Here is a 70,373-nt window from a genome sequence, read left to right on the forward strand (position 1 = left end):
TTCCATCATGAGCTTATGTGGGTATATTATGATCATAATGCTTTGTTTTGCATGCATTCATTTTCACCAGTGCAGAATCCCTTAAACAAAACAAAAAGCAAAAACATTTAGAACATAGTCAGACTGTTTATTGTGCATCACAATTTTAAACATTTTCAAAGTAGAAAAATTATTAATGCACAAAAGCAAATACACAAAACAGAAATGTTTTGGTCTACTGTAGATAAATCTCATACAATGGCTAGTGAATACACTAAAGTTATAACAAACAACATTTTCTTCTGAGGAAAGAGGAAAAGCATTCAGCTGTCATTTAACTACTTCTTTAACTGATTTCCAGCTGTTTTTGTGTCAAACTGTACAACAAACCCCATACCTGACAGTCTGGAATAACACCACAATCAGCTTTTCCGACTCTGCAGACTGCATGTGCTCGGTCACTTTGGAAGCTGTTCCTCTGAAAGCAGTCACAGAACTCCAATAACAGCTTGTCTGGAATAGATGGTTTTACTTTTGAAACTGAATAATGAGGCAAAAACTCCACAACTGCAGCATCTGTAAACAACATGAAAGTTTTTGTTCTAACAAACATTAAGAAACCCATAATCAAAATTAAGCTACTTACAGGTTGAACTATGTAAAGCACTCCTGACAATAAACCCTCATATGAGCCAGGAAATATCACCTCAGTTTAACAACCACAGCACCCGTTTTTAAACTGTTTTCTAGTTCTACTGACTTACACAGAAGGTTGATGTGTGTGCAGATGAGAGGACATGCTACTGCTGTCACAAGTCCAGAGCAAAGGCCCTAGGCCCGAGCTAACGCGCTAACCGCGAACTGTACCGTGTACGCTAAACGCGCTGTACCATTATGGCAAAACACTTGAAAATCACAGGCTATTCCTTTTAAAAGCTCAGGGTTGTTAGCTAACGTTAGCTCACGGTTAGCACTTCAGCTCGGAGCTAGCGCATTAGCTCGGTTTAGCTCTGAGCTTACGCGCTAACTGCGAGCTAACGTTGCTAACTAGCTAGCTACTCTAAACGCTAAAAAGGAATGTTAACATTAGTCAGGAAGAATTAGCAATGAAGGAAAACGTAACTAAACCCTGAACTGATAGCCATTTCATTAACTCAAGCTGTGCTAGCCTGTGCTTTTCAAGTGTTAATGCCAAAATGGTATTGCTAGCTAACTATAATTTTTATTTTCTGTACTGGAACCATAACATTTGAAATAGTTCATCTTTTGAACTAAACTTACACAAAACAAATTATGTTAATATATATAAATATGCTTTTTAAAGTATATTACTGACCTTAATGTCCTTTTCCATTTGTCTTCTCTTCAAACCTAGCTGCTGGCTTGTCCTTTTGAAAATGATGAACTTGGGCAGGAAAATTAGTTAAATTAGTGGTTTTAACCCTTAAATGGTAAGTGTCGGCTGTTTTCTGTAACTTAAGTAATGGGCCACTTACCACGTGCCAGACTGGGGCCAACAGTACTGAATAAATCAAAGGAGCATTGATCTGCCGCAGCATAAACGTGTGGCCCTCCTCCTTCATCCACACTGTTGGGCCACAACATTCATGCCAGAATTGGCACTTGAACGTAGATACGAGTAAAAAATACACAGCTGTCCAGCATCTGGCCCAATTCTGGGCCACATGTCTAACATTTTTCCTGAAGTCAACGAACACTCGCTGATGAGAGCCAGGATCAGCCCAGAACTGTCTTTTTCCACTCAAACAAGACTCCTATCTCTTGGAATGGGGAGAGACTTCTTAACTGAAACTACAAGCCAAATTAACGTATAAAAACATATTTGAAATCATTGACAAAATCTGACAAAAACTGCATAAACTGTATGTACCGTTTAGTACAAATAACACAAAACAGCGATTTTAGCTTGTTCTGGTTACTTCGCATGCGCAAGTCACACAATGCAGGAGGGGACGCTTTCACGTCAACAGACGCCATGTTGAGCGCTACGAACTTTATTATTCACTTTCCAACCTGTGACCGGTCTCTTTAATAACGTCCTTGCTTAGAAAACGTGACTCTCACAAGTGAAACCTTCGTTTCCAAAGTAACCTCAGTGAACTTGCTTGTTTATCAGAGTTGACTAAACGATAACATTCTCTTTTGAGCTGAACGGCCAACGGTAGAACTGGAAGGTTACAGTAGAACTTATTCGGGTTGTCCTGAAGTTAGGACTGTAAAGTATGTTTTCTAATCTGGAGATAGGATAAGATTATGAAAACTTGTCCTAATTTCGGTACTAACTGAAATTGACTAAACAGTTAAGATTGCAGAGTTATATTTCTAATACAGCTCCAGTTACTTGACCGCCCACCTCTGCCGCCAGTTCTCTCACTCAGTACTTCTTTGTAACGTAAAGCGCTCCCGGTAACGCTGCCATGGAGACGGCACTTCGAAACAATTAAACATGTTTCCGTTTAATCTGTCGAATTAAACCCAGTGTGACTCCACCAGGATGGAAGAAGCGATTAAAACGGTAAGAAAATACCGTTACGCTTCAATCATTTAGGAGCCGTCATGGCGGAAAGCTGTGCTTTTGTGCTCAAATAACGCAAGTTTAGTTTCGAATGTACCCTTATCCTGCGCCCCCCGCCCCTCTCTCCTTTCGTGGGGTAAAGCCAGGCTGCGCCCCCTGCAGTTCGTGGCTGGGGTAGCGGCCGTAACGCCGGTAAGTTTGTCTGCAGGCCTGAGATAGCCTACCTTTCTTTAATCGCAGGGTGAGGACATACTGTACGATCCTCATAAAATATTTTGGTATCATATGTTTTCAAATGAATTGTTTTTAAACCCATTCTTTTTTTTCTTGGCGCAAATGAAACCTTTTTATGAAAATTATTGAAATAATCTTATACTAATTCCAGGCACATGTTGCAGACTTGCTTTATAGAACATAGTAGACATACAATCAGCATTGTGAAGTGGGTATCACATATTTAAAAAAAATGCCCATATGTATAAGTTTATGACAAAATGTAAAACTACATTATTTCGCAGTCATTTGAATGTATTTTCAGAACTGAGTTGTGTTGATATTGTGAATGTCCTTAATTACTACCCTTCCAGGAAGTATTTGGTTAATATTAGTGTTCATCGGAATTCATAAACCATTCGAGCACGTGTAGCTTCATACTTGAGCAGGACTGAAATGGCCCACCATTTGCGGGAAGGGCTACGTGTTGTTTTTGGCGTTTGCTAGCAACAGCCTGCGCGGGTTTTGGTGATGGGGGTGGGGTGGGGAGTCAAAGGTCCGGATCACATTCACACACCCTGCCAAAGACCCTAAAATTCCTGCATACGTGCACTCACATCTTACTGACTTAGAAGTAAGAAGTGGCTCTTCAACAACGAAGGAAGTTCACACTTATTGTGGAATAGAAGTACTAAAGATTCAGAGCACAGTGCAGCGCATTCTTGCACAGCAAGCACTGTTTAGTATCTTGACCTTTTATAACTTTAGTAGTGTTTTTTCTGAGTATTTCACCACTGCTAGATCTACTATTTTATAGTTACATTAATGTTTTCTACACCACGAGCCAGTGACAAAGAGATGAGTGTAACCTAAACGCTTAAGTGTTGTTATTTCTGTGAAACAATGACTTAAGTAGAAGGACAAAAGTATCAGGACAAAACATACTTGAGTTCCGTGCTCCCTGTAGACGCAGCTGTTATCAGGAACTTAATCGTTTCGGGCTCTATTCTTCCCTTTTAGAGCACTCTTTATCTAAAGTAAAATTATAACGCTTCAAAGTCAGAGGTCAAGTATCAGTCTCAAAGCAGGCCAGATGCTGTCACCAACGCAACATAATGAAATTGAACAAAAAAGGAATTAGTAAATGTTAATGATTCAAATGAAGCTGAATAAAAAGTAGATTACTCTTATGATAAACGTACCCGAGAAGCAAAATCGATTTAAAAATACTTTAAAAGGTACGAATACATCACAATTGTACGATTTACCCAACTATATGTACTGAACTAGTACATATAATTGAGTAAATTTAACTTCAACGCAGCTCTTTGAATAAATTAGTGATTTGAAACGTAAATAAATACAACCAGTATGCCTGAGTGGTGTTATTTGTGAACCTCCAGCTCGTTCTTTACTAGTTTACTTCGTTCTTTTTTTCTGTAGGTTAAAAAGTTTACACGTTTCTGCCAAATGTGCTTCTGACTAAAACACACCGCCCCCAATCACCCCGTCACCCCACCAGTCAACCAGATGTTCTAGCACGTTTGGAGCTTTTGCTCAAATCATTTTTAAAGTCTAATGAACTTCGTAGGTCATGAGGTCGAAACCAAGCAGAATGGGTTTGTCCAGTGTAGTGAGACGGACGTAAGATTTGTGGTATAATAATCAGTGCAGCCTGTTTTACCCCCCACTGATGCGTATTTTCGGTCAGTTCAGGGTGAAAACAGTCAATGGCCCAACAGCGTCTCCAGGCAGGATGGAACGTTGGGAACGTGCGCTGAAAACTGATTGGCTGAAAAATGTGAGGGGCGGGGCTTCCATCCGCTCAGTATAAATAAGTTTTGATTCGCCATACTCTGAGCTACGCTTCTGGACTGCACCGTAAGCTTGAGGCCTGCTTTGGCACAGCACTACTTAACTTACCATGAACTGCTCAGCGTCCGAGTCTGGTGATTCAAAGCGTCTGTCATGGGGAAGAGTGGTACAAAAACTCCTCGACTTCAACCACGTCGCCGATGCAACATCAATCGACAGCTCTGAGAAACGAGATTCAGGTATTTTGCTATTTTAATTCGCATGTTGTGAAATTATTGGGGCTCTCAAGTTACAAACAGTGTTTTGTTAGATTACGTCTAAAAAAATTTGCAAATATTTAAAAGATCGACTAAAACACCAACTCCTCCTTTTTTCAGAATGTTCATCGGTGGTTTCAATAGAAGACCCTTTTGAGGAGGCGCTGTGTGCTGAGACTCTGGATAATCTCTCTGAAATTCTTGGCGAGGCCAGTGCCAGAGCCCTGGGATGGTCTAGGCTTCTTGTTCCTCATCAGTTACTGGAGCACATTAGACAGGAGCTCCTCCACCTGGCTGCTGGAGAACCCTGCGGTCTGAGAGGGGCTCTAATAGACCTGTGTATAGAGAATGGCGAGTCCTATCAAAACGTCGGACAGCTGTCTGTGGATCACTGTACTGTGCCAACTTTCCACGTCACTTTTTTGCTGCGGCCAGATCTTGGAGGACTGTGGCCAAAGTTTACCAGAAGGCTTAGCAATTCCATCAGACTGAGTACAGGCTTCACGGCGGTCAAAAGGAAGCTTTACAGCTCAGCTGAAGTTTACATAGAGGAATTGTGACCCGAAGATATTGATCACAGAGGGCACAAGGACTTTGCATTTTTTTTTCTTATTTAAGAAAATGTTTTCAAATTTGTATATATGGGTTTTACCATATGCTTCACTGGCAGAAATACCAACTCAGGTCAAGCAATGCTAGGAATGTATTTATAAAACGTCCATTGTTGGACGAATGGCAGCTTTTTAAACTTCCTTAAAAAGGACATTTTTATTATAAGACTTATTTTATGAATTTTTGAATACTAAAGTGCCTTGGTTATGCTGGAACATTGACACAAAATAAACTTATGTTTTCACTATTTGATGGAGTATGTTTATATTTTGTGTTTGAGATCAAACCATGCCATCAAATGTATTTTGAATCTGAGCATACTTAATTTGACTGATACATTTGTGTTTTCAATTCACTTTAATATTATGCTTACATGGTAAACATTACAGGATTAAAGTAAACTGTAAATTACTGTATTAATCTACATATACAGAAAGACAATTTTAATATTAAATCAGTCATATTGTTCAGACTAACACAAATAATTCTTATAAATTAAGTGAAGTACAATTTGTATGGAGTAATTGGCAACTAATGATGCACTTAAACATTTCAGAAAACTCAAATGTGAGGCTTTTCCTCTTAAACAAGATTAAGGCCCAAATACAGGCATACTCACACATCGTCTTCCATTTTGCAGAAATAATGTGTAATATATAAAGATAATTGTATATTGAGATAAGAAGCATTGCTCTTGATAATAAAATAAGATGCAGATCTGGGATGATTCAATTTTAATAAATACAGATCAAAATTCTTTCATTAATCTCAAATGCTTATTAAAAAAAAACAACAAGCAAATCTACAGTGAACAATGAATTAAATAAGGAATGGCAACAACTTAAATTTGAATTCACCAAGTTCTTGTTGTCAAATAATACAGGTCCAAAGAAATACTAAAAATCTTGAGTGGCTCAGATAACCCAAATACAGGGTACTAAGAATTGCTTACAATGGAATTGGGGTGCACAGACTGAAAAGAAAAGCATTAAGCTAGTAGCATAGCTTACCATTCAAAATACAGTTACATAATGTTTTGTGTACCTCCAAATCCATAATATATCACCAGTTATTTTCAAATGAATTGTTTTTAAACCCATTTTTCAGATTTCAGCAATATCTATCCAATGATGTGCAAATTCGCCAACATCATAAGGGAGAGGAAAGACAAATGCGAGCCCACCGCCGCACGGATACAGACTATTTTTGCTTTTCCTGGTGCAAATTCCCACTCTACTTTCAGTGAAAGTTTGGTGAGAGCAGAATATGTCTATACTTGGTCACCTTCAAAACAGACGTTCACTGGACCTACATGAATACACGAAAGCAAAAAAGAGTCAGATAAAACATGGTATTTACGGGAAAACACATTGAAATGCACAAACTATTAAAGTTAAAAAAATGCTTAATATTCAGTAAAACTGAATATTATCTCTAAATCCTCTAAATGTCTGTGTTCTAACAAAAGCTTAAAACAACAGATATTTAAGTTTCCTCCTAAACATTTAACTGACACCAAAATTCCCTTAGTTTTGGGAGTCCACTTCACTTAAATATACATTTTCATTAAAAAGGCATATTTTGAAAGCAATTCAGTTATGATCACTTGCTTACATAGATTTTTAAAAATAAATTCTTAATCTGGTTGTCTGACTCTACCGAAATGAAAAGTTTCATAACTTACTCTTGACTCTCAGTGTCCATGTAACAAGACTTGAATGTCTGAGAGCTTTGAGCAGCTGGGTGTTCCCATTTTCTGCGCCCTTTGGTAAAGGTCTGAATCTCCAAAATAACGTGCTCGATACAACAATCCTTCCTCTGCAAGTAGAAACACATAATTTCAGTCCCCAAGCTTCAAATCTTCAAGATAACATAAAATAAACTGCATGCATTCTTTACTTATCTTTATGACTGCAATTATTGCAAACTAAATACTAGCCACTCAGCACTGTCAAATATCTCAACACACCTGAAGAAGAAGCTAAATGGTCTATCAAAGCACATCTATGCAGATGTCCATTTGGGTGGTACACTGTATAGCATTGGAAGAAAGACATATGGTCTCTCACAGTCCTTCCTTACTAATGAAAAAAAGTCAGTTACATCACATGGCATAATAGAGACTTAAGCCATGGTCACACCGGATTGCAGTCTTGCTGTTTTTTGTCGAGCAAAACCACAAGGTGACATTAACTGTAACCAGAAGCAAATTCCTTTTTTATGTTCTCATATTGTTTCAAAATCAAGTGAATTGGCTTTTTCTTGCCAGGCAAATTTTACTCATGTTTGGTGTGACCGCTGCTACACAGCTGTCAGTACTTTTACTGGATGCTCCAAGAGTGAAAAACATATAAACAATTAAAAACTATGCAAGTTTGACAGGACTTACTCTGTTGTTTTTCTTTCCAGCAATTGTTTCTAAGGTTGGAAATGTAGTCCTCCTCCACACTCTGTTCAATGTTCTTTAGATTTATTCCGCTATATTCCTCTGAAAAGTGGTCACCCACATAGTAAGGCACCTTCAGAGTAGCGGTTTGTCGCCTGTTTGTGTGGCCTGAAGATCTGCAGAATATTAAATGTTAAATTGTTAGGAATTTTGAAGAACATTGGTCAAATGTTAATCCTTTCTTAAGCTAATCACTTTTTATTTTAACAATAGTAACTGAAGGTGTGTAACTGAGGTTGAAAACAAAGTGCTGTTTATAAAACATGTCAGGCAGTGCAAACTTACGGACTGTGGCTAAGACTGTAGGGAGGGCTGGACACCATCATTTGACTGAGGGCTGAAACTATGATGAGGATGAGGATGGGCATCAGCTGAACAAACAAAGCAAGGCTTCCCTAGTTCATAAATAATAAAACATAGGAAGTTGTTATATATAGTTCTGTTGTTACGCATGGTTAAGAGCATTGTAAGAATCTGTGAAATTGCACACAGAAACCCACTTTCTTGTACAAACATTTGTACAGTTTGGAAATATGCATACAATGTTATTTGATAATGTTCATTACAAGTTATAAAGCATTTCCAGTGTACAGCCACTTACATCTCTCTGCTGTTCTCTTCGTTCTTGCCTGTGGTTATGCCCAAATCTCATCCTGCCATTACTGTAGACATGGACATTACCTAGGAAGAATGCAAAAAAATGATGCAAATTAAATATGCCAATGATTATCATATGGCAGCTGAGTTCCTCAAAGCTACACACAGGCATTTGTAAAGCCATTTTAATTTACATTAAACTTATGATACCTAATATTACCGCATTTATGTCCTACTTACTAGATGGAAATCCACCTCCAAAGAACATGTTGAATAGATCCTCAGGGGAAATATCTGCCTCAAAGCCGCGATGAGAATGGCCATGGCGTGATTGGTGGATTTTCTCTTCCCCATAAAGGTCATACTGCTTCCGCTTCTCAGTGTTGCTAAGAACCGCATATGCATTTCCTATAGCTATGACCAAAATGGTGGTAAAAACAAAAGATGTTGCTTAAAACTGTCAAATCTAGACATTCCAAATGGCAAAAAAGGTTAAAAGATTCAAAAGCAAAATTTTTACCTTTAAATGCCTCTGTAGCACCAGGTGCATGATTTTTATCAGGATGGAATTTCAAAGCTAGTTTTCTGTATGCTTTTTTCAGGTCATCTTCCGAGGCATCTTTGCTGACTCCAAGAATTTCATAATAGTCTTTGCACTTTTTTATCCTAAATGAAAGACATATAACAAGACAAGGCAAAACATAAGTGACCACACAAGGAAGTACATCTGATTCAATACATTTGGAACAGTATTGGTAATCAAGATTAAATGCTCTTGCAAAAAATCAGAAAAAATAAAATACAGCCAAACAAACACACCTTTTGACTGCATCCAGCTGATCTGGTGTGTATGACTTGGCTCCATCTGTGGCACTTTCTCCCGAGGTCTGGTCTCCAGCATGGTTAGTTCTGTGCCTTACTCCAGCGCCGTCACTTTCTCCACAGTAATCATCACTGACATGTGCTTTTCCATTCTGAGCTATAGATTCTAATAAACCTAAAAGGACAATTTCAGTGAGGCAAGTATGTCCAAGCCACTACGAGAATCTTTTATACACTAACGCTCACTTGGAAAATGGACACACTAACGTACAGGAAGTCTCCAGGAGGACAGTGTTTACAACATAAACAAGGAAGCGAGCGCACATTCATCATTCACATTCAAACATTCATCTAAAAAGAAAGGCATTTTATCAGCACAGCAGCTTAGCTCGAACGTCTGGCTGCTGGTGCAGTACTAGCTGAGACCATGTCAACACACAAACACGAACTAGAAGAGAAAAGCGTAAAAAGACGGTCGAGGTCCATAACGCGCAAGAAGAAGCTGACGTTAGCTATGTGGTAACGTTAGCCAGCTGGGTAGCTAAGCTAACGTTAGCTAGATTTGCTTCTCAAGTGGCCTCTTATCTGGCTTGCTGTGACATTCGAGACAGATATTCACTTACGTTTCGCCTTCTCAGTAGGAAATAACTTCTGCGCCTTCTCCAGAAACCTCCTGGCTCTGTCGGGCTGGTTGTCTCTCAGCGCTGTGAGAGAAATCTCGATGCAGCGCTCCGCTTCGTCCTTGTTTGATTCCATTGCGACAGCGGAACTCCACTGGCTCTGAGGCGCCGCGTAATGACGTTGCTGAAAACTGGGAGCGAAAATAAGGCGTCATGGTCTGTGAGCTACTGCACTGCACTACGCGTGAAGAGGTAGAAGATTGCGGGGTCATTTTTATTTCTCCTGAAGTTTACTGTGTCCAAAAATACTGAAACATTTCTTAGACACAAAGGCTGTTTGACTGACCGGGTGTAGTGTATCTGTATTACCGTGAGGACTGGTTTCCAAGACTCAGACTAAGCCAAGAAAGACCTAAAGGGGATTTTCAATGGTGAATCAATATCGACTCTTCAGTTTACTCCAAGCTTACCAGCCTATATTGTTTTAACATTTAAACGTATCCTTAAAATGCGTATGAGTAAGATACTCTCAGCGCTGTTGCAGCGTGCTGGTGACTTAGTGAGAGCACCTGTTAGCTATGCAGCAGTTAGTTGCAGTTCAGTTTCTGCAACCAGCACTGAAAAGAAAAGAAGAGTAAAGCAGCACAGATCTCCAGGTTGGGAGACTCTGTCCTGGGAGGAAAGGTTAGCTGATACTGTGACTCCTCTTTGGAGACTGAGCTATGAGGAGCAGCTCCAGTGGAAACAGGAACAGCAGCACAAAATCTTACTTCAGATGTCAAATGTGGTGGGCACATGCAATAAGGGGGAGCTCACTTTTCCTCTACTGCCTATAGTTCCCTCACCAGTGAGGGATGGGTACCGCAATAAATCAACATTCTCTATCAACAGAGGAGTAGATGGAAATCCAAAGACTGTAGGACTTTACATAGGCACTGGGAAAGGTCGAAACATTGTCTGTGTTCATGGGGACCATCTGCTTAACATGCCATCAAAGCACAAATTGGTGGGAAGGTGTTATGAAGATTTTATACGTGCCTCACCACTGATGCCCTGCATTTTGTTTCATGATGGGGGGCACTGGAGAGAAATTACAGTGAGAACAAACTCTGCTGGTAGCACTATGGCTATAGTGTACTTCCATCCACAAAATCTGACTCCTGAGGAGATAAGTGTCCATAAAGCAGCTCTAGTAGAGTACTTCACAAAAGGTCCTGGGGTCGTTTGCCAGCTGGACTCTCTTTATTTCCAGGAAAGTGCCATGACCCGATGTAGTCACAAAGAGTCTCCATACCAGCTTCTGCATGGGGTACCACATATCTACGAGGAAATCCTTGGCTTCAAGTTCCGCATCTCTGCAGATTCCTTCTTTCAGGTGAACAGGGGTGCAGCTGAGGCCCTGTATAACACTGTAGCAGAGCTGAACAAGGCCTGTGGGAATGGCACTCTTTTGGATGTGTGCTGTGGGACAGGAGCTATTGGTATCTCATTATCCTCAAGAATGAAGAAGGTCATTGGGGTTGAACTCATTGAGCAGGCTGTGGAGGATGCAAAACATAATGCAGCACTAAACGGCATTCAGAACTGTGAGTTTCTCTCAGGAAAAGCAGAGGTTATTCTTCCGAAACTGATGCCCACCTTGTGCTCTGATGGGGGGCTTACAGCTATTGTGAATCCTTCTAGGGCAGGCCTGCATTATAGAGTGATCCGTGCCCTGCGCAACCACTCAGATATACAGAGACTTATCTACATATCCTGCAAACCAGAAGGAGAAGCAATGAGGAACTTCAGGGAGCTTTGTGGGAAACCAGATTGGCAGAAGAAGCTCACTGGAGAGGCCTTTACACCGACTATAGCTGTCCCAGTGGACATGTTTCCTCACACACCTCACTGTGAATTGGTGCTTGTCTTTGAACGATAAACAAAACCTCATCCCTGATCAGGAAAAAAATAAATCAACAGAATGTTTTAGAACAAAATTGCTAACGAATGTTGGTTGACATATGTACATGTTAAACAAAGACTGGAAGTGTTACTGGTAATTTTTACGAATTTTGCAGTTTAACATGTTTAGAAGGACTATGATTTATCTCTTCATGTTTTATTTACTATGTCATTTCCTGTATTTTTATGAAAATCCCACACAATTTATTGTGTAATACATTTAATTACATACATGTTTCAAAGAAAGCCAACGCTCTAAAGTTGTTTAGAGTGGTCAAGTTTCATTGTGGCTGCATAAAACCTGTTTCTTTAGTCTAGAATGCTGATCCCATGTGTTTTTCATTTGGTTTGAAAATGTATATGCATGTTCAGCATAACCACTACACATAGTAGCAAAAAAGTAAAAGTTTGATTTTCTACTGACATTTGACAAAACATGAGTAATGTGTATTATATAGAGTTTGCTTTGCACCCTTTGCAACTTTGCCAGAAAAAAGGCTTGACTTTCATCAAATCGTTTTACTTCAAATTTACTTAAACATAATTGATACTTTAGAATTCAGAACTTAGAATTGGGTTCTATGGGCATATAAAAAGTTGTTTGACACCTTACGTACATGACATCAATGAAAGGTCATTTTAAAACAGGGGTACACACCTCAGGTCCTAGATGGCCAGTGTTCAGGACAGTTTAGTCAGTGACTTACTTGCTCAAACACACCTGTTTTCACTCATCTGTTAATTGCCAGGTTTGATGGGTGTGTTTAAATAGAGAAACTAACAAACTGTACTGGACACTGGCCCTCCAGAACTGGAGTGGTGCAATCATGTTTTAGAGTAAAATCTCACTATTGGGAGATTTTGGTCATTGTTATCTAGCAGATCTATGATCCAGAGCATTGTAGATGCACATTAAGTGGCTCACAAATTAAAGAAACTATTGCAGTGGTCTTATCCAGTACTCAAAACCCCCCACAAACTTGTGAGTGAGCAGAAAAGGAGAGTTTACTGAATTAGGGATAGAGGCATAAGTTCTTTCTATACACATGGTCAAAAACAGGTACAATGACTTGGATTATCCTTGAGCAAAGGTGGTCAGTTTCTAACGTATGTAATTAAGAAAAACAAATGTTCAGTCATTTGTTGATAGTTCAGGGGAGTGGGCAGAGTAGAGATGCTGCAGTAGAAAAGTGTCTGTTCAAGGTTGTGGGTACTAGATTTAAAGTTCTTAAGATGTTCAATGTCTTGTCAAAGTTTTTGCAGATTAATATGGAAATGATTGCCAATGCAATCTACCTTCATTTCTGTATTTCCATATTTTATAGCCTATTTTTATCCTTTAGAATTAAACAGGCTGTTTTTGTTACTGTGCCTTTAAATTCAACCTGAAATCAAAGTGGACCTTTATTACACTGTTCATATCCCTGGCCGTATTACACACACACACACACACACACACACACACATATATATATATATATATATATATATATATATATATATATATATATTAGATCATTTGTTTTGTTTAGTGATTGGATCCAAAGCCCTCCTACCTGAAAGGAACTCATACAGCAAGACAGAATCCATCATTCTTTATAATGATCGCAACATGCCTTTTTTATAGTAAATTGCATTAGAAATGGAACAGTGGTAAAGTACATTGACCTACATTTTCGCAGGGTTACTCTTGGACATGGACTGAGTCACTGCAGACAACGACCTCGTCTGTCTCTCTCTCTCTCTCTCTCTCTCTCTCTCTCTCTCTCACTCTCTCTCTCTCTCTATGCTGCAACTTGTGTCATTCTAGATGGGCTGCAGTGAATAGTCACCGGGCGAGAGAGAGAGAAAAAAAAACAGATTGTTTAGATTGTGGCTTTCAGCGTGAACATCAGATGAGCAGGCAACCAATGAAACTGGAAAGGCTAGGTGGCATCCATTCCCTCCCAGCCAATTGCAACCATTTAAACGACGTACCAAAAAACGGCCAGCGACTTAGGTAAGCAGGCTCACTGAAAGCCCATTGTCTTCATCTGGTCCCTCCGGACGTGCCGAGCTTGATGAATTGTTGACTGGAAATAGTCCGACACTAAAGGTAAGCGGATAAGACCGAATTTACGAAACGGCGTTTATGATATTGTGCTTTCTGCAGGGCTCGATGGTCGTCGCTCCGCTGGCCCACATTAGGATGCCGAGACCCACCCATGGAGGACAAAATGTTATACCGATGTTTATTTCCTGCTGTGTTGGTGTCGCAGTTCTATGAGAATAACGATGCTTAATGTCTCACTGTAGGCGATCGAAGAAGACCCGTTGTGAAAATATGACTGCTACCGAGAGGAATTCTGTCCAAACAAGGCAACGAAACGCCGAGGAAATGGCCGAAGCACCGCTGGTGGATGATGCTCTTGATGAATCTTACAAGGAGAAAGAGAATCCGAGTTATCCAAAGCAGATAGTGTGGAGAAACGTTATTCTGATGACGTTACTTCACATCGGAGCTGTTTATGGGCTGATCACCATCACCTCCGCATCTGCTTTAACCTTGCTGTGGTGTGAGTGTTCTCTTAGAGTTTATTCCATAAGCCAGTATACTAACATTGACCGACATAAGCATATACTCTTGTTTAGGCCAAGAGCTCATTGAGCGATCATATAATGATGGGTCATGTACTGGAGCGAGGGGGCGTTCCAGTGCTGTTCTTTCAACCAGGATGGGATGAAGGCATAGTCTATTGTTAGAGCAGAGATCCTACATTTATCACAGTTTGCTGGTTCTTTTGTCCTTTTATTCGATTTAGAATATACCTAATTTTTTCGTTTTTTTCCCCTAGTTTGTTTATGTGAGAGAGAGACTTTTTTTCTTTTTATTGGCATCATTGCACTGCATAATATTTCACCCATTGAACAATGCACAATCAGCATTCCAATAGGCCATCCATTGTGCGCTTGTCAGGCTCATAACAGTACGTCTTTCTGCACTGAGATCTCTCAGTCTAAGCAGCCTTGTCTGCAAACACATAGAGAGACATTCAGCATTTCTGCAAAACATCTCTGAGGAGGCCAAGCACACCTCCAAACAATGTAGACGTAAATAACACAGGAACAGCCGTACACTGAAGGCTAATTTAACATCTTACTTTATTGCCCCCTTCTCTTTACAGCAAGTGTGTGTTTCATGATGAGTGCTCTGGGGATAACAGCAGGGGCTCATCGACTCTGGAGCCACAGGTCCTACAAAGCTAAACTGCCGCTAAGAATCTTCCTAGCCTTTGCAAACTCCATGGCTTTTCAGGTAACCAGATCGATTTCAAGCGATTAAATCACAGAGCAAATGTTCAAGTATCAAATGGATAGACTCTGTGAACAGAAATGTGCCCCAGTGATCTACTGCAATAATAATACCATATACTATAATGCCATATACTATGTAAATATAGAGGCAACAAAGTATTGTACAAGCTTTAACCTTACTATTTTTCACAATGCATATTACTCAGTTTGTAATACACTGTATTGGTTTGCAGTTGCACCTGATTGATCATCGCTATTTCTGATATATGTGTCCAGAATGATATCTATGAGTGGGCTAGAGACCACCGCGCCCACCATAAGTTTTCTGAGACCAATGCAGACCCACACAATGCTGCAAGAGGATTCTTCTTTGCTCACATTGGTTGGTTGCTGGTTCGTAAGCACCCAGATGTGATTGAGAAAGGAAGGAAGCTGGACCTCAGTGACCTCAAGGCAGACAGCGTTGTCATGTTCCAGAGAAGGTATGAACTTTTACTGTGAAACTTGTAAATTTTTGTATTGGACTGAAAGCTGTCTTCTAGCCTGTTGTTACTCCAAATCCTTGTAATTAGTTAGTGAAAAGGAACAAATACTAGGATTAGTTTAATAATTCCTATTTAATTTGTAGATTGCTGACCTACCAAGTACATCATTTTATGATGTTTGTCATTTTTTCTGCTAGCAGAAAAGCAGACATTCATTTCAACAACAATGTTTTTTCATTTCATTATCTAACCTATGACAACATTACATTTAAAGTTCTGACGTTTCCGATAAAGCCCTGTCCCATATAATTCACTGGTGTAATGTTCCATCACTGTACAAGAATTATGGAATGTTGACACCATCCAACTCTTTCTAATGACTCAGAAATGGCTACTTGTTTTCTGTATTTATGTACTTCTTAACTCTGAGCATTTGAACGTTAAAAGTTTTGCATTCAACCCTGTGTCAATAAAAAGATGTGGTTTACACAACAATGTTTTAGTTTAACGAGAAGGTTAATGACAAGCGGCCTTGGGCCGCAGCAATCTCACAATGTCATTTGCTTTTTAGAAATACAGCCCTTAATGTGGACTAAAAGCTGCAAGAATGTTAGCATTAACACACTGTACGAAGTGATGCAGACAGGGTTATAACCTCTTTTCTTCCTGATATTTTTCTCACACCTCTGTGGCCTGTCCTGCTGAGAAAAGCCACCGGCTCTGCCAAAGCGCACATCAGGCCACAGCCAGTGAATGAGCAGAGTAGAGTCACCCGATCCATTCTCTTGGATGCAGTCCCACAACAGTCCCGAACCTCTTTGAAAAAGGGATTAACGCTTCTAAAGTCTACTGGTCAAAGGATGCCCTCAAAACATATTTCAGAGTGTTGCCAAATCAGATAGTGGAACAGTGACCAGTTTGTCAGCATTTTTAACTAGATGTAACATTTTTTGAATACGATTAACATAATTCAGATCAGCAAAATGTGTCCTAGCATGTGGTTGTTGTTGAGTTGACCCAGAAGCTACGTCAATAGATAGTCAAAAGAATGCTCAAGCACTTCATATTTCTGTATGATGGTTATCAAAATGATGACCTCTAAAATATGTTCACTGTGTAGCCCCTATGTGGGGTTCTTTATGTTCCTTTACTGCCTGACAAGAACTTAAATACCAAAAAAACATAGCCCTCATGGGCCTTCTTCACTGTTCCTTTAGGCACTATAAGATGTCTGTAGTGGTGATGTGCTTCCTCGTCCCCACCTTGGTGCCCTGGTGCTTCTGGGGGGAGAGTTTGTGGGTGGCTTACTTTATCCCGGGCCTGCTGAGATACACACTGGTCCTTAACGCCACCTGGCTGGTGAACAGTGCTGCCCACATGTGGGGTATGAGGCCCTACGACAGCAACATTAACCCCAGAGAGAACAAATTTGTTGCCTTCAGTGCTGTAGGTAGGTGCTCACTGTTTTAGTCCATTGTACCTAGTGTTTTTGTAACCTCACAATGGTAAATTCAACAAACTTGGTGTTCTGTCACTGCTTGTACTTGATGCATTTATATAGCACATGCTCACACGAAAAAGGTAAAAAGGCTATAGGTAAGTCTGTAATGAGAGCAAAGCATGGATTTCTGTGCTAAAGCACAGACCTAATGAAACATTCAGAACAGTGCTTTAATGTTATCAGTGGAAACAGTCACAACCCTTCAGATTTACTGTTAAGGGATGTTTGTTTGGTGAAAGTTGGGCTGTCTGCCTTTTTGATTTGTGATAATGGTGCATGTTTGGAACAGTTCAGATGTTCAGTTTGACATATTTCAGTTCTGATAGCAGTAAAAAACAACTTGAACAGATTACTTTATCATAACCCACTTTATCTGTAGCACCATCAAACAGCTTTGCGTTTTTCTCATATATGTGTGACTGCTGGATGACATATTGTTTATTTCATTTCAGGAGAAGGCTTCCACAACTACCACCACACATTTCCTTATGACTACGCGGCTAGCGAGTATGGCAGTCGGCTGAACATCACAAAGTCATTTATTGATCTTATGTGTTACTTTGGCCTGGCTCAGGACTGCAAGAAGGTGTCTCATGACACAGTCATGGCCAGGATACAGCGCACTGGTGATGGCAGTTACAAAAGTGGCTAAGTTATTTATGCTACTTCAGAAGCCAGAACATGTGATGAGAAAACCTAAATTTGCAGTGAGCGTGCAATGAAGGTCCTATTGATGTCTCCACTCTTACAATGAATTAAGGATTTCTATCTAGAGTTTGCAGGCTAATACCGGCTTTAGGACCACTGTTTAAGTTTTTGAAATCCATTATCAAACTGTAGTCATTTTAGCTCCGGCACAGAGTTTGATTGGGTAACATAACTAGCTCTCACTCTGCCTCCGAAGCAGGAGTTGTAACAGTATTGCTTAAACAGTTTTGTGCCGTGTTAAGGCACTCTCTCTCGGAAGACCTAATAAGTGCCCCTATCTGTTTAAATGATAACATCCAGCTTTAATTTAACAAAATCATTCCTATAAACTATGCAAGCTGCACAATTCCAGCTTATATAACATCACATGTTTGTGCTAATAATCTCTTGATATTTCTGGTTTATATTTAAATACAATAGGTCACATTTTTAGGTGATACGATTTGATGTGAAACTAAACTTTGAAAATATTTGATGCTTTAAAGCTGCATTTTAGTTCTAAGAGATAAGAGATTTTTTTTGTTCTCACTGACTTTGAACTCAGTGTAGTGGTGAAAGTTAATTCCATAGATTATGTTAATATAGACACTAGTGCAGAGACCCCCAACTAGTATAAAAATGCTGGATAAACTTTGTTTTTAAAATGTGTTCTAGGCTATGAGAACCTTATTGTGATACCTTCAACTCAAAACCTGTTTTTTCCCCCCTTGGAGAAGACATGTTGTTTATTGATGACACTGAATTTAGTATTTTGCACATTCCCTTTAATTCCTTTGGGCCTTCATCTGTAATCCCTGACGGGGCAATGAAACACATAAAAATGAGACCATTCTGCCATCCACAGTATCTTAAGAGCAGCTGGCCTTCACATTTTCTTTAGATCTGCCCACAAGTTTCACAGGGACTTTACGTCACCTTGTTTTAGTATCCTATCAGAGACGTGATATTCTAGAAGTCTGTCATGTTATGTGTAACCTGACAAGGTTCCTATGGGCTTTGGAGGCAAAACAGCCCTGCAGTATCACCTATAAAGCACCATATTTAAGAGCCAGTTAATAAAAAAGTTATTTTTCTGCATAACTATCGATCCTTTTATGACAAACCTTTAGACAAAAAGGTTCTGTTGGTCTCATTTCACCATAGAACCCCACAGATCTCTTCAGAACTTAGTCTCAAGCAAAGTTCCAGTTATGTTCCATAGAGGTGTTCTTTAGATAGCTTTTTAGATAGCTTGGTGGCTTATAATGACTTATAGTTTGGAGGCTCTATAATCCCAAAATTCATCCCCAATTTATTTATTTTTGAATTTATTAGCTTTTTTCTTTTACAGTAAAAGTGAAATTCAGGATGAAATGTGATTTCCTCATTTCAGATTTCAGATGAGCTGTGAATTCTTCTGGCTTTAGTGCCGGTAATCGTATAAACTACTTTTCCAAATGGAAGCGCACTATAAAAGACTATTTAAACCCTATTCAACAAAGAAAAGGTTTATGTCTATTATTGTAACAGTGGTGACATATCTTCTAGTTTTACTGTAAGACCTGTACCAACTCTTTGTTAGGTCAGTAGAAAATGATTATTTTATTATTCACATATCTTGCATGCTCAGTTACTTGTAGAACAAGCGTGTCCAGTCTTGTCCGCAAAGGGCCAGTGTGGTTGCATGTGTTCACTCCAACAAAGCAGGAGCGCATGTGTTGGAAGACTAAGACCAACTGATTAAACACTAAACACATGGAATCAGGTGTGCTCCTGCTTGTTTGGAATGAAAACCTGCAGCCACACCAGCCCTTTGCTGATAAGATCAGATGCCACTGTTATAGCATATAGTTCCTAAGCCTTTCTACAGGTGACCATGTAAAAACGCACTCCTGGGTGCAAGTGATTGGTAAATAATGTGTATTGTTTGCTATAGACCAAATTGTAGGTGCAGTTTGTGTTGGTACCAGGCTTTATTATTAGCTGGGCTTTACTGTTGGTATCTATCTAACTTAAGAATGACTATAATGAAGCTCCAGCTGTTCTATATTAGTCTACAGAAAATACCATGAAGCTGAAAGCAGGCTAGAAGCCTCTTTATTAATGCTACACATACAATGCTTTCCCACATTAACTACTGATCATTTTACTGAACACAAATGTATAATTGAAATTTGTTACTATTGCTCAGTATTTTACACTGATGACATGTTCTGAGAGGCTTAAAACAGGCAAATTTTCAAGGAATGTTCACTTTGTGTACCAATGAATGAAGCAGATTTTCTGTAGGAAGGAGAATTTTGCGAGTGCTGTGAGTTTATGATCATTATTAATAGTGCTGTTTTAATTGAATAAAAATTGAGGAAAGCTTTATTTTTCTTTGGACTATCAATCACGTACTGCCATGTAGCCTCGGTTTCCCCACAGAGATTGAAGTGCTGTGAAGTTGGGTCATAAATATATAGCAGCGGTTCACTGGCGCCATCTTCTGAGTGCAACCGGCTATTACACCACAAAAACAATACGACCCGCATTCTCACTAAACATCGTCACCATGTACCCTTATTATTATTATTATTATTATTATTATTATTATTATTATTATTATTTATTACTGTGTAAAGTGGTGTTATTTGTGTCAGGTTGATTAATTAAATGTGTTGTAACACATTTTAAATGTTGTAACGATTTAACTGATTTAACAATTAAACTCTAAAATAAGTTTGTTGCTGTGTAGGAGTTTAATACTGAGGTACAGGCTTAAAAAGGTAGTTCTTCAAGAGTACTTTAGTGAAGGTAGTGGTTCTATTTAGAACTATGAGTTCCATATGGTGAAATGGTTATTTAGACCGATGGAGAACGTGTTGTATATGGTACTGTATAGAACTTTTTTGAAAATGGTTCTAAATAGCACCAAAAATGTTCTGCTATTTTTATGATGCCAGGCTTGTAACAACAGCAGAACATTTTTATATAGAACCATTTCTATATAGAAAGGTTTTGTGTAGAACTATATACAACACATTCTCCATTTCACCATGCAAAGAACCATTTAATGCTTAAATGGTTCTATATGGAACTCCTGGTTCTAAATAGAACCACTGCCTTTACTAAAGAACTCTTGAAGAACCATCTTTTAAACCATTTTTTTTATAAGTGTGTGTTTTTTATGATCTTTTTTTCTGTTAATCAAGCAGCTCTTTATGACAATAATACAAACTCTAAGGAAATCAAAAACAGCCCCCTTTCTCTCCCATCCCTCCCCTCCCACTGGTCCATCCGTCTTTTTCTGTACATACATTTCTAACAATTTATTAAATGAGATTTAGTGAAAAGAATGAGATCAAAAAACGATGTTTGCCTATAGAGAGTGCATCATAACATTTGTTCCAGTCTTTTCCTCACTTCTTTCTCAAAAGTAGATATTTAACTGTACTAGTTCTAGCTGTGGTCAGTTCTAACAGAACTCTGAGATGTTGTTGAAATAGACGTAAGTGTGTATTTAATAAACAGTTAAACGAGATTAAACGTGCTGTCTCGGAAATATTTCTTTTTCCGTTCCAAGATGACGAAGAAAGACGGTCGTTGTTTTATCGTTTGTGTGTAAATTTAATTAGCTGATTAGACAAAAACACTGCAATGATTTTAGCAAATTTGATGATTCTGATACTTTTTACACTTTTTCCCCACATCAGCCTCATTAAACCCTTTCAGCGCATAATCCGAAAAGGTCTCTCGGAATCTCCCGGATAACTTTCCTTAATCCTGCTTTTCTTAGGAGAAAAAGAAGCACAGAGAAGCTGCAGTAAAGGCCAGAGCAGCTTCAGAGCTCTGCTTCTGTCCGGATTAACAGCAAATACACACATTGGCTTATTTATGTCGATCTGCCTCAGTGTCTGTTCAGTTTGCTCTCTTAATTTGTCTCTTCCGTCCAGAGAATTTGTTTGCAGACATTTTCATTTGACAGGTTAGACTATTTGGCGTGGATTAAAGCGAATCAGAGGATTAATCACCTTGCGTAGGCTATATGTGGAGTTTTAGACTCTCTAACCATTGCCATTATTGCCATTCTCCTTCAAACGGACACCCCGGCCTAAAAAGTGTCGAGTAAACGGTAGGAGCGTTTATCGGAACAGCAAATGGCCGTTTTCAGTCTACATAAAGGGTGGTCTTAAATTAAGGATGATTCAGTCTAAAACTGTGCTAATTTCCTCAACAAAAACAGAACCCAAATAACATCTGCTGTTTGATCCCCGCAATAACCGCAGTAATCCCCGAGCAGAGCCGCTCACTGGCCTGGCCTGCTGTATCCTGGTCTCTCAGGCTGCTGCTCAGACGGGTTTTGAAGGCCCAACTCGAGGAGATCAGTGATCCCATTCGGTTTCATATTCATTCCCTCCAACTGTTAACACAGCGAGCTCTTCCCAGCTAGCTGGGCCAGAGGAACCCGGGGTGCCCTTTTGATCATTTCAATCTCTCCTTGGTACAATAGTTCTGATTGGCTGAAGCAGTAAGAAGGGGAAAATCTTTAATGAAGCAGATAATCTCTTGTTGGGATGAGAGCAGCTCCATTTCAGAGCCCCCTTTGGCTCACACATGAGAGCCCAGCCTCTGAGTCCTGCATGTAACTTTACAGCTCGCTTGCAGCTTATTTCCGAGCTAAAGACGCGTCTGCCAGTCCTCTTTCAGGATGTTCATACATTTGGACGTTTATTACTACATTTTCATCCTCATGGTTCACATGAAGTCGTGCTGCAGTTGGTGAGTTATTATCTTTTATCGTGTCTTATATTTTATCATTTTTTTCAGACTTTACCTACACTAACCACACTAAAACATTTTACTTTTTATCTTTTAATATTAACGTGTTTTGGCTACATTTCGAAACCTAAATGAGATTTTAGAACAGAATTAGGCCCAGTACAGAAAGAAAGGATGAAAAAGTTCCTATGGTGTTTCCTTAATTCATTTCCAGAATTTCGCGTTTTGTATTCAACACAAAAGTAAATCAAGCCATAATTTCTAAGGCAACTTTAGTTTCATTCAAAAGGCATAATTTCATTTGAAGTCATTCTAATGTTTCAGAAACTCTCCTTTTCTTCTTTTTGCATCACTGTTTTTATCACTCATTGTCATGCACATGTGAAACAGAGTTTATGAGAACTGTCTAATTCATTCTAATGCTGTTGTATGATATATACGTCTGCCTAAAACGTTTTGAGTATAAATGCAGAAATAGTTACAATTATTTGGTGATGGGTGAGAACTAACACCCAAGCCCAGTTAATAGGCTGCTCTATCTTCCAGGTCAGTGAATAATTTCCTGATGACTGGCCCAAAGGTAAGCCAGCATTCTTTTGATCATCCCCCCAGATCTTTATCTAAAAAAAAGACAGTCTTCAAAATCTCCCAGCATTCACTATTTTAAGTAGATTGCTATTTTATGTTAAATGAATACACTGCAGACTTTTTCTCTTATACAACACTTTCATGGTGGTGGTGATTTCTTTATGCATCTATGATCTGCTGACTCTGGGGTGTAACTCACTTCTCTGAGATAGATTGGAAAGATTGGTTTTCACACACTTGAACTCATTCACATTGTTATGTTCTGAAGGGTCCAGTTGTACTGAGTGGCCAGGAAAGGGGGTTTGGTGGGTGGTCATCATTAGCACACCAGTTGCCTGTGAGAGCGTTTGTAGTGCAATCTTTCCTAGCCCACTTGAGACATATTAGCATGTATCAGTCACAGTCTCAACGAGCAACATAGTTAAAACCAAACCACAGAAGAAGTGTTGACCTTTATTTTTGGGGTCAGTTTTGTTCACGAAACAGGCTGCATCCTTTAAAATCTGAACAATAATGTGAATTTTCTGTGAAGTATATATTACCACTGCCAGTCATTAATTATCTATGTATAATGTGTGCTTAATTACACTTTAAAAACATAAATTGGGAAAAAATATATATCAAATTAGTGTTATTCATCATTGTTATTACTACAGTATTAAACTGCCAAAGAAATTAATGCTTTGATGCTTTTGCAGGCCTACCTGATCTATTCGAGCAGTGTGGCTGCAGGGGCTCAGAGTGGGATTGAGGAATGCAAGTATCAGTTCGCCTGGGACCGCTGGAACTGTCCAGAACGAGCCCTGCAGCTCTCCACCCACAGTGGACTCAGAAGTGGTGAGTGTGTATGAGTTTGGTCAAAATTCAGCACTTTAGTTAATCATGTTTCAAGTACTGCAGATCTGCTAATCTAATAATTAGAGTCCTATATTTTTTTACAACTAAGGAAGCACTTTTTCATATTCTTTATTTAAGCTCGGAAATCCTAAGGACAGGTCCACTGACTTTTCATAATTTCTGCATAATTAGATCCTTGAGATGTAAACAAAGTCATTAAGGAGTGGTTTATTGTGAAATGCTGAATTGTAGAGAACATTACAGACTCAGATTTCTTTACAGTGGTGGTGATAGGAACCAGGGGTCATGAGGTCCACAACGGAAGTATAGCTATAACATTTACTATCCAAAACCACCAGTGAACCTGTATGTGTCTTCTGAGTTTTTATAATGTTGATAATGGTAAAGTAGTGGTCAATAAAAAAAAAATATATATCTCATATATTCAGCATATTTCTAACCAGTTTATGTAATAACTTTCTGCAAGGGAGCTTTTGGAGGCATGCAATGCATGCAATTGTTACATCTGTTTCATATCACCACCACTGTGAACAAGTCTGAGTAAATATATCTACAACGGAGCATTTCACATCAAACCACTCTAAATAACTTTGTTTACATCCTTCCCATTTAATTATGCAGAAATGTTTGAAAAAATGTGAGAATTTCCTTTTAAGATGCATGATTTAACATGGTTCTTCCTTTTATTTAACCCCTTAACATGCCAGGTTTATTTTTAATACAAATTCATATTATTCAGTAACTATAGGGACTTCAGCACAAACTTGTGGAGCTATTCCTTGGTTACAGAAGTGTGTAAGAAACCTTTGTTGCTTGTTAAGGGGTTATTTTATATATAGAAGTAGTACTTGTTCAGTTTTATTCAGCAATTATGTTACCACTGCTCAAAACAAACTTTCTCAATGTTTACTATGACTGTAAACATTACTCTCTGATACGGTTTAAACCTAGTCTGTTAGAAGGTAAATAGAAAGGCCACCTAGAGGATACTATGTGGCAGTGAGAATGAGTGAAATGGATGTCCTCTCAATTTGAAGGGTGTGGGTCAAAGGTTTGCCTTAGGCTCCTTTTACTGGGCATTCCTCAAGTGCCAAAAAGGAACCTGACCCGGTCTAGTGCCGACCCCTGTCTAATTGAGAGGCTGCTGAGCTTATGCCAGCTGTGCGCTTCACTGTTTGATTTAACAAATGCGTGAACATTTAATAATTACTTTCATTTACAGCCATGCAGTCACATGCAGGTGAAATTTGATGAAGTTCATGAATCTGAGAAGTGGGAGCACAAAAATGAAAAATCATTTCAAGGTTATGTCTACTTGCAGCAAACCGAGAGACAGCTTTTGTCCATGCCATCAGCTCCGCTGGGGTCATGTACACCCTCACAAGGAACTGCAGCCTTGGTGACTTTGACAACTGTGGTTGTGATGACACCAGGAATGGTCAGCGAGGTAAATATATTGCAGATATAAAGGGGTAGATACACTATGACAGACAATAACATGAGCAGTATTGTACATACGCGATTTTGATATTGGGTATAATGTAACTTGTGCATAAACAAACCTACTGCAATGTTTCAGGTGGCCAGGGCTGGCTGTGGGGAGGCTGCAGTGACAATGTGGGCTTTGGAGAGGCCATCTCCAAGCAGTTTGTGGACGCACTAGAAACTGGCCAAGACGCACGGGCTGCCATGAACCTGCACAACAACGAAGCGGGACGCAAGGTATTACTCCCTGTTCTGAATGTCAGAGAAGGGTTCTCCAGTTCCTCTCACCGCCTTTAGCTTATGAGAGAGTGCTAGAGATAGTTTGGTAGAGTAGGGGATTTACTCCTGCACTATGAGATGAAATGTAGGCAGCTCCCTTGGCCACCAACAGAATGTAAAGTGCCCTTTCAATCATTTTTCAGTGCTTCCAACGATCACTTACCACCCAAGAGTTTCATTCATGGCCTTATAAGCAAGGTGCCACTCGTTCCCCCCACCAGTGTGTGCGCTGTACCAGATGGGCCTATTTATGGCCTGTGAATGTCCTTTATGACAAGACCTCAACTCAAGATTCTTGGGATCAGTGGTGCGAGCTTAATTAGAAGACCTAGGGGGCCACACGTTGCAAAGGTTCTGTATTCTGTTGCTCCTCAAATAAGTGTTTAGTTTTATTCTTGCAATAAGGATCTTACATTTATGTTGGTCTTTGTTGCACTTGAGAGAGCCACAGGGATCACATCCATGCAGCTGAAGTGCTCTTTGTTTTTCCTGCCAGTGCCCTGTCTGCAGGTTTTGTCAGCTCACTGTGGCACCTGGAGCATCATTGTAACTGAAAAAAAAAATGCGAAAGAATTCTTTTTTCATTTCCTCCTGAATGGATTAACCATTGGGAATGCCCATAGCAGAAAACAACTTGACAATGGCCATGCTAAATAAATACTCCCCTTTCCTGTGCTGAACAATTCAGCTCGCTGTGAAACCTTGATTCTGCCTCCTATCGAGAGCAAATGCCTCCCTGAGAAAAGAAACGCTCCTTTCAAATGACAGATGTTTGTTTCGGTTGAAGTCAAGAAATATTGTGTGGGCACAAAAGTTGAAAAGAAGAAAAAAATACACTCAGACCTGAACCTTGAACCAGCTCTTCTTTAACTCACTGAATTCCTCTTTTTGTCAAGTGGATGTTTTGAACATATAGTCTATCCAATAAAGAGTTCATTGTCTGCTGTCTTGAAAAGTGATGAATTCAAATCCAATCAAAATGTCCTCAAACAGTGAAAAGCGGCTGCTGAGGTAAGTGAATGAAGGATAGTCAAGAATTGTTCATATGGAATTAATTCTTGAATGAGATGCACTCTTTGCTGAGGCACATCAGTAATTTCTTTAATTTGAGATCTTTTCTTAAACCAGGCGGTGAAAGGAACCATGCAGAGGACGTGTAAGTGCCACGGTGTGTCCGGCAGCTGCACCACACAGACGTGCTGGCTGCAGTTGCCTGAGTTTCGGGAAGTGGGCAACTACCTGAAGGAGAAGTATCACCGTGCCATTAAGGTGGACCTTCTGCGAGGTGCGGGCAACAGTGCAGCCAGCCGTGGGGCCATTGCCGAAACCTTCAGTTCCATCTCTCGTAAAGAGCTGGTGCACCTGGAGGATTCTCCCGACTACTGCGTGGAAAACCGTACGCTGGGTCTGCCGGGCACTGAAGGCCGTGAGTGCTTGAAGAAGGGCAAGAATCTGAGCAAGTGGGAGAAGCGCAGCTGTAAGCGGCTCTGCAGTGACTGCGGACTGGCCGTGGAAGAACGCAGAGCAGAGACAGTGTCCAGTTGCAACTGCAAGTTCCACTGGTGCTGTGCTGTAAAATGTGAGCAGTGCCGCAAGACTGTCACCAAGTACTACTGTGTGAAGAGAACCAAACGGGTTAAGAATGACAGTGCAAGTCGAAGGAGAGGCCTTCGCTTAAAGAAGAAGCACTAAAGGAAGGATTCAGCATAGTAAAGAGTAATCTTTAACGTGGAAGAAAAACCCAATAAATATTATTATCGTTTGGATATCATTGGGTTTTGGTGATGCATTATCAATAAAATACTGGACTTATTCAAAAGACCTAAACTGCATATGGACAAGAAAAAACAAACTTTTTGTGATGGTATCAATATTTTAAAAAGGCTTTCTGTCTTCACAAATATTCCTCAAAGTGATATATATATATTTGTAAGGACATACTCAAACATACATGGATGCCTTTCATAATGCATTTTTAAGATAGCACTGAAAACCATATTTAACCATAAAGTAGAGCACATTAGACAATAGTGTCTTCCAAAATTTCACCTGCAGAAGTCTCTCTACTCTCTCCATTTTCTGAATTATTAGTTGCTGTTGCAGCAACTAAATGTTGTTATATTTTGAAACTGGGATAATAATCACACTGGATGTCAATTCTGTAAATTAAGTGTATATAAGATGAAGCACTTTGTATATTGTTTATTTATTGCCCATATATTATGTAGTGGTGTTTTGTTTTTTGTTAGTTCTTTTTTTCTTTTGTATTTTTTTCACCATACTTTTATAATTAAAGCTATGTAATCTGTGTCTGTTGTTTTAGTGGTATATTCTTTTGTGATTTGTAAGTATGCATGTTTTAGAAACTAGGCACATTTGAACTGCACATTATAAACATGGCAGGCTTTTTGGATTATGTCACTATAAGTGGTACTGAATTTTTCATTGTTGATGTTAATTCTAACAATGTATGTATATACAACAACACTATTAATACTCTTAATATTGTTATTAGGTTATCATATACTACAGGCTATTTACTAGAACTGCTTATTTTAAATAGCATGTTCTGAGCATAGATTTTTGCTTCTAACTTTTAAAGTGTGCAGTATATATTGTCTTATTATTTCTTAATTTAGTGTCAGATAACCCTGGGGCAGGGAAACAATAAGAAAAAAGTTTTAATTATAGTCTTCCTTCCTTCACGCCTCTCCTCAATTTCTTCTTTCAAACGCTTCTTTTTTTCTGTCTTAGTAATCCTCAAAGAACTCCCAACGCCTTGGCACTTGGATATTTCTTTACTGTTTAATACTAGTTTAATTAACTTTGTCGAGACAGAGGGAAAACATGAACCAAGTCGCCCCTCAAATTATCCTGCCTCTAATTTTGTATGCTAATCTCCTTTTCACGCCATCATCTCAGGGGAAAAAAAATGTTGGGAAACTTCATGTAGCCTGTATTGGGCTTCCTGTGGATGTTTTATTCCAAGCCCACCTATTTGGCTCCTTTCACTCCTCTAGGGCCTTCCTTTGCTCGATTTAACAATGAATGGCGAGCTAATCAGCTCCCTCGGAAATGCACCGCTGCTGAAGAAGCTAATCCCCCTCTCCTCCTCCTTCAATGGGCTGTCGCCTTCAAAGGGACTTTGGGAAAAGGCTTTGCATGGATTCACACTGTTTGATGAATAGAAGTTAGTTCAAGTATTGTATCTAAACAAGTAGGGTTTATAAACAAATACTTGCCAGCTACCATCCCACCTGCAAAAGTGCCAACTCTACAGTAGCACACAGTGACAAAACTAAGGCCCTCCAAAAGTGATGTTCTCTTAAAAAAGCAGATTAAACCTCTATTGAATGGGATAAGTTCATTCCTGCAAGTGTAGTCTTCTTTACTAAGAGACGTGTCAATGAAGCACCTCGTTGACATCTTATTTATGAGGAAAAGAAAAAAATCCTCTTGACACTAATCAGATAGGGCTTTAATTTTGTATGGGTGCTATCGAAGTTTCAACCTCCCGTCTTAACCCAATGGAGCAGATAACTTAGTAGACCTGGCTTGTAATGGGACACCTTTTTTCAATTCTAGCATTATACATTTTAATCAACATAATCAACAATCAACAACAGGGCTTGTTAGCACAAAGATGACTCTTAAATGGTAGAGTGAGCATCACACTGAAGAATCTCTCTCCTAGTTAAGATGGTCTTAACACGCTTAAGATGCTTTTGGGAAACAGGCCCCATATCAGTAGTTTTGGAATGGGAGGCTGATGTTTTGGAGGTCCTCATTAGCTTGTCCACATTATTACCATTTTAAATGGGCAAACATAGCATTTTAATCTGTTTAACCAGCATGATACCATACACCATAATAGGAAAAAATTACAGCTAGACACGAAGAGGACAAACCACGGTTGCCAGAATCATGTCTTGAAAATTAACAAGTCTCTTAATAAGATATCCTCTACTGGAGTCTAAAAATATTTCATCAACTTCACTGCTAAACTTTTATCTTGTGTATGTTCAAATGAGACAACGCCTGTGACGGAGAGGTTGGCCTTGCCACTGTGATTTGCAGTGGGGCATAAGGCTGAGGTGGCTGAGAGAGAGGTGACACTCTGGAGGAGGAGCTGAAGTTTAGGAGCTGTCTATACATGTATGTCTAAATCTACTCACTCAGTTAGGAAGGTCATTTCCGGTCTCACTTAACCGTAAACCATCCGATTTTTGGGGGAAATCCACTGGCTACCAGATATGCTCAAAGCTGCCTGTTACTCCACCCTGTAAAACGTAACAATTGCACTAACTTCTTTTTTTGTTTACTTTATTCATTTGTTAAACTTACTAACGCACCTCTATTTACGTGTACTATTTCTTTTAGAATCCTTAGTTATTTAGGTAAATCTAGTTAAGAGCAATCAATCTGGAGAAGTACTACAGACTGATGAGTCTTTTGTCCAAAAAGCTTCCCAGAATCTTAGTAGTTTTGTTGGTTTCTGTGAATTAACTTCATTTTTCATTAGTTCTCTGCATAATGTCATTTCTATGCCAAAGCGTATTCTCATGCTAAAATGTTCAGTTGCATTTTATATGGTTTTATCATTCTCACCATGATGATGTTTTGTATTCAGGTTTATCAGTTTAGCCTGTAGCCAAGAATACTTTCAGTTGGTAAATTCCAGCCCTAAGCAGTTTCTGAACAGAATGGCAAAATGCCTGAAGCCAGTTGAGTCTGCAGAAATAGGTGACTCCTGTCCAGTTACTGCATGGCGAAATTGATGAGAGAATATGTAGCCATTGAATATGCAGCCACTTGTTCATCAAAGTATGTAACAATCCATTTAAAATAATGCAGCTGTTTCTCAGTTGATACAGATGCATTACAGATGAATAGACAATTAAATGAAAGGTTACAAACTAGGCTGATTCAAGTTAACTGAACAAAATCACAGTAAACAGACCTAGAAAAAATAGTACAGTTGAAATTATTTAAAAGTAAGTTTAGAAAGTAACTATAACTCAAATATAAAGTTATTTAAGCTTATGTAACTTAATTTTTCGAGGTGATAAGTTTGCATGATTTATTAAAGTTATGTCAACTAATTTAAGTTTACAATGTAGAAGTAAATGTTCAATATCACATATTATAAAGATAACAACTCATGTATTTAAATATTATAAAGTGCAAAATCATGCAAACTGAAATGATGTAAATTATAACCTATACCATTATATAAAATAGGTTGTTTTTCACCCAAGAAAAGAAATCAACACTACCCAAGGCAAATTTTACCCAAGTGAAGTGATGATATGATCCACGGAGAATGGGAAAATTACATTTAATGGTTCTGAGAAACCCTGACTAATAGGATTTGTGACTTAGGAGCTTTGAACACACAACACCAAGAGGGGGCCAGGGTCAGTACGGATGTGAGAGCAGTGGTCAGTGGGAAACTATATTCTGAGGACACTTGCTTAGAATCATAGTTTTAAGATAAATGTGGATAAGCAATAAAACTTTCTGGTTTATTTCTTTATTTAAACTTACACAAACAGTTTCAGAGTAACATGCCTCCTTCTAACTTGAATAGATACCTTAAAGTTCTCATTACCAACATAAAAGTCAGCTCTTTTGAGCCATTTTAGTTCAGATCACTTCATGTCAGCTGGTACTGTTTTACATTTTTTTCACATTTATGTCAAATTACATATGTTTCATATTTAGATGGTATGCTTGTCTACCTGAAACTCAAGGTGTATCCTATTTTCAGATCTTAACTGTAAAATCAACTGTAAAGGCTGTGAAGTATACCCTGAAAATTAAGCACCTATAAAACCTGTGGGTGATTTTCTTCCACCATACAATTTTTAAGTGACACAGGCCTTCCAGTGATATCTAAGGATGAAGATCTCAGCAGTGCTAGGGTTCCACCTGCTGGTGAAGGGAGTTGCTGCTAATGTAACTACATCAGTGACAAAATCAGGAACATGGTTAAGCTACATTACAATATATTTATAAGTCATGTTATAAATACATCTTCAGAAAATGATTGTGCCCCAAATCATAATAGAATAGATTAGGTTTTATATGATTTTTTTCTTTCTTTCTTAGTTTTAAAGGAAATGCAATAGCCAGTATTGGGTTAATGCAATCTAGTTCAACTAATCCTGCTCAAAAGCTGTATGACTGAGAGCAGCTAATGGGTCTCATTGTTTCTGAACAAATTACTGAACAAATAAATGAATGTCTATGAACAGGACACAAATATATAAAGATCCAAATAAACGTCAATGGAACAGAAATTTAATTAAACTGTGGGTTGCAGAAGACTAAATATATCTGCAACTATAAAGAAGAGCAAGATAAAAAAAAGTCAAAAAAAAAAAAATCCGAGATTTTTTAATTAGAAATAATCCTAAAAAATGCCAGCAAAAACTAGTAGCTAACCAGGTGTGATTCTAGACTGCTGGTTGTACAGAGGCACACTCTACATGTCTTTGTCTTCAAGGTTTTCTCATTGCTCTTGTCTTTGCACCCTCAGTTCAAGCTAGTTATAACACAAGCTTGTAAACATGAGAAGCTATCGACTGCATAATATCATTTTTATTTGAAAATTAAATACAATATTATTGATGTATTAAATTCAATTAGACTACATAAGTTGCTGACTTAACTAATGTCTTCAATAACTTATGTCTTCTGATGTTTTTTAGTAGGCTACAAGTGTTTAACCTCTAACATAAGCATTAACATGACTCTGGCTGCTCTGTTGACATGCAAACTTTTGTACATTTTTGATGCTGAATACTTTGTCCATCTACTGCCAGCTCTGTACTAAGAGCAGTTGCTGTGCAGATTGACTATAGAGACTAGTGACGTCGTTCACAAACAAGTTAGCTTCTTAAGATGACTCTTTTACGTGAACGTTGGGAGCTGAGTTGCATTAAAGAGACAATTTATTATTTATTTACTTTGTTTTGTAAATAATTGAAAAACATTGGTAGCTCATCTGATGCTGTACCCGAAAATCATAGAAGCCCCTCCTGGACCTACTCAGAACATTTCTGCTCTGCCCCCTTATTATTCCCAAACCTTTTCCTTGTTTTGTTAGTTTATCTCTGGTTGTATGTAATTTTTAGCTGTGTTTTCAAGTGTGCCTCATTCATTCCTCTCATTTTTATTTTTTTTAACCTGGAGTGGTTTATTGAGAACTGGTTGATGGATTTGTCTGAATTTGTCTGCCTATCTTGTGATTCCTGCTAATACAACTACTCATCATCATCTGACTTATTATTATTATTTTTTTTATAACAAAGTGCTTTTTGTTAATTAGCACAATAGGGTAAGGTTTTATTGGAAATTAAATAATAGATAATATCACTAACTTTGCTAATTTTGGGAAAAAACACGGTCAGTGCTCCTGAATGAAGAGCTGTTTGGGAGCTGAAAGAACCAGCTCTTATTTGTGAGCTGAGCCAATTGATCCTACTGAAAAGAGCTGTGTTCAAATGCAAGATGCTGGGGCACTGTGGGAAATGTAGTGTCTATGATAAATTTGCATGGTTACAATGTTTGTGCCTTATAGCCCAACAAAGTTAAAACATGAAATCTTACATCTTACATATTGACTTTTCCCCCATGATTATGGTGGGCCGTAGCAACAATTTACTGAGGTACATAGCCCAGTACATTGGATCTAGTGGCAACCCTGCAGCTAGAATTAGCCAAAAACTATATGTTAACTAGACAGAGTTACTAACTATTTAACTGCATTTATGGGAGGAGCTAATGATGTGTGTTCTGCGTTTGTGGGAGGAGCTCATGATGTGTGTTCTGCATTTGTAGGAGGAGCTAATGTTGTATTTTCTGCATTTGTGGGAGGACCTAATGTTGTGTGTTCTGCATTTGTGGGAGGGGCTAATGTTTTGTGTTCTGCCTTTGTGGGAGGGGTTAATGTTGTGTGTTCTGCATTTATGTGAGGAGCTAATGTTGTGTGCATTTGTGGGAGGAGCTCGTTTTTCTGTATTTGTGGGAGGGGCTAATGTTGTGTGTTCTGCCTTTGTGGGAGGAGCTAATGATGTGGTCTGCATTTGTGGGAGCAGCTAATGTCATGCGTTCTGCATTTGTGGAAGGAGTTAACGTTGGATATTCTGCATTTGTGGGAGGAGCTAATGTCATGCGTTCTGCATTTGTGGAAGGAGTTAACATTGGATATTCTGCATTTGTGGGAGGAGCTAATGATGTGTATTTTGCATTTGTAGGAGGAGCTAGTGTTGGGTGTTCTGCATTTGTAGGAGGGGCTAATGTGTGTTCTGCATTTGTGGGAGGAGCTAACGTTGGATGTTCTGCATTTGTGGGAGGAGCTAATGATGTGTATTTTGCATTTGTAGGAGGGGCTATGTTGTGTGTTCTGCATTCGTGGGAGGAGCTAATGTTGCGTGTTCTGCATTCATGGGACTCTCCTGGATGTGTTAGCAATAGAGGAACCAGAGGTTTAGAAACAAGGAAACCCACATGTTGCACGTGGTCTTCATAAATTTCATGTAGAACACGGGAACATGGTTGAGGAGGCTGAGAAGTTAAGGTGACAGATTGCTTATTCGCTGTGCTCTGCATGCGTGGGTTTGAATTCCATCCTTGTTGGAAAAGCAGCTCATGAACTAGTCAAGAATTTCAAGAATTTTATATGTTTCCTGATATACATTGTTGGGAGTGGGCTTTACATATTCAAGACATATCAATGAGATTTTAGGATTAATACAACCTTTATTACAGTGATAAAAATGTGTTTTCCATTGTACATCAGCTTTTCAAAACATCATTCAATCCTAAATTGTTACAAATAGATATACAGCATTTTGGAATGAAACTCTTCAATTGCGGCTTTTGCTGCAAATGCTTGGGTGCAACATCTAGTTTAGGGCACTCTAATCTATGGATAAGCGCTGCAGGAATGGGATGTTGCACCTAATAGGCATCGTGACAAATCATTTGTCACAAGATTATGAGACGTGCAGCATCACAATGTTACCCAAAGGCCTGTGCTTTTTTTTTCTTTGCAATTACATTTCTAAATGACTTAAAACTGAGTTTCGGCCAAGTTTACATTGTTCCTGGAATCTGGGTGAAACTGATGAGCTGTGTTTAGCAGGTTATGCTCTTCAGTACTTCAAATTCTCAAAGGTTCGCTGTAAAGAGCCCCAGAAAACCACTTTTTTACAAAAATGAAAGAAAAAAAAAGCATTTTGTAAACAGTGTAAAAAAATCCACGAAAACCACAAATGCCGTAATTGGATATTGGATCAAAAAACAAAAACAAAAAAACATAACATACTATCAAAATAAAAAGGTAGAATATGGGCCCTTTAAAGCGAAAGAATGCCTAGCGCAATTAAATATCTCCTTTTCAAAAGAAAAGACCTCGCCACACCATTGCTTGCATACACTTTTATTAAGGGTGCCCAAAAGAAGCACAGCCTCATAAAGATCTATTCGTCTAACCAACTGCCCATAATTTATTCATGCATGATGAAGAGGAGAAGAGGAGTATAAGAGGCACGCACAGGTGCGCGGAGCGCGTCATCCCCAGAATAGTTTTGAAACAAAACACGGCAGCATTTCTAGCTTCACGCCGTTGTTCCAGAAAACCGCCGCACACAGCGCCGCCCGCCGCTATTGCCAAACAAATCCCACATCCTCTTGTCCGCGATGCTCACTTACCTGTTAGCTAGTTAGCTAACTAAGCTGTCCTCAGAGTTCTCGGCAGCTCTGAACCACTTGGCTTGCTTGTGCTTACGCAGCTTCGTCTGTTTAACTCATATCAGGAAAACGAGCTGTACAGTCTGCGAGGACAATCTTCATTCGCGCAGAGAGAGACGGAGGAGGAAATGGCAACGGCCACAGTGGTAGAAGCCGACCCCACGTCCAACGACGGCGCTAGCGCTTTTTCAGGTGTTCATAGTTCGGGGTGGACGGACTCTCAGCTTCGAAAGTACCCCTTTCAAACAAGACAGATCCCTCGTCTGTCTCATACGGACCCCCGCGCAGAGATCCTTATCGATAACGAGGTAATGTTGTCTGGGTTGTGCTTAGCTAGCCAGTTAGCTTCTCACCGCTAGCCAGCTGAATCATGTATACAGTTAACGCTTGCTAACTAACCTTACTAGCTAGTAGACAGCCGCGGTTCATATCATTTTATTTTGATAGCCAGTTGGGTTTTAAAAAATAATTTAGGTTAAACGTGGGCAGATAATTCTAAGCAAGTTAGTTAGCTAGCTACCTACTTCAGGGTAGCTAGACATGCCTCTGTCTGTCTGTTGTGTTTACATATAACTTAGTCTCATCGGGTAACGCTAACGAATTGTCAAGTTAGTATTGCATTTTGAAGAGGAGAACATAAAGACTGTCTAATATAATGTTAGCAGTAACTGTCAGCAGTCTAGCTAGCTAACTGTTTCTCTGGCTGCGAACTCGAAAGTCAAGTTTAAGGTAACTTTAAGTGGTAACCTTGCAATCTGGCAAACCTGTTTGGTTCTGCAGCGTATGTAGTTGTAGATGTATGCCCTGGGGAAAAGGAGCAGGTGGAGTCGCACTCTCGATTGCAGACAAATGTCATTTTTATCAGCGGAGTTTGAAAGCGCAGTAAATACAATGAAGTGTTTGGTCCGCTTTTACCCAGCCATTAGCTGTTAGCCAAGTTAACTCCCATAATGATAATGATAACACATGCCGTCAGGCAAAACTGGGCTCCACGCCTCCGCTGCTGCTACTGCCAGTGCCCCATGCAGTTTATTTCCAACAGCCTGCCACAATTCGTGCTTCTGTTAAGCTTCCTGTTTGAGCTTAAACTTTTAGATAAAAAAAAACACTAACCCTCTCTGCCTTGAATTATCAAGGTGTCAAAAAAACGGTTGTTTTGAAAGAGACTTTTTTTTTTCCAAACGAAAACCATCACTAAACCAAAGCACGCGAACCTCTCAAATATTATCTGTCCATAGTTTTTTTTCTTTTTCTTTTTCTCTTTAATCTGCCGCCTGTCGCTTCCGTCTCCTTGCTTTATCGCTTACTACGGGCAGGAGCGGTTGCAGCGCAGGCAGGCTGCCCGCCTACGTGCGAGACAGTGTACGTTCCTTCGGTCACGTAGCACTTCTCACTTTCTCAGAGGCAGCAGCGTCGGTTTTATGCCAAAAAGTGCTGTTACTCATGTGCGTTGTCGATGTACTGCATACAAGCAGCTCTCGACAATAATTGCTCAGGCATACGGAGAATTTTGGAAGAATATTATACTTAAAAAAGGATAAAGTTGTACTTGCGACAGTATAAACATTTATGAACAAGATGTTGAGTGGGCTTCAAAACCATGTAGAACACCATATCCGTGGTAGTCTTCTTAAAAGTTAAAAAAAAAAAATTGGTTTAGTCCATAGTCATGTCATAATAAGGTCTTATTTTTGCCATGGAGATTGTGTGCATTTTAAAGAGCCAATCCTTAAAGAGCAGAACTCATAAATCATTTTTAAAAAAAATTATGTTGATAGACCACCCTAAGCAATTGCATAGACCCTAGTTTCACCAAGTCATGTCTGGATGTGACTGTGAAGGGATGCATAAATGCTGAAAAGAGGAGTACAGGCACTAGAATACGTCTTACTTTGTCTTTGTTAGAATAGACTGCTTTTGGCTATTGGCTGTACTGATGGACAGATGGTTCCTAATGCACAATAGGGCGATGAACCCTAACCTGATTCATCCCATATTTAAAAATATTTTCTCTACAAGTCTGACTGTGATGACAAAAATGAATAGATGCCAGTAATGAAATGCTTGTATACATGCTTGTATACATTTAGTCCCTGCACATAAAGATTGAATAAATATATTATACATATATATATTTATTTTATTTATTTATTTTTTTTTAATGCTTTGAAAATTGTACATCATTTTCCTGCTCTTTTTCACAGGAACCTGTTGTGTTAACGGATACCAACTTGGTGTACCCAGCACTCAAGTGGGACATAAATTACTTGCAAGAGAACATCGGGAATGGGGACTTCTCAGTGTACATTTCTGAAAACCACAAATTCTTATATTATGATGAGAAGAAAATGTCGAACTTCGAGAACTTTGTGCCAAAATCACGCCGAATGGAAATGAAGTTTTCAGAGTTTGTAGAGAAGATGCATCAGACAGAAGAGCAGGGTGGAAAAGAGAGGTAAGCCTTACATTGTTCAGAACAGTGCATGGTTTATACATATTTTTAAGATCAAGTGAGCGGTTTGAGTTCAGACTGTTGGCCTACAGTGAAATGTTGTAACAGCAGGTGTGCAAAGTAGTGGAAAGTGTTGAGGTACAAGAAATCCAATCCAGGAAATAAAACTGCTGTGGGGCATGACTAAGCAGTTACTTTGCCAGCTGATGGGAAGAGTACTGACCTCTTCATGCAGTGATTTGGCTGCTGTTCCCCTGCCACATTTAAACATCGTGTTTTAATGCTTACAACCTGTATTGTTATGAAAGAAGAAATAGTAACAATGTAAAGAATACAAACTCTGTCTAACCGAACTACTCAATAGATGCCTCTAAACGTCTAATATTTATACACTTTAAATATTTTATTATAATAAAAGCAGTGGCCTGTGTTACAAATAAGACATACTAATCTTGAATGAATAGCATTGGGAAACTTGGTGCCGGTGCAGCAGCTTCTCTTGCATGATAGAAACAGTGCTAAGTGTTCCATGGTCAAATTTCTCAAGTCATTTACTGGATATGACCCATACACTCATGCTTACATCTATGAGCACCACATGTTTCTGGAGTTTAGTAAATATAAGAGTGATTCATGCTAAAGCCTCAGAGGGCTGCTATGCTAGAGGTTAACCCCAGACTGCTCCTTCTGTATATCTCCCTAAAGTTCACTCCCTCAATAATCACCTAGAATAACGTTAACTCACACCGCAACTGACTGCACTGAGGGAGAAGAGGGATTATTGACATGTCTAACGCAGCCATTCAGTAAAGGGCTACCATTAGTGTGTTTTTTTCCACTGTTTCTACATTGTTGTTTATGCTTATTTGTAGCTAATACATTAGGAAAAATATGCAACTGATGTATCACCCACTACTAGTGACTCCTCTTCAACAGCTGTTATGGATTTTACACTTAGCATTTTTTTTTGTTACTGCTTGTCTCAGATCTGAACTAATCCAGCACTGGCGTTGTGCTGTACTTCAGTTAAGGACCATCTACCTGTACGCATGTACACGTCACTCAGTAGCATGCACGTGTGTCAGAAATTGGTTCATGATCACGTATTCTCCTTTGCCAATACCAATACTGTATTTACGTGCTATTGTCAGCTCCGATACAGTATCCATATTGGTGTCACACTACTGCTAATAGATTTTACAACACAGTTAGAATGCATACAGCCGATCAGATTTGATGTTCAGAACTAACTTTTTAAAAAAAAATGCAGTAAAAATCACTGTCAGATCTCTTGCTTATATCTTCTGCATTCCTGATCATGGGATTGAAACACTTGATTTTCCCCCTACAAAAAGTAAAATGGGGAAGTACTATGTTCAAGGATAATCAAGTAATGTGTTAAATTAAATGCCTGTTGGAATGGTGATGTTGGAATAAGTATTTCATATTTTTTTACTTTTCATTTTCACCAATTTGTGTTGATCATTTAGTCTAATAGCTTATTAGCCTGATACTGTGAAACTGATACTGTCTTTTGACTAGCTTACACCATGAAAATGTCACACCCCTATTTGTCCTATATCATTCTCACTTTCTGTGGCCTAGTGCTGACAAAATCGTGGGTCATGATTCAAGCCATTGGAATGCTTGTCATTTAATATAGTGCATTATGTGCCTCCAGTGTTATACACAAAGCTGAATTTCATTATTTGTTCAAACCTTTCAGGTGGCAGTGAAAACCTGACTATATATTTAATCTCTAAAGCATTGTTTAGAAATTTGATAGCTTTTCTTTTTTCTCTCCATGAAATATTTCTGAGCAGCAGTATCAGCCTCATTAGTTCCAACCACACAGTCTGATTGGCTGGAAAGCATTGTAACATCTTATTAAATCTATTAGCGCTTTTTTCACCATGTATGTATCATTCTGCTATCCTTTGGTTGCTATCAAACAACAGTAGTTGCTTTACTGTGGTGTTGTGGTAAATCAGCTTTTTAGAAAAAGAAATTTTGTGCTTTAAAGAACTGTTCAATGAAATCAATAGAACACAAGAGGGAGTTCGTCACTGCAAATAACGTCACCACAGTGACTTGGTTGCCAGCACAAGCTGGAGAAAAGAGTAAAGAAAAGAAGCACAAAGCAGCAGCTTAGAGTAAAGCAACCAGTGGGTCCCTTGAAAGACACAGGTATGGTGAAAAATCAGGCTATCACAATACCAACATGAGTAGACCACTTTTTAACAAAGTAAAGCTATAAGCTACAAGCGTTTGTGCATTAGAGATCTTTCCCGGAGTTAGGCCTGTTTCACAAATACTACCTCTGTTTGGTGTGAGTGATTCAGAACATTCGGTTTCTCATGTTGTGAGGTTAGGGCAGTGGTCACCAACCTTAGTCTTGGAGATCTACCTTCCTGCAGAGTCTAGTTCCAACCCCTGTCTGCCACACCTGCTCCAGCTAATTAACGTCTTCCTGGCCCTTATTGGCTGCATCAGATACATCAGTGGTAAGTAAGGGAGCAGCCTATTTGATACAGGTTTGAACTAAACTGTGCTGGAAAGTATATCTCCAGCAGGAGAGTTGGTGACCACTTGGTTAGAGAGTTCACACAGCCTACGTGAGCAGCAGAGCGGTGCCATCCAAGACACATCCCAGAAGCACACTATATAGGTACTCTATGTAACCAGTGAAAACACTTTTCAGACACTTTTATTAAAAGGCAAACTACAATTCTTAACTGTCATCAAGTGAAATAAAAGTTAAACACTTTGTATTGCATACACATTTCCCAGTAGGTCTATCAACCGTCTTGAAACGGTTACCCAATCAAAAGTTAAAAAACTGGCATGGGTAACAAATATATATTGTGTTCTTTTACAAATTATGTTTTATTGTGCAAGTAACTGACTGTTTTATCCATTTGGAAAGAAGGATCTGTGTAGAATTTGCTTACTGTACTTCACTGTAGTGCAAATGCTATGAGAATGAATGACCAACACATGCGAGCTGTAGCAGTCATGCAGAGGTAGCATGTGTGAAACCTGATATTTAAATACACCATAGAGCATTGTGGTTTGATGATATGGATTGGAAAATATTTCTTTACACTTCTACCCAAGCAGCAAGTAGTATGTACCACTGCCCTGTTCAATTGAGTGTGTTTACCTGCCTGCAACACAGATGGTTCTACTAGTCCAGTAAATATGAAGCTGTTTAGGTAAAAAAGAAATGTGGAAGGGAGAATACTAAACTGTGCAAGGGCATGACGTTTATTGTATATAATGTGAATGGCTCCTGTAGTTTATAATGAAAATCTCTGTAAACTTTTCTCCAAAATATAGAGATTCAGCCTAGACTATTTCCTCAGTCTACAAGAGCTGACTCTGCACTACTTAGTACAGATTGTAGAGTAAGAAAACACTGTATCCCACCAAGACTGGGTTTTCAATGGGCTACACTGGTGTTTGACTTAAAGTGGTACCCCAAATGTAGTCAGGCAGCTAGACAAGTTTGCTGTGTTCTGTGTTCTTTTAGTTTGCACAGCTGTGTTCTGTGTTCTTTAAGTTTGCACAGCTAGTACAAAGCTAATATATAACAAGTAATAGAAACTTCGAACCATTGATTAATATGATGCAGTTTCCATTGCCTGCTAGTTACATTAGATTTGTAGCTCCAGTGCAAAGCAAAAGAAGGAAACATTTGACACCAAACATGTCTTGACTTATTGACTACAGTTGGGGCAAAGGGAAAAGTGTTCAAATTTGTTCTGTGTCTTATTTATTTAATTTTAATTTAGTACACAGTTAAACCCTCAATTTTTTTTATTGACATTAATTTCATTATTTTTAGAGTATACTTGCAGCAAACCCTGAATGACACAGTTGGGCGAAAAATTGTTGTGGATTTCCTGGGATTCAACTGGAACTGGATCAATAAGCAGCAAACCAAAAGAAACTGGGGACAGCTAACGTCTAATCTGCTGCTCATAGGCATGGAAGGTACAACACTATATAATTTATTGCCAGCCTTTTAGTACTGTAGTCATGTCAATAGAACACTTTTAATATAATTACCTTTTTTATCTTTGAGAAGGCAGCAGTGGTTCTTATTTGTGTCAGTTTTGTTTTTTTATGTATTTTTTTTCCTCATTCTTTTGCTGGGAAAAGGAAATGTGACACCAGCACATTATGATGAGCAGCAGAACTTCTTTGCACAAATCAAAGGTCACAAAAGGTGCATCCTCTTTCCTCCGGACCAGTTTGAGTGTCTCTACCCCTTCCCTGTTCATCATCCATGTGACAGGCAGAGCCAGGTATTACTGGGATTTGGGACTTAATTTAAAATTTGTAATCAGGGATATGTAAATCTGTTTTAGTTGTAGGGTGAACTGAGCAGATTTGGAACATTTTTTGGTAGATGCAACTGGATATTCTTGTGGTAATTATTCACATTAGTTACATTTAATTGGCTCATGTCACTCAAACAGTAATACAGCATTAAACGTATCAGTCCCACTTCCTGTCACTTTTTCTGAGCTCATTCTCTAACTAATATATTATCCAGTCACAACTACCATTTCCACCTTTACACAGTTCTTTACAAAAGTGTGGACTGTTGGGGGGGGGGTCCCTGAGAATGACTTTAGACCCACTGCCTTAGTGGCACATTTACAGCACTGTTTCTAATTGTGTGTTTGTTGTCATTGTAGGTTGATTTTGAAAACCCTGATCATGAAAAGTTTCCACAATTTAAAAATGTCATGGGATATGAGGCTGTTGTTGGACCAGGTGATGTGTTGTACATCCCAATGTACTGGTAAGTGATAACTGTAAATGATTTATTGATGTATTGCTCAGCCCATACATTATTTGGACAGTGACAGTTTTGTTGTTTTGGTTCTGTACTCCAGCCTGTTGAATTTGGCAAAAAGACTGTAATGTTAAAAAAGAACATTGGTTTTAGCCTGAGGGCCTTTAGATTTATTTGAAGTGAACATAATAGAAATATATAGGAGCAACATACAGAAATCACATCTTTATTTATCAATATATCAGTCAGTCAGTCAGTCAATCAGTCAATATAAAAATAAATAAGTGCTTAAACAGTAAATATTATCACTGTCCAATGAGTTAACAGTCAACAGTTTGTTGATGAACTTTACCTCTGACATTAATGGATGAGCTTGAATTCATCTTTGAGGATTCTTAATGTTTTGGTAAAATATGTTTGTTTTTAAAACTATAGGTGGCATCACATCGAGTCCCTGTTAAATGGAGGAGTAACAATTACTGTCAACTTCTGGTACAAGGTATTCCCCACTCCCATGAAGGGTGATTTAACAGCTGTGTCCTAGATGCTTTCTTTTGCCCAGTAGAAGTCAGTAAAAGGTGATATTCATTATGACATAAGAAGTAAAATAGCAATCATAAGGTCAGGTACTGATGATAGATGATTAGTTCTGGGTCACGAACAGTGCTCCAGCTTATCTCAAAGGTATTCAGTGGTCCATCAGTACTAAGAATGCACGTCCACTGCTCCACAATACTAGGGGTTGGGGGGGGGGGTTCTATACTTGTCTAGCCGATGCATGGCATTGGGCATGGTGCCCTTACATTCATGTTCAGCTGCTCCACATTGTCTCATTCTATTGGCATTGCTTTTCTGTGGAGATTGTACAGTCTACGTGTACAGTTGAATGCCTCTGTCAGCATTGATTGCACCCTAAAGTGGCTGAATTCACTAATTAGAAGGTGTACATGGATACTTTCGAACAAGTAGTATATTTTGGATTTAAAGATGAACATTTAGGGCAGGGGTGCTTAATCCTGGTCCTGGAGATGTACCACCCTGGTGAGTTCAGATCTAACACACCTGTCTCCAATAGTCACATGACCAAGGCCTTCATTAACTGGTTTAGGTTTGTTAGATTAGGGTTGGAACTAAAATCTGCAGAGTGGTGAATCTTCAGTACCAAAATCGGGCACCCTGATTTAGAGGCTAAAAACCTAGCTAATTAAACACATTTGCACTTGTGTCCAAGATGGAAACTGAAAGAGTGTCAACCTATGCAGAAACATATCCTATCAAAATACACATTGAATGCATGTCTCCCAAATGACCCTGCAGAAATTACTAAAGTGCCTCACATGCACCTGGCTCTTGACTTGGCTTCTGAATAGCTTCAAATGTATTGTTGTTGGCTTAGACATCAAATAACCTCAAACATGATTTTGTTTTTGCGTGAATGCACAAACTGAAGAACTAGGTGGTTCTAGTTCACAAAAAATCTCCTAGGGCCCTGTTTTAAAATCATAAATAGTGTCAGTTCAGCCATACAGAATCTTTTGCATATTTTTATAATCTATTATCACCTGTGAAGGTCAACTATTGTCTTGTCTTTTCAGGGAGCTCCCACTCCAAAGAGGATAGAATACCCACTGAAAGCACATCAGAAGGTGGCCATTATGAGGAACATTGAAAAGATGTTGGGAGAGGCCTTGGGGGACCCACATGAGGTACTAAAAAGTAGAGCAGTTAATCATAATGCTGTTCTATTTTTAAACTCTTCAGCCAGATTAGTGCATTGGAGAAATTCCCTCTGTATTTTGACTCGGGCAATAACCTAGTTACAGATTTAATTGTAGCTAACCTGGTTTAAAGCAAAATTAAAGTGAACATACATATATTTTATATTGACAACTTATCATGAGATTATGGACCTTTTTAGCTTATTTTGCCATTTGAATTAGTTTCTTGGTACAGATATTGGAAGCATGTGCCAAAACTTGTTACTAGTTATGCTTGTGTTTTTGTAAAGCAGCATTGCTTCATGGTGTAGTGGGCAAGCCACAAATTCTAGTTATACAAGCTTCCTGGCTTACAGTTACCAGATGTTGCTTGAATCCATAGCTGTAATGTAACGTGTCACAGTGGTGACCTTTCTGCTGTCTAAACCAAGAAACAACCAGAAGTTAAGGACTTTGCGAAGTCTGATGGTTCTTTGCATTCCCTAGTAATTTTTGCATCTTTTACTTGAAGATCAGTACGTATAAAAAACAAACAAAAAAAGAGTATGTGTCATTTAAACCAGTTTTTGATGTTTTTTGCTGGACTAGTCCTTTGCTGGAAAAGCTGCTAGTCCTTGAAAAATCACATCAGGGTAACACATTTAAAACAGCAGTATGTTTTGTTCCACAGGTTGGTCCATTACTGAACATGATGATCAAGGGGCGATACGAGCAAGGTCCCAGTTAATTGGCAGGAAACAAATCTGCGTGCTGTTGGAGGGGATGTGGTATAATAAAGTGTAGGGATGTGAATGTATGCTTGTCTGTACATTCAGACTGTTGATTTGACAGCGTCTGGCAGTGTTTTGGCTGCCTGTATTTAAGTCTGCTTTGATTGTCTCAAGCCATTGTCTTGTTACTCCAATATCTATTCAAGGAAGGTACCACTAGAGAGAACTTGATCCGTCTTTTGAGTCCTCATAAGCGTAGTGTGATGCATATTGCCAAGTGATATGATGCACGAGAAGGAAAAAACAGGCATTCAAAGCACAGTTGCACCTACCTTAGCGCCTCTTTTCATTGTTGGTTCCATCTTAGGACGAGCAAGGTGCCATAACGAAATACTGAATTCCTACAGTTTGGAGTCCTCATTTATAAGCAAAGCATATCACATAAGATGACAGTTATAAGACCACTTCTAGTGAGCCTTGACTAGAAGCAGTCTTACAATTGGTGAATTTACAGTGTACTGTAATTTGTGCAAAATACAAGACTTTTGAAATTAGTGCAGAATTTGTCAGTAGTTTTGCAGTTAACAGGAGCAGTCCGCAGGAAGTATTGTTTTAAAACACTGAAGGAATGTTTGGCCCTGTCATAGCTGGATTACTGAATGAAGTTTGATCATTGCTGAGTATTTCTATATTTTTTTTATCTTTTGTGTACATTCAGGCATATATTTTATTTACTTTTTTGTTTGACTTGTATATTTGTTTGAATGTAACCTTATTTTACATGTGGTACAATTTCAGGACTGTAACTGCAAGTGAGGGCAAATATGTAATTTAATATACTGTATTTAGAAGGCATTAATATTAACTCTTTTGCCGTCTGATTTCAATAAAAGATATTTTATAGGTAAAAATGAATCTGTCCTACGCAGGAGTGATATATACCCATCAGATTTTTGATAATGATATTGGATCTGAAAGGAATATTATGCTTGTGTTCTGAGGTTGCTATACTATTTTTAAAGAATGCTATAATCTTAATTCTACAAACAAAGTCTCCAGTTTGCTTGTTACCACATTTTTATCTTCCTAATAGACGTTTGATTAACCAACATATTTATCCATTAACCTGTCCATATACTGTTGATATCTCATCCTGTGATCTAGTTAATATTGCATTTGCATGTAAGAATTTGTTTACATTGGCCATGGTACTTTGTTTAAAGACATCTTGATCTGAAAAGAAAAAAAATAGCATTGATAACATTCATAGTTTTGATCATATTTTGGGTGCCATGCATTGAAACATGTTACAAAGTAGTGACAGTCTTTATGATATAGCTACTTGTATATGTGCCAAATTCATTTTCCTGACATGGAGTTGTCTGAAAGTGCTTGAATACGATTGTTGGATTTAGTTGAACAATTAATGTTGAAGTATTGTCTTTTTTGATGACAACATTTCTATAGTTTGTTTATAATGGCAATTGAAAGAATGAGATTGTTAGTATAGCACTTAAATTAACTGGGGATACTGAGCGCAAGAGCACTTAAAATGGAGTAAATATATCCAAAAAAATATTGTACAGAGCACTTGGGACTGCTTGTCATTTCTTACTGAAGGATGAATATAAAATGTGACCATTATTTCAGGCAGTAACGGCATCTAAAATCGGTAATTTCCATCTGTAAGAACAGTTTGGAAGATTTCAGTCCACTACTTTAAAAAAGTGAGCAGTAGTAAACATGTGACTTGGTGACTGACATGAAAAGAAGACTTCCTTACTTATGAGTGAAAACTTAAATTCATAAAATCAATAATTCCTAAGCCAGAACATTTCTTTGGAAATTCTGGTATGTACAATTCATTTGCTCTGGTTTTTCCATCTGTTGGGGAGTGAATACTTATTCATACATGCAGACTCACTGGTAAATAAGTGCCTGGGCAATGCTGACTCCAAACTGTATTCAAGAATAGAAATCACATCTTATTGTTTTTCTCAGAAAGCTTACTCTAAATCCACACTCTGCATTTCTCACTCATTAATATGAAAGGGGAGCAGTTGTATTCTCCAGTTTAGGTAGGGAATATGACCATGATAATAGGCTATTGACCATTTCTTTAGAAGTCCTTGAGAGTAACACCCTCCTTAGATGTTTCTCCTAAAGAAGTGAAGCAAATACTGGTGTTCTAGCACAAGTTATAATGTACAAAAATGTTTAGCATGATCCTGCCCCTCTCCTTTTTTAAGTAATACAAAATTATTTTTTTTTACTTCCTGTGTCCTTGAATAATTTGCTCTGCTGTATTACTATATGATTTCTAAGTTGAATGGCTACTGAAAATGATGTTCCAACCTTTTGTGCATGTACTTCATAAATAAAACTCTTTAAACACAAATTGTCTGTTTTGTTGGACTTTCTCAAGGTGCATAACGTCATGTTACGTAAGTGCTTATTCAAAAAAACAAAAACAACAACAAAGCTATACCAATTGTGGCAGAATACCTACTGGGTTTCTGTTGTAGTGTTGGTAACTATACAACTCTTTTGTTTGATATTCGGGGTTTTTTTTTGTATTTTTTTTTAAACATTTAAAATACCAGCTACTCTACATTTAAAATGACAGTCCCAGTCACACTCACCAAGTGTGGGGGGATCTTGATGTGCTAATTACTAAACAATGCATATGGCCAAAAATACACAAAAATGACATTAATCTCTTCAACTTTACTCCAAATAAGTATACAACAAAAATCATTTTGACATCGGTGTCCCAACCTATGGACGTGTACAGATTTCAGTTTACAGTTCAGCAGACAGTATTAGCAGCCTTCACCTCTCCAAAATGCACAAATTGAGTATAACAAGCACAAATGATACCTGAACAAAGTTACAAATGTAAAACACAGATAACAATACAACTATGAATAGTGAACATGGGTTACATGAACATCATTTCCATCATCAAATCCCATGCAGACCTGTAATCACCAAAGTACACAATACTTCTAATGAAGAATAACTAATTGAAATCAAATAAAATAACCAGGTATGGTGCGATATACATTATAACCAGTGTAAATAAAGTTAAGAGATGCACTCCAGAGCCAAATACTTGAATGATGTAGGCCATCATTCTAATTTTCCATGGATGTGGAGATACAGTACAGCTTGACACCTTCATAAAAATCCTTTATGATTTTGTACTTTTAAATATCTGGTTTATCTGGTTACCACCACTAGCACAATGCTAATTTACACTATCGCATCATGTTTGTCATGTTACAGTAGCACCAATCTACTTGTCAATATTCACATTTAATGGCAATTCTAGCTTATGCACAGACATTTGTGGCTTGTAACAGACATATCTTTTACTTTGTATACTGCAGTATAACATGACTGTATGCAAATGTTTGAACTTGAAGCATGCCTCTGGATATGTATAAGCGAGCCTGTTAGCTATTGGCTGACCTTGTGATCCTTCTCTAATGAAGTAAGATTGTAGTCCAGTTACAGAGAATATAAAGCGTAAACCAGTTAAATAGAGCCTGTTAACAGCAACTAACAGTGTCCGACTGCCAAATTATTCATCTGGCTGAGTATCATAGGCACAGATTTCAATAACAATTTTCTTTTTTAAGCAGTGAAATGGGGTGGTACTGGAAAAATGTTTTGAGCAGTGTCCACTTAAGTTTGAGCAGAACAAAAAGACTAGGATAAAGGATAAAAGGATAGTGTGTTACAGTAAAAACAGTCAAATGTACACACTGATCAAATTTACAAATAATATTTAGGCATGTAGGCGATTTCACATCATTTGTTAATCTAACAATGTCATTACACCTGGTAGATGAAATTTGACACTGGAGTTCATCTTTAAGACGAAATGTGAAATCATGCTGCAGTGCGTTCTAACTCGAGCCCAGCTTGAGAGAACTTGGCTACATGGTAATAATGACGTTTGGATATCTTTTGGTAATCTATACATCTGCATAAAAAAATAAAGAGTGAATATTTTATACTTGAGAGCATTTGGGCATCAACCTCTAATCACATCCTAGCAGTTAAAATACTTAGAAATGAGTAACTGTTAAAATGGTTGTTTCTGTAACAGACCCAAGTACAACAAAACAGCCATAGAGCACCATCTTTTACTGACACTTTGAAATACCTATATTGGTATCAACCTTCAACTTCAAAGTTTGTAAAGTTTCTCTTTAAAAAACAGGTTAAAAAAATGTATAGAACACTGAAGTCAGTACAGCTGTAATAGGATGTAGTCTGAATCACTACTATCCAAAAAGGAAACAGTACACAGAAGTTAAAAAAAAATTAAAACAATAATAATAATAATAATAATAAAAAAACAGCCACAATTTGACAGCAACTCATACACAATTTTATGTCTGAAGAAATAAAGTGTCAAACGGATATGTAACTGTACAGACACTGGATGCTCATTATCAATGAAAGCGGTATTTGCGTGCTGGCTTGAGGCTAACGTAAGTCTTTTTCATATCCTCCGTTTCGTCTTTCTTGACTAGATGATAGCGCTCTCCCTTGGTAGTCACCACCTGGCTGCCATGATAACGCACCAGCTTCTTTGGGGCCTACAAGACATTGAAGCAAGACATTACGATTGTAGGTCTACACCACACTGTTTATTTCAAATGTAGTGCCTTAATCACCAAATTTTAAACTGATGGAAGTGATTTAAATTTATCAGCAAAAGAAGTACTCACATCTTTTGGTATGACTGGTCTGTGAATTTTCTTATCTTCCTCGCTATCTACCAGCATATATCTGAAAGAAAATGTGTTAATGCACACAATGGCTGTACTCTGCATTTTCAGAATGATTTGAATTTAAAAACAACTCCGACATATCAACCAGATTTTTCACTAGCATACACTGCAAGTACTCAGTCTCTGAGTTTGGTAATGTCAAAGCAGCATATCTTCACTGTCCAAATAAATAAATGAAACAAAATAAAATAAAATAAAATAAAATAAATAACACACACACACACACAACCAAGTATCTCCAAAATAGTAGGGTTTTTTTGTCACTGACTTGTGGGTGTACAAAATAACTGAAGCACCACATAAAATACTCTCACACACTCTGGCCACCTTATCATCAGGTACACCTGCCACACAGGTACACTTTGTAGGTTTACAGCTACTGACTGCAGCACAATTTATCAGACCCCCTTTTCCCAGTCCAACGATGGAAAGAGACCACCATAGACTCACCACTGATCAAATATTATTTTAAACACTATGTACACATCTACCTTTTTGGTGTACAGTTAGAGATGATAACACAATTTGCACATGGGAAAAGATGAGCTAAGTCACCCTTTACCCATTTATCAGTGGTCAGTCAATGACCACATTACCACTGCTAGCTGGATGTTTTAGGTTGGTGAACTATCCTAAACTCAGCAGTGACACTGAGGTGTGTAAAACCTCAGCATACATACCAGCATAACACACACTACCATGCCACTACCAGGTCACTGTTGTGCCCAAATAATATCTCATCAGTGGTGATCATATGGTGGTCCCCTCCCATTGATGGAGAAGACAGAGAGAGACTGAAATTATGCAGCAACAAACTGGCTACAGTAAAACTAAAAGTGTACCGCTGTGGTGGGTGTAATAGAAAAAACTGGCTGTTGAACACACCAAATTTTTTTTAATTATTAAGCTGTGACACATGTAAAAACTTGATGTCACTGTATAATGGGGGATTAAGGGGTTTTTAGCATGCATATGTGAGGTATTTATACTGAATAGTTTAAGAAGATTTAAAAGTAAAACATTTTCAGTAGTTCAGAGAAGACTCACTTTTCCAAAATGCTTGCTTTAAGTTTATCATCCGCCTGGGCAGAGACGTTCTTTCCTTGGTTTGCCTAAAGACAAAAGTTTGCATCTCGTGAAGTTTTCCAGACAAAGAATAAGCAGAGACTTGTGTTACTTTCCAGAAATTTACACTTGTAATTTAGCTCTACTAGGGTTCACCACTCATATATAGGGCACTCAGTCCAACAGACCACTATTTCACAGAATACATGCACTTGCTGTGTCACACTGCTTGACACTCTAGTCAAATGTTTTGTAGGCACCAGGAGTTCATGTGCACTGCCGTTCATTTTTTTTAATAACTCTATTCGGTTTAGAGTCCCAGATGCTCCATAATCAAATTAAATATCACCCTGGTTAGAATACTCACGTTGGGAGGAGGGGTGTGATTGAGTTGAACATCTCCCTCAATGATGAGTCGAACAGCTTCCTCCATGTCTCCTTTAGCAATAGACAATGCACTTCTGGCTTCTGTCACACTGCACTTAGGAAACATCTCCAGAAGGTGCTGTTCCTGTTTATCCCACTCAGAAATGTTCATCTAAACACACACACACACACAAAGTTGTTCACTGCAGTTTCATTGGCTTGCTAGCATTAGCATTTTGTAGCTATAGCGATTATTTTAGACACACTAAATGGTCAGAAGTATGTGGACATCTGAGTTTGGCTATTTTAACTACAACCACTGCTGACTGCTGTGTAAAATCAAGCATACAGCCATGAAATCTACCCAGAAGAACATTGCCAGTACAATGAGTCACACTCAAGAGCTCAGTCATCTTCAATGTGACCCTGTCACCGGATGCCACCATTTCAACAAGTCAGTTCATCAAATGTCTGCCTTGTTATTGTCAAGTGGAAATGACTATTATTTTGGAAGAATCGTAATTTACTCACGTATTATTTAAATTGTTGAAATATTCTGACATTTGATTGATTAGATGCTTAATCATATCAACAGAGTCCCAAACTGCCTGTTGAGGCAACGTCGCCACAAGAAAGGCTTGTTAGGATCTTTATGTATTAGGTTTCCATGGTCGAGCAAGATCAACATGGGTAACGTCAGCTGTATAGGGCATCCAGTGCTCAGACTCTGGAGCAGTGGAAACATGTTCTTTGGAGTGATGAATCTCACGTCACCATCTGGCAGTCTGACTGATAAATGAGGGTTTGGTGGATGCCAGGAGAACACTACCTGCTCAATTTATAGTGCCAACTGTAGAGTTTGGTGGAGGAGGCATGACAGTGCCCCCAGGCACAAACGAGGTCCATTAAGAGATGGCTCACTAAATGAGATGCAGATGAACTTAACCGGCTTCTACAGAGCCTTGACCTACACACCATCCACTACCTTTGAAATGAACTGGAACAATGACTGCTTGCCAGGCCTCACCACCCAACATCAGTGTCGGACCTCACTAATGCTCTTGTGGCTGAAAGGAAGAGAATTCCTACAGTCAGATTCCAAAATTTAGTGGAAAGCTTTCCCAGAAAAGCGGAGGCTTCTAGAACAGCAAAGGGGGGACACCAACTCTGCACCTCTGCAGAATGAGATGTTTGGGTGCTACATGTACATTTGTCATTTGTACTTCTGAATCAGTTTCACATCAATAAAATGCTGCATGTCCTTACTTTGTTTACACTGTTCCTGTAAAATCAGATAACAACTGATCTAAAATTTTCAAAGATTTTCATTTTGTTTTATGTGGTTCAATTTTATAGAAAACATACTGAGGAAGGGGCATCTAGCCGCATCTTCACCGACTTAATGATCAGCTGTTGTAAGGATGTCCCATTGTTAACAGTAAGTCAAATCAGTGTTATGAACGACTTAAATATACAGTGTTTTCTTACAGTACGTTTGCTTAGGTTATATTTATTAAGGCCCTAAGTTCAGGGTGTTGGGTATTCAGAGAAGCAGATTCATTACCTTTGCTGTGGCTCCCTCTACTTGTGATAAGTGGTTGTGCGTCTTCTGTACTGAGGCTCCGTGGGCTGAGACCGTCAAGGGACCATTCATCTCTCCCGTTTTCATCTCAAACGATTCTTAAAACGCCATGATTCACAGATATTATAAACTTACATGTCATCTCTTTACACAGTATATGTAATTTAGTTTTCTGAATTGTACAAGACATTTCTAACGACACCTCCAAAATACATATCACTGGTGCTTGGATAAATTACCTGTGTTCCGTGCCGAGGCCAGCTTCGAGGCCAAATTAAACATCATTTCACAGACTTGAACGCTGAGGGGAAATTTTCATATGATTTGAGAAAAAGGGGAAGGGGAATATCCACTATTAACCTGCAGAATATTTACTGTCATTTAGTCCTGAAGGAAAAAAGTAAGTTATGAATTCTGTTTATAAAAAATCATTTTACCTGTCAATATCAGAAAATCCCGGAATATAAGCTTCCAGCATCTCAACAAACACCTCGACATCAAAATTTTCCTCAACGCTTGTTTGAGAGCCCAGATCTTCCAGCACACCAGTGATGTACGAAAGCAGCACATCGTCTAGAGTGCTACGAATGAAAGGGTGAGAAATGGGAAATGTTTCCGTTGGTTTGGCTGATGTTTCTCTAACGCTAGTAACGGAAGAAAAGATTTGAGAAGAGAAGTAACTTACCTCAGATCTGCATGCGGTATGTGTGACTGGACGAAGTCGTACAGTGCATCATGAATGATTTTCTGAAGCTCCATTCTACCTGCAACAGATCATGCACACAATAACAGAAACGTTGCTCGAAACTCCAGTCTAAAAAACAACGTAAACACCATAAAATAAAGTTGTAAATGGCAGTCAGCAGCAGGCGTGACAGAAAATATCTACAAGCAGCTAGCGATATAGCTAACGTTAGCAACTTAAGAGTAACCGCAGGGTTAACTTTCAGCTGCCGACTTTACCAAGATGAGAAGGGTGAAAAGGGTGAGTGTTAGGAACTTGCTTACTCAAGAGTAGTCCATTCACCAGTGTTGGCTAGCTAACGTAGTTAACTTCGAAATAAGCTAGCACAGCTAGCATTAGGTAACGTTAATTATCTGTTATTTGTTAGCCACAACGTTCCCGTAATATCGCTTATATACAGCATTTATATACAGTGGATCTGTGAATGCAGATTACGGGCTCAGTCGCGGCATTTGGGCAGAATGAAGTTGTGGAAACGTGCTAACAGCAGTTAAAATATATACGTTTTCCTTACATTTTGGACATGGGATGACGTTAACGTTACACTCAGCTTTTGTTTTGAGCTGTACCGAACTGTCCAGCTGCCAGAGTTAACGTTATTGTTAGCTAGGTTGCTAGCTGAGCTGAGGAGGTCACAAAGCCTTATTGATGTTTGCAACCTAGCTGGGTTAAACACGTTTTCAGTTCCCGCCGCCATGTACACAACTATCTTGCTTCTCGATATTTTGAACTTAGGCTAAAAAAGCAAGATACCCAGCGAACTCTCGGTAGAATGAACTAGCCAGTGCTAGCTTGTATTAGCAAGTCAGCTGTAGCTTCATGAGCTGCCCCGCACTACCTTAGCAATCACACAGAAACAGCTTACCGTTTAGCGAATTTATCCAAATGTCTGGATTACACTGACGAGAAAATAAACATAAGATAGGTGCAGACAAAGCTGTTTGGGTTACACACCCATTTAATATGAGCTCAAATGGCTAAGTAGTTAACCCTACGCGCCGGCCTGTGTTCAAAATCTCTTACATCATTTCCTTCTGAATGTAAACACGTACTCGTGCTGCAGGCGTGTATCCTCACATAAGATCCCCTTAAATGACTTAAGTCACTTGAGAACCGTTGTTCAGGCCTATAGTAAACTCATTTTTTTCCCCGAAAGTAGTTTTTTTGGGAGTAGTAACTTTAGTTCTGTTGGTAGGAGATTTTTGTGCGATGTGTTATGGTGTTTATGTGTTTACATGGTAAAAATATTTCTGGAACAATGGCTAACACGTTCCTGAGGTATAAAGGGCAAAACAGTGCCACGGTAAGTTTGAACAACGACGAACAAATAATGTGTACCTTTGCCTGCTTCTCACTGATGTGCCACTTCAAATGTACTTTGCAGACAAAATAGGAACTGCACACTGTGTTTGAAAACCTGTATGGTCAGCATAACATCTGTATGTATAACAGACCGACGTTAAGCTTAAGCTCAGTCCAAGAAACCTGCCCATACTGCCTTCAGAACAGGTTGTTTCATACCCAAGTCCAGGGGTCTTGAAATCTGGAGGGTCGAACTCCAGCACAGTTTGATGATTTTCCTGTTCAAATACTCCTGATTCAACTCATCACTTAATTTCCGGGTTTAGTAGGTATGTTTCAGCAGGGAAATCACCAAACCATGCTGGATTCCGGCCCTCCAGGACTAGACTTTTAAACTTCTGCTCCTAAAAAACACTCATTTACACATGCCGCCCCCTCTAAAAAACACACACTTGTGTTTATCCAACACAGACTGTCTGCAAATATTCCCATTCAAATATTCATCATGGGCAGAGTTGGGCCTACTAGCTAATTAGTCTCAGTATCACTTACAAGCTGGGCAAAATATCGGTGCCAGTGCCGATTGCAAGATTGAATGCAAGACTTGGGTTTCATTGTTTTGACATGTGAAACTAGTATCATGTGTGTTGTATCTTATTGCTCCAGTTGGTGCTATTCAGTAAGATGATAAGCAATTTCAACTAGTTTGTCTGCAATGATACATTTGTCACATGATTAGTAATTATTACACACAGGTTTCTATTGAGTGATTAATTCGATAATCAAATTAATTAATTCAATACTCGTACCCATGACTCATGTCAAGTCAAAGTTTATTTACATGTCGCAAAGCAGCTTTGCAGAAAAATCCAGGTCCAAGCCCCCATGAGCAAACCAATGGCGACAGTGGCAAGGAAAAACTCTGTAAGAGCAAGAGGAAGAAACCTTGAGAGGAACCAAGACTCAAAAGGCGAACCCATCCTCATCTGGTCGACACAGGATTTGACATTTGTCGTACATGTTTGATGAGTCTTGTATTACCTTATTTATTTATTTAATTATTTATCAATTTATTACATAAGAATTAACAAAAAATCAGTTTGCATTAGACATTGTAGAATTGTGCATAGCAGAGAGTGAACTGACACACATGGTCTCAGCTTGTTTAGTGTTGTTATACTAGTTCACACTGCCACACCTCGTGGGCACATACTGGCACTATAGATGTGTACTTTTACATAATTAATGTACGTTCAGTTTGTGTGTGTGTTTCCATTTTCAGCTCCTGTAGAGTCCTTTAGAATCTCTTGCCAGCTGCATGCTTCCATCAGCCCAGAGCAGGAAACACAGTACATGTAGCTGATAATGATTCTAGGCGAAGACGTTGCAACTTGGCTGGACTCTGTTTAAACTCTCTAAGGTCAGAGGAACATGGAATTGTCTTACGAAATGAATGCGTGAATGAAACCTATCCTCGTTCTGTGACGAAAACAAAGTAGACAGTGTAAGAATATATCAGAATATTTAATTACAATTCATGTTTTCAGTCACCGTGACTGGCAAAGACTGGTAGAATATGCTTCACATTTAGAGAACAGTTTAGATTTATTTGATAATCAATAACAGAATCCATCTAAAAGGTAAATATAAACCAGCTCACAGGAAGATATTATGTTTGTTAGATGCAACTGTTCAGATCATCATCATAAACTCCAATGCAGTCAAGTTTTATGCAAGTTCAGATGAGAACGAATGATAGAAGGTAAGAGTAGGTTTGTGTATTTGTTGAGTTACGCTATAGATGTCACTTAAGATAAAAGAGAAAGATAGGAATCGTTATTTAAAAAGTATTTTGTCATGAAATGTGTTCTGTTTTGCCTTTTTAATTTTTAAATTAAAGTGGTCTTTTCATATTTTTCTTTACTGAACATTATTATTAAAATCATTATTGAGTAAACAAGTCTTATTTCAGAGATGCTGAAACACAAAGCGCAGCTCAACACTAGATGGCTGCATTGAGTCACATTCTGCTCTCCAAATGCCACAGCTCAGACCTGTAAGAATTTAATCCATAATCTTTTACTTTCCCAGTGGATGGCAATTTATAATATTTATAATGTAATGATACTTTGGAAATATATAACCAGTTCAGTAATCCAGCTACAAATGGTTTATCGATCATTTATTCTACAGCTGTTTCTATTAGATTTCAGGTTTGTAGTAGAAGGTTGTCTTTGATCTGTAGCTTATTAGATAATTAATGTAGAAACTTAGACATGCATAAAAAAGCTCCAGGGATACAAAAAATAAACAAAAACATGTTGAACATTATTATCTAAAAGGAACTTCAAAATTTGTTTGTGGAGCGCCTTTTTCTCAGTTTATTTTTGTTGCATTTGGATGAACAGTTGCTTGTTGAATCACTCATTCAAGTTTTCTTGGCATCCACTTATTTTCCTCTTGATGGCATGACGTGCCCCATCTGCCAGTTTGCCAGAACCCGGGAGCACGAGGTGGGCCGCAGAGAACACCATCGCTAAACCTGCAGGGACCTGTGTCCCATCAAGCACATCACATTACTGTGAACAGCTTTACTAGATATAAACTCAGTTCAGCACAAAGTTTATATATCATAATGTCACTCTTCTTAACCAGACTGAGGCTTTATGAAGGCTATTCTATTTGTGCTCAGTATTTAGTGTGCATTTTGAGATGGTGCAGAACAGTAACAAATCCAGCTGTATTTTAATATCAGTGTTTTACAGCTGGATCTGAGTACGTAGTGCTTGCAAAATGAGTATGAGAACCTGCTTAAAGCTTTTATCATGCTCCAGTCATTGATTGTGGTTCTGAAATTAATTTATGCAAATGTTTCCACAATTTTGCCATGAACCAAGCACTAGTTATAAAAACATTGTAGTTATTTCATGTATTAAATGCTAAATGTTCATATAATTTTCCAAGTGAGTAAATGCAATTTTGTTTGTTTTTGTCATGTGTATCATTTACTGTGCAGGTAATGAAATATTGTGCTTATTCTATAAGTTATTGTACTTTGCTGTAAATTCTTAAACGGCATCCCAAATTTCTTCTAACTTTCTGTGGTACATTTGTATTCAGTAGAGATTAATAAGTGTATTTAAAATATTTTGTATTGAAAAGTATCTTTCAGATTTTTACTTGCAGTAAGTGGTACACTCAAGCATGCCATGATTACAATGGAGGGTCAGGATACACAATGTGTATATTGTGCTTAGTGCAGAAGATTTCCATCTTATTAGAGACAATAGTGGAAGACTTCAGGTCTGATTTGCAATTTCCTCTCCTTCGTTAGATCAACCAAACACAGTGCAAATAATTTACTGGCAAATTAATTACCTTTTACTCAACTTTAGACAATAATACAAGGAGCCGTCGTTCGGAACACTTTTCTAATTATTTTATTAATGCATGATTTGCGGTTCAGGCACAGTGATTTCAAATTTAAATGTTATTGTGTTTTTTTGAAGGTATATTATTACATCACAAAATGTATTAGCTCAAATTTATATGTTACCTTGAATTAAATTAGCTAAGTGCTAAAATCAAATCAGTAGATTCAGTTTGCTCTGCACAGAAATTGATAGAACTTGTGCAGATCTGTTCTGTAATTGAACTACTTGAATGTACCATTTCGTGGCATTGCTTGAACTTTATTATGTATTTGAGAAAATGGAAAAAATAGTGTTGATTCTCTAATGGTAAAACTGAAGAACATGGCACAGCACAATATCATATCTTAATATCTGCTTATCATTTATTCCCAAGAAAAAAACCTTTTTAAAAAAACGTATCTTAATTTATTATTATTATTATTATTATTAGTAGTAGTAGTAGTAGTAGTAATAGTAGTAGTATTCCTTTTTAGTGTTTTAAGCAAGGTAATGTAAGCCTTTTTAATTTTGAATCTCATAACCTTTCAGCTTCAACCTGTTTCATGGTTGCTTGTCTTTGAACCTGAAATAAAAACACATTTTATTTGTTATTAAGTTATAAGTGGATGTACCTAACAACGTTGTAGTTTATATTTCAATTAAAAATCAGCATAATTCTGAGAAGCCTATTGACAGACTGAGCAAACTTTTTCTGCCTTTGTGGCCAGCGTATCAGGCTTGGGGGTCTGGAGCTGTATCAAGCCATCAGAGCTGGCTTATCCGGCCTCCTGCAAGCCATGCTTGCCTTCCCGTCTGGCTCCTGCTTAGATCCTGTCTCAAGGAAATGGGCACCAGACTGGCCACTGCTCCCCAAGACCCACCGTGAACAGGAGGCATAATGCCGTCTTGTGAAGTGGACACAGCTTTAGCCTGGCTTAGACAAGAAACTTGCCTTGTCTGTGCTTGAATGCGCAGCTAAGAATGACTGGTATTAAGTGATATTTAGGAGAAATATTACATTTATTGTATTTGTTTACGTTGTACAGTTTTTGTGCAGCCGTGAGGATACAGCTGTTCAGTTTATGCACAACGGTTAAATAGTTAACAGTTAAAATAACAATTTTGCTGAATCTTTCTTAATATTTGTCTTCATTTTTTATTTATTTTTTTTCTTGTTGATGTTTTATGGGCAAGAACTGTCACTTTGCTGCTTTACAGCTGTAGTGACCACATACTTTGGCACTCCAAAAAGAGACCTACTCGTTTTACTATTAGTTTTAGAAACATCTTAAAGGTCAGCTTGTCCACACAGAAACTCAGCTTTAAAGCTGTGAAATTGAGATCCTTATCCAGCACTTTAGCATTGTAGGTTATCTTTGTGTCACACAGTCACAGAGAACTACAGCACATAATCCAACTTGTTTTAGGTTGTGAGTGATTTCCAGAGTAGTCTGTGTAAAATTCAGTAGCGAACTGGTTAAACAGTGTCTTGCATCTGTCTTCAGGACCCCCCACATATTAATATTGATCTGCTGAAACTGAAGAACAAGCGTGTTATCACTTCCAGTGGGAAAATTTCACTTTCTGTGATAGAGTAAGGGCATCGCTTTTTTTGACAAATGACCTCGCCGATGTCTTTTGTCTTCCTGTCAATAGTCTGGCTTTCGTCCAGATTATGGATCGATAGAAGCTTATCTTTTTTATGATAAGGTGCAACATAGTCTGCTTTTCTTGTTTTTGTGCTAATGGAGATGCTATTCTCATCAGCTATATAAATAGATGTTTATATTTTCGTAAGAATCCAAATGGTCCCCTGTAAGTTTGCACATGGCAGGAGTGTTTTGTGTGAGCAGTAGTCAGTGTGGGAGATGGCATACTTACTAGTGAACATACATTTTCAGGACTGTTTCCAAAGCTTTGGGTGTCTCTCATGTGTGAGACTGCTCAGTGGAGAGTAGACTCCCCTCGGTAGAAACATCTGTTGTAGAAGGGCCTGTCACTTTCCCTTTTGTAAGCTCTGTCTCTTCCTCAGACTTAGACTGTCATCAGGTTTGATCATTTCTGTGGCTGAGAGAAGAATGTAGAAAATCGTGCATGCATTCATTCAGTTCAGGAACTTTGTGCATTTGTGTTTTTACAGTATCTGATTTTTTTGTTTGTTTATTTCAAAGTGACGGACATGGGTAAATTAAATGCAATTAATATTCCAAATGATGATTTTATTTCCAAAGAAAAATCAGTATGCTGTCAACTTACTGTTTTGTTTTTAATTTTGTATGTCAGGTTTAATGATCCACTCTGTGTACTCTGTAGAACTCTTTAACATGAGAGTTTAATTCTGATTAGATTTTCTTTGTTTAACGATCTCAGTTATTATTTTTATGTAATAGAGTCACTGTGTCATTGAAGTACGTTCCATTGCCTTCCATCTCCAACTGTGGGAAGCTTACAGTCACGTATGAAGGAGCTCATAGGTGTGGTGCTTCTCAAGCAACGCAGGAAATGTTTTCAGAGCAGCACCACAACAATGCCACAAGGCTCTTCACCTTTCAGTGTCTTCAGGTCAGATGCCATTTATCTTGTGTCAGAAAATACCTTAAAGTGATTCCTCATCTGAACTCAACATTAGTGTCCCGTCAAAACACTGGGCTGGACTGATGTCTATGCCACTGCTAGGAATCCATAAATAAGGGCGGACCATGCTGTCTGAGCAAACAACTCAACCTTCATCTGCACTTAAACATAGCATCACCATACGCTTACCCATCTGGGATCAGTTTGATTGAATTCAAATGAATTCAAAACTGATTTTCAGACTTTTTTACCCTCATTTTGTTATATATATATATATATATTATATATATATATATATATATATATATATACATATATACACACACACATATATATATATATATATATATATATATATACACACACACATATATATATATATGTAGCTGATATGTTGAAATTATGTAGAAATGGTATAGATATATATATGGGCTTTACTGATTTAAACCCCAAAGAGAATCTTTGGTTTTACATTAAATACAAAATAGGTAGGCAATGTTTTTCAACTGTTTGAGGCCATCAGTGCTCATTGGAAAAATATTGACTCTTCTTTCTCTAAAAGGTTGTCTGTAAGTTTACCAACAAGACTTTAACATTTAAAGAAATCAAAGGGAAAATACATTATTATCTATACTAAGTTAGTTTATCCGTTTGTTTAATGATTTGTTATTAAGACCATTTAATTGCATTGGAGTGTTGTTAGACATATTTGACTTCTGTCTCTTTTTTTCATTTATTTTTAGTAACATCAATGTTTTTGATGATTAACTGAGACCATTTTCATGTGCTTCTCCTTACAAATGATTACTGTTTTTTACAGAACAGTTACCACTATCTGTGCTAAACCATTTTGATTGGGTTTTGTTCATTCTTTTTTTAACTTTATTTTCCCTTGTTGACATTTTTAAACTGCATTGCATGACAAAATCGAAAACAAAATAGTTTGTTATAACCTAGCAAACAGTTGTATTAATGCAGACTATGCACAAGCAGATGTTTGCAGCTAGGTAGTTACACTGATGGATGTATTCCATGCCTATAGTCCTGCCTATGAAAATGGAAATTATTCTTGGCTGAAAACATGCGTAGCTTAGGAGTAAAGGCCCCATCCCACTCTTTTCTGTCACCGTTTTGCTCATCTTGCACACATAGTGGAATTCCAGCCATAGTCTCTCCACTGGCACTGTGGTGTGTGTGTTTTGTTCTGTGACTGTATTCCATTCTTCTAACTTTGTTCCATTGACTGAGCTGCCCTGAGTGAGGTATGAGGCACTGGTTTTCCGTGCCAAAGGTACGCTAGCATTACTGTCTGAGGAAAATAAAGCTTGCCGTTTCGCTTTGCTGCCACCAGATGCAATTGCGCAGCATGAAAAAGTGGCAGCGGTCTTTGTACTAAGTTTGAGCTTAGACTAGAAAGCACTGCAATTTTTAACACAGTGCATATAAACTGAATCCCCCTCTGATATCACTGTAATTAGATTTGTTTAATCTGTTGCACATTATTATTATTATTATTATTTTTCTACTTCTCTCTTTGTTAATGCAAATATTTTTTCCGCTGATTATCATTCTGACTAATGAAATATATTTCCTTTATTTAGCAAGAAAATACAAATAGTTAAAGCACAGCGATTTAGAACTTTTAAGCTAATCAGAGTTTCATTTGTCTTAAAAAATGAAGAGGTATTTTAAGGCCTCTTTGAGTTATGATGTTGTTTCTGTTAAGATACACTGTTGTGGCAAATTGACACTTAATAAAATACCTGATTACAAGTTCCTGTCCCTTATCTTCTACAGACAATCCCTAGACACACAGTTGCTTCCCCTGTGGCCAATTATCAGATCACCTTTCCAGGCTCCAAGCCCATACGATTGCACACCTGTGCCATAAAACTCAGAAATGTTGTCTTTCTTTGCTCAGCAAGATAACAATAGTTGCTTTCAGTCTTTGGGTTGAAAATTTCTTTTCCTCAAGGGAGCACCTGTGACTCAAAGGCCTTTGTTATATTTTGCCATTAGCAGAAATATTGTAGTTCCTAATTTTTGAATGACATTTGATGTGGATTCAAATTGTAGTTGTTGTTACAGCAATGCATAAGCTTTAATATTTTCATTATATTAGAGGTGTTTATAGTAGATATGATTCATGAACAGTTGCAATTATGTTTTCAGTGAATATATTAAAAAGCAGGTTATAATTATTTATAAAATGCTACGTGACACATTTTTATTGTCTTTTAAGGATCTGTCTTTTTCAGGATTTTCAATAGTGGAGCATCAAAATGCTTAAGTATCAGAAAGGCTTTTGTGAGCTGCAGATGTAACAGTGGAGGCCATGTCATTTTCATATTGATTAATTATCTTCCACTTTGATGTTCCAGCAATGAACTGGCCTCTTCTCTATCTTGGTGATGTATTTTATCTCCCTCCACCATTCATGTACACATTTATTGGATGCGAGGACCTCAGGATTCATCTTTTGGCCACCAGAGAAGCATAACTAATGGCAACATTAGAGTGGCTTTGTGAACGAGGAGACCGGATGCGAGTTAACCAAGCAAGAAATAATCTAGGATTTTATATTCTGCATGAATGAGCATAGGATATGCCAGGAATAAATTTATCCACCAAAATAATTTGGGAATGAGTTTTTTCAATGGGACGGGTTTTTTTGGAGGAGGATTGCTGATGCTGATATGAAAGGAGGGGACTCTGTGTATATGTCTGTGTGGCATTTTAAGCAGATAATTGCTGTCAGTTTAATGTTCTGTCGAGGTCAAATGATCTAGTTTGTCTCTGACCACAGGTCTAGATGGTCTCTATTTAGAATTTCGAGTCTCTTTGTGTGTATTGAGGGCCTAGCCTGTTCCTCCCCTTGTGCCCAAACAAGGATTTTTTCCCCCCTTTTTTTCTGAACGGGTGACATTGCCACACAAGCTGTCTTCAGAATCCCCTTTAATTAAACTGACATTTGAAGCTTTTCTTGGACACTAATAAACCTGGAAACCCATTAAGATCTTCCTAATTACTCCATGTGGGAGAAAGGAGAAACACATGGGCAGCCAGCACTAGGGTAAGCCTGCTGGCATTTGGCCCCAGAAGCTTAGCGCCGCACAAAAGCAAATGTCCCCTCCGTTACCCATCCCCTCCCAGCTGAGCTCTGCTTTCCCCCCACCACCCCATGTTTTTGCTCGCTATGAATGGAGCTATATGACATGTCAGTCTGAGAGTGGCCATTCATGGAGTGGAGGGAATGTGTGAATGAAGTCTCTTAATTAGGAGAGGCCTCTCTGAGTCACCTGACTCATCATTAAGGTGGCTTTATGCAGGCCCTCTGTTTTGATGTGAGGAGGGGAAGGAGCATCTCTTTGTATGCCAGCTCAACATGACAGCTACCACACAGGCATTGAGAAGAAGTTAACCAGATTCTCTGAAAGCATAGAAGCAGGAGAGAAAATGTGCTCGTGTGTAAAGAATGATGAACATTTCCATAATAAGCATTATTATAGCTAGGAATTGTATAGTGTTTAGCCTACTTTCTCACTTTTCTGATGCTTTCTGTCTTTTGTGTTTTTTCTGTTGCTGTCTCTCTGACAGATGATGAAGGACAAGTTGATAGTTTGTTGGCATGTAGCGGTTATATGGGTTATATTAGTAGTGTTATTAATTCGAACGTTCCATTTATCATTTCCGAACCAAGTGGTGACACTCGTAGTTTTGCGCAGGCTCTGCATGTATTATCTGAACAGTGATCACTCCTCATGTTATTCTCATCAAACTGTCACTTATGGTTTATAAGGCTGGAAGAGTATTGATACACAAGTGAGATTTTGAGGACATGATACATACACTGTTTTGGTAAGGAATCATGAGCTTACCGCCGCGCAAACCGCTACAGATGATGAAATCTTGTTATTGGTGCGTCTTTATGTAGTGCTCAAGTCTAAACAGCCCCTGGCATTTTCCCCCTAAAGCTGGTACAAACAGGCTGATGTGTGTTTAGTGCATGTCCTAGTCGGCAGATTAATGACATTAACGAAGTTTCCATTAGGCCAACGATGGGGGGAGACAGGGGCGTCCATGCGGAAAGCCACATGACTGAAGCACTGATAAGAGAAAATGAAACACATCTCTGCGGGCCAAGAGGGGCCAGGAAATGCCACTCCAAATTAGCCGCCGGCCCAGTTTGTTGTTACTTCATTAGCCCAACAGCCTTGGGAAAAATAAAGAGGGAGGTTGCGACCTCTCTTGTGTCCAAATGGGAGGCCCAAAGGAGAGTCTCCAAAGTTTGTGTTCATTCTCTCTCTTTCCTCCTCATGTTCTGTGTATATGAAGGTTGTGTTTTGCACCTACCAAAAATGACAAAGGCCTCAGCTGACAACGGTTTGTGTAGTTGGATCTGGAGAGCCAGAAGGTACCCGCCTTCCACCAGCATGGGCTAATAATCTATGGTTTGTGTAGTTTAGGACAGAGCTGAGCTGCTTTGCTACATGTTTTAGTATATAGAGGCTATTTTGAAGCTCATGTTCCACAGCTGAGGCAGCCTAAGCTCTTGGTGTTGGTTGTTGGTTGAAAACAATGGAGGAAAAAAAAACTCTCTTCACCAGCTAAAACCTGACCAACCCAAGTTGTGATCAAATTTCTGTGTTTTTGGGTCTGCATTAGCTTAGCATATTTGTGGAAAACAAAACCCCTTGAGGCATAGTGCGGCCCTTGTTGTTGGTAATGTGAGTGCGATCGCAGCTCCTCATTTAGCCATTGGTGACTTTATTAAAGTGTATAGTTTCAGACCCCTGGTGCCTGTGCCATTGTATTCTCACCCCTGGATAGCAGGGTTAAGTCCTTCACTGCCTGTGAATACACAAAACACCTCTCAGCCACACTGACTGCACTCTAATGCATCTACTGCACAATGAAGAACAAGCAACTGTTTTCGTATTTGCCCAAAGCCCTAATTATTACCACAGATGATTAGTGTAGTTTCTGTATAACTTATTTGATCATTATTTGGGTTTTGTTTTCTTTCTCCTCCATGCACATTAAGTCAGGCTACTATATAAGAACACTGTAAAATAGGCTTTGTTTATTTACACACAAGCAGGTTGTTAGCAGAATATCTCATTGACTACAGACTGTCTGTGGTAGATGTTGCATGGTGTGTGTCGAGAGTCTTGCTTTTCCAAGTAGCCACTGGAGGGGAAGACACAGCGGCCTGCTTGATCTCAGGTGCTAAGTGAGCATGTAATATTCACCTCTGGGCTGAGATGCAATCAGTGGCCAGTAGTTGGAAAATTGTAGTGATGAGCACAGCTATCAAGAACCATTCGGTAATGCATGATTGTGTTTGATGCTTGTAGTGCAACGCACCATCACTGCGGTATATATCTTGGTAAATAGTAGCTGTTATGTTGAAAATCGTTGAAAAGCAAATGGCAGAACACTATGCATAACAACAAAAATCCCCTTATGCTTTATTGCTTTCTTCATGCAGGTATAGTTTTCAGGGTTAGTAGTTCCTATAAAAATGAGTGCCAAAAAATCATATATGAAATATAATGTAGGTATATGAAAAATCATTTTGATATTCTTAGCTCTCTAACAGTGGGTGTAACCCTATTACTGTTAATTCACTTACAGTATGTTGTTTGTCACAAGAGGTGTAAAGTAGGAGTGTGAAACACTGGCTGTGTGTTAATCTACTGTGTGAAATTTGCCACACCAGCATAACACATTGCCAGGATGTGATGAGGATAAAGCGAGAGTCCAGCGTTGAGTGGAAATGATAATCACAGATGATTTTCAGTCACTGAGATGAAGATCAGTTTTCAGGGGTGTGTTAAAATGAGGGCATATAAAATAGCAAGATATATTCTTACATGTGCTATTTTTCAATGAGTTAAATGAAGGTAGAATTCTGATTAGGAAGTTGGATTAAACAGTGTTGTTCCTGTTGTTGTTGTTGTTGTTATTATTATTATTATTATTATTATTATTAACCTGAATCTCTTTCTCCTCTTTTGTCTATTTATAGTAGTTCTGCAGCATACAAATATCGTATTGATGCTTTATATTAGGGATGCACTGGTCATTAATTTTTATGGCCAATTTTTTTTCCGGTTTCTTGGCAAATTGGCTGATGGCCATTTTATTTATTTATTTATTTTTGGCCGATTCTTAGAAGACTTTTTTATTTCGAAGCTCACATTGTGTGTGGTAAACAACCACATGAAACACACCACCAGTAGTTTTTATTAGCCATACATGCAGTATAAACAAAATTATTTGCTCTTTAAGGGACCAAACTGGCATATTTTTTAAACTTTAAATCAGTTGCTTATTTTAATATCATAAATCATATAAACTGGTACATTGAAAGAAAGAGGCAACTGGCTTTTTAACACAATGAGTTGTGCATAATTATGCAATGAATTTTTGGTTCAGGTGTAGCAGCAGCATTCAAATATAGCGTGAGTGCACCTACCTTCCAATTTAATGTTTTGAGCAAACAGCTGGAGATTCAGATCTCGGCCAATTTTGATTGTGCTTTCGAACCTCATTTGCAGTAAATATTATATATGAGCTAATTTCCTTTCAAAGGGGATTTTTGCATATTTTTCAAATTTTCTGCAGTAATGAATCATTGACATGTAAACAAAGTCATTTAGAGTAGTTTGATGTGAAATGGTTCAAACTTAAAAACTCTGGTTTTAATTACAGTAATGTCATAGGAACCAGGAGTCATGATGTCTATAACAACAATTACAAAATGTAACTGTCGTATTTGTGTTTACATTTGAAGGGTTTTATTTTAAAAAGCTTTATAGACCATTTTAGAAATTTTTTTCGTGATATATGGTGTCGGGAGTAGGGCGTCATGCATTCAATATCAATGCTATTTTATGATTAACACATTTTAGTAGAGCAATAGAAATGTGTATCCCTTTGACAATAATTGTTGTTTCAAGAACTCACTATATCCAAAATTGTTACAAACGGATATGCAGTTGTTTGAAGTTAAACTACTAATTTATATTTGTTTTATTTACTGTCAACTTACAACACCCTGCATATACCTCTCCATCAGGAATGTTTAAAAATATATATAATTTTTTTTCCTCCAAAAGGTTACCTCAAAACTCTAGTAAAACAATATCGCAGTCATCAATCCAACATATTCACAGCCGTTTAATGTAGTAACTTTTGTGTGAGGTACATTTTAGAGGCATCAAACACTTTAGATGTCTGATTCTTATCACCACCACCATCTGTATGTTTCTCTGAAATAGTGCATTTTGCATTTAAACACTCTCACTTTGTTTGCATTTGCATTGTTTAATTGCACAGAATTTTTGGAAAATCTTGGAATTTTGGAATTCATCACTTATTAAATACCCATTTTACCTGACTGTTAGGCTGTTTGTCTAGACCATGTTGCTAGAGCATGTGTATTGTTTCACTGGCCCCTGCTGGAGCCAGAAAGCTCTTTAGTGATGGCGGCTATTGTTGGTGTCCTGGTAAGAGCTCCACTGAGCTTGCAATAACATTTGAAGTGCTTGAGACAAAAGTCACTTCTCTAAGAGGACTGCAGGAGCCAGTGAACAGGACATCATACCACTTCACCTAGCTAGCGCACATTCAGGGGATTTGGGCTGTTCTTTAAGTTTCCCTGAAGGATTTAGTGATCAAGCATGAAGAAAACAGAGCAGGTCATTTCCACGTTTTATAGCGTGTGATATTTATAATATTAGCAGTGTGATATAAACAGAGGACAGAACATTCTAAAATATTTCTTCAAAAAATAATCTTCAACAAGATGCTTGTTTTAAGTGCTACAGTACTTTTTCCACACTGTCATTTGCATTTTTTTGGGTAGCATTTTGAAGCAAGTGAAATACTCAGGATACAGTTTATCTAGTATGTGATTCATTCTTCAGTTCCTCACTCTTATAACTTTGTAACTTACATATTTGTATTACAGTACTTACCAGAAGTTACTGAATAATAAGACTTAAGAATTATAAATTAATAATTATAATAAAAATAAAGCCTATGATTCAAGGGATTATGTAATTCAGTTACATTAGGGATGCGCATCACTGGAGGTTACAGTTATTTTTAAAAAAACACCCATAATCTGTTTAAATAGTGAAATAAACATTTGCCCTGGCTTTCTCCCATACCTGCTCCATAAAGCAGAGGGTTATTGATTTGCTGTAGGCTTGGCTATCATTGCACTGCTCCTCTCAGAGACAAGTAATGAAGACTCACTCCCTCAAGGGGGCTCACGGACGGCCAGGTATCAAAGCAAATGGCCTCCGTCGCTTTCACAGCCATGTGTTATTTACCTTTGTTTGTAATGTGTGGGGCTGTTAGGGAACTTAGAGCTGGACTCTATAGGCCATGTTTATGGGCCCTCGCCGCACTGTGGCTAAGTGTGGGATCAAGGTCATCTCAGAGCAGCAGCGGAATGATGGGCCATCAAACGGAGCACTGAAAGAGCCCTGACAGACACAAGAGGGCTTTTATTGACTCGGGCGGCGTTCCTCAGGTAACAGTGAGGCAGGGCTGAGATGGGACGGTCTTATCTCGCCCTTTCTCTCAGGCTGGAGTTACCTCCGCTGTGTGCCCCCCCACCCCACCCCCCACCATCCCGCTTGGCCACACATCAAATACACTCACTACCTGGAGTATTTAGGAATGGATAGTGCATTGCAGTCTTGACATCAGTATGTTACCTGAGATTGTGCTGTGCCTTCAAAGGTGTCAGCCCACGTTACATTTATTAATAGAAAACACTGTGAGAAAACAGTGGTGGGTGATATACCGTCTTTACTGGTATACTGACACTGGTTTTCAGCTCTAGTGGTATTGATATCAAAAGCATGGTTAACTTCATTGCATGTCTTTTTCGGGGTTGAAAGTAAAACTAAATAAATAGTATTTTTTTCTTTTCTCTAAACATACTATCCATCTGGTTAAAGTTTGCAATACTATGTAAGGTTACCGTCTGATGCTGTGATAGCTTAATATATTTAGAAAAAAACTGTAATAGTGCATTTTATCAATATTGCTGCGCACTAAGAAAACATGACGCAAACAAAAAGCAAAAGATGACTTTTCACACATCTAATTAAAAAAAAGAAAAAGGCTGAAGAGCCTTATTAAATCTGACCAGCAGTTGGCTATGTTGCAGCACAGGTCCGGTCTGGTGTGGGTGAGGCTCGGTGTGGAGGCTGATTTGAGCGGCAGCGACAGATGCCGTATGGCCGGCTGTATTCCCTGCTGAAAGGGAA

The 70,373-nt window shown here is 38.5% G+C and overlaps 7 protein-coding genes across 8 annotated transcripts; 5 read left to right on the top strand and 2 right to left on the bottom strand.

Moving 5' to 3' along the window:
• The first annotated feature begins 4,601 nt into the window (after window positions 1–4,601).
• LOC118810448 (DNA damage-inducible transcript 4 protein-like) lies at window positions 4,602–6,236 on the top strand. The gene is made up of 2 exons (XM_036574210.1): window positions 4,602–4,782; window positions 4,921–6,236. Exons 1-2 carry the CDS (start codon window positions 4,653–4,655, stop codon window positions 5,358–5,360), a joined length of 570 nt encoding a protein of 189 aa, XP_036430103.1. The 5' UTR covers window positions 4,602–4,652; the 3' UTR covers window positions 5,361–6,236.
• Window positions 6,130–10,056, bottom strand: dnajb12a (DnaJ heat shock protein family (Hsp40) member B12a). Its single transcript, XM_036574208.1, has 9 exons — window positions 9,901–10,056; window positions 9,275–9,452; window positions 8,976–9,121; window positions 8,696–8,869; window positions 8,460–8,539; window positions 8,144–8,253; window positions 7,802–7,974; window positions 7,097–7,230; window positions 6,130–6,720 (listed from the first exon to the last, which is right to left on the bottom strand). The coding sequence occupies exons 1-8, from the start codon at window positions 10,031–10,033 to the stop codon at window positions 7,106–7,108; spliced, it is 1,119 nt and encodes a 372-aa protein (XP_036430101.1). The 5' UTR covers window positions 10,034–10,056; the 3' UTR covers window positions 6,130–6,720; window positions 7,097–7,105.
• A 45-nt stretch (window positions 10,057–10,101) lies between these two features.
• Window positions 10,102–12,236, top strand: trmt2b (tRNA methyltransferase 2 homolog B). Its single transcript, XM_036574207.1, has one exon. It carries the CDS (start codon window positions 10,406–10,408, stop codon window positions 11,816–11,818), a length of 1,413 nt encoding a protein of 470 aa, XP_036430100.1. The 5' UTR covers window positions 10,102–10,405; the 3' UTR covers window positions 11,819–12,236.
• A 1,402-nt stretch (window positions 12,237–13,638) lies between these two features.
• Window positions 13,639–17,813, top strand: scdb (stearoyl-CoA desaturase b). The gene is made up of 6 exons (XM_036574209.1): window positions 13,639–13,936; window positions 14,137–14,396; window positions 15,006–15,136; window positions 15,412–15,617; window positions 16,838–17,070; window positions 17,574–17,813. The coding sequence occupies exons 2-6, from the start codon at window positions 14,165–14,167 to the stop codon at window positions 17,771–17,773; spliced, it is 1,002 nt and encodes a 333-aa protein (XP_036430102.1). The 5' UTR covers window positions 13,639–13,936; window positions 14,137–14,164; the 3' UTR covers window positions 17,774–17,813.
• A 4,685-nt stretch (window positions 17,814–22,498) lies between these two features.
• On the top strand, window positions 22,499–27,471 carry wnt8b (wingless-type MMTV integration site family, member 8b). The gene is made up of 6 exons (XM_036573444.1): window positions 22,499–22,569; window positions 23,116–23,149; window positions 23,856–23,994; window positions 25,337–25,462; window positions 25,595–25,737; window positions 26,908–27,471. Exons 1-6 carry the CDS (start codon window positions 22,499–22,501, stop codon window positions 27,469–27,471), a joined length of 1,077 nt encoding a protein of 358 aa, XP_036429337.1.
• Window positions 27,472–35,426: 7,955 nt separating this feature from the next.
• On the top strand, window positions 35,427–47,623 carry hif1an (hypoxia inducible factor 1 subunit alpha inhibitor). Its single transcript, XM_036574211.1, has 8 exons — window positions 35,427–35,846; window positions 37,743–37,993; window positions 41,838–41,986; window positions 42,155–42,300; window positions 42,697–42,803; window positions 43,233–43,296; window positions 44,393–44,503; window positions 45,186–47,623. The coding sequence occupies exons 1-8, from the start codon at window positions 35,667–35,669 to the stop codon at window positions 45,240–45,242; spliced, it is 1,065 nt and encodes a 354-aa protein (XP_036430104.1). The 5' UTR covers window positions 35,427–35,666; the 3' UTR covers window positions 45,243–47,623.
• A 311-nt stretch (window positions 47,624–47,934) lies between these two features.
• cuedc2 (CUE domain containing 2) lies at window positions 47,935–54,799 on the bottom strand. 2 transcript variants are annotated; one of them, XM_036574212.1, is made up of 9 exons: window positions 54,657–54,799; window positions 53,732–53,810; window positions 53,484–53,627; window positions 53,286–53,347; window positions 53,029–53,144; window positions 51,466–51,636; window positions 51,081–51,145; window positions 49,971–50,031; window positions 47,935–49,838 (listed from the first exon to the last, which is right to left on the bottom strand). In XM_036574212.1, exons 2-9 carry the CDS (start codon window positions 53,803–53,805, stop codon window positions 49,692–49,694), a joined length of 840 nt encoding a protein of 279 aa, XP_036430105.1. In that variant the 5' UTR covers window positions 53,806–53,810; window positions 54,657–54,799; the 3' UTR covers window positions 47,935–49,691. The 2 variants fall into 2 exon arrangements, with proteins under 2 accessions (XP_036430105.1, XP_036430106.1); XM_036574213.1 differs by having other exon boundaries at window positions 53,732–53,806; window positions 54,657–54,780.
• Window positions 54,800–70,373: the final 15,574 nt, after the last annotated feature.

Source organism: Colossoma macropomum, unplaced genomic scaffold, assembly GCF_904425465.1.
Source record: "Colossoma macropomum unplaced genomic scaffold, Colossoma_macropomum, whole genome shotgun sequence".
Taxonomy (NCBI): Eukaryota; Metazoa; Chordata; class Actinopteri; order Characiformes; family Serrasalmidae; genus Colossoma; species Colossoma macropomum.

Bases quoted from the DNA above. Each gene is read 5' to 3' on its own strand.
- LOC118810448 (XM_036574210.1), top strand. From the start codon at position 4,653: ATGAACTGCTCAGCGTCCGAGTCTGGTGATTCAAAGCGTCTGTCATGG. The intron at 4,783-4,920 runs GTATTTTGCTAT...TCCTTTTTTCAG, and splicing joins CTCTGAGAAACGAGATTCAG to AATGTTCATCGGTGGTTTCA.
- dnajb12a (XM_036574208.1), bottom strand. From the start codon at position 10,033: ATGGAATCAAACAAGGACGAAGCGGAGCGCTGCATCGAGATTTCTCTC. The intron at 9,453-9,900 runs GTAAGTGAATAT...TTGTCCTTTTAG, and splicing joins TCCTACTGAGAAGGCGAAAC to GTTTATTAGAATCTATAGCT. The intron at 8,254-8,459 runs GTAAGTGGCTGT...TTTATGAACTAG, and splicing joins GAAGAGAACAGCAGAGAGAT to GGAAGCCTTGCTTTGTTTGT.
- trmt2b (XM_036574207.1), top strand. From the start codon at position 10,406: ATGCGTATGAGTAAGATACTCTCAGCGCTGTTGCAGCGTGCTGGTGAC.
- scdb (XM_036574209.1), top strand. From the start codon at position 14,165: ATGACTGCTACCGAGAGGAATTCTGTCCAAACAAGGCAACGAAACGCC. The intron at 15,137-15,411 runs GTAACCAGATCG...ATATGTGTCCAG, and splicing joins CAAACTCCATGGCTTTTCAG to AATGATATCTATGAGTGGGC. The intron at 15,618-16,837 runs GTATGAACTTTT...CTGTTCCTTTAG, and splicing joins GTTGTCATGTTCCAGAGAAG to GCACTATAAGATGTCTGTAG.
- wnt8b (XM_036573444.1), top strand. From the start codon at position 22,499: ATGTTCATACATTTGGACGTTTATTACTACATTTTCATCCTCATGGTT. The intron at 22,570-23,115 runs GTGAGTTATTAT...TCTATCTTCCAG, and splicing joins ATGAAGTCGTGCTGCAGTTG to GTCAGTGAATAATTTCCTGA. The intron at 25,738-26,907 runs GTATTACTCCCT...TTCTTAAACCAG, and splicing joins ACAACGAAGCGGGACGCAAG to GCGGTGAAAGGAACCATGCA.
- hif1an (XM_036574211.1), top strand. From the start codon at position 35,667: ATGGCAACGGCCACAGTGGTAGAAGCCGACCCCACGTCCAACGACGGC. The intron at 37,994-41,837 runs GTAAGCCTTACA...CATTATTTTTAG, and splicing joins GAGCAGGGTGGAAAAGAGAG to AGTATACTTGCAGCAAACCC. The intron at 42,804-43,232 runs GTAAGTGATAAC...TTAAAACTATAG, and splicing joins TTGTACATCCCAATGTACTG to GTGGCATCACATCGAGTCCC.
- cuedc2 (XM_036574212.1), bottom strand. From the start codon at position 53,805: ATGGAGCTTCAGAAAATCATTCATGATGCACTGTACGACTTCGTCCAG. The intron at 51,637-53,028 runs GTAATGAATCTG...GTGTGTGTTTAG, and splicing joins TAGAGGGAGCCACAGCAAAG to ATGAACATTTCTGAGTGGGA. The intron at 49,839-49,970 runs GTGAGTACTTCT...AATGTCTTGTAG, and splicing joins GACCAGTCATACCAAAAGAT to GCCCCAAAGAAGCTGGTGCG.